The 61,367-nt window shown below is 39.2% G+C and overlaps 1 protein-coding gene across 7 annotated transcripts; it reads left to right on the forward strand.

The window, feature by feature from the left end:
* The first annotated feature begins 13,118 nt into the window (after nt 1-13,118).
* Nucleotides 13,119-60,713, forward strand: LOC125261873 (NLR family CARD domain-containing protein 3-like). Of its 7 annotated transcripts, none has more exons than XM_048180430.1 (12): nt 13,119-13,388; nt 17,979-18,075; nt 18,338-18,451; nt 22,278-22,391; nt 24,037-24,162; nt 25,299-25,382; nt 25,590-27,314; nt 28,439-28,510; nt 31,922-32,095; nt 48,744-48,917; nt 59,078-59,254; nt 60,275-60,713. In XM_048180430.1, exons 2-12 carry the CDS (start codon nt 18,026-18,028, stop codon nt 60,285-60,287), a joined length of 2,823 nt encoding a protein of 940 aa, XP_048036387.1. In that variant the 5' UTR covers nt 13,119-13,388; nt 17,979-18,025; the 3' UTR covers nt 60,288-60,713. The 7 variants fall into 7 exon arrangements, with proteins under 7 accessions (XP_048036387.1, XP_048036389.1, XP_048036391.1 ...); XM_048180432.1 differs by having other exon boundaries at nt 24,049-24,162; XM_048180431.1 differs by lacking the exon at nt 13,119-13,388 and adding an exon at nt 16,998-17,683 and having other exon boundaries at nt 17,981-18,075.
* Nucleotides 60,714-61,367: the final 654 nt, after the last annotated feature.

The following is a 61,367-nucleotide window of genomic DNA, read 5'->3' on the forward strand; positions in this document are numbered from 1 at the left end:
TCTCCGTTCCCTCCTTCAGGGAACGAGGGTTACATACGTAACCGAGACGTTCCCTTTCAGTCGGTCACGTTCGACGTACGTCAGTAGTGACCGACGAATTGGGATCCCAACTAAAGCGCCACAGTTACGAAACCCCTTCCAGTGCCCAGCGCAAGCTCAGCCGCCCATAGCACCGGCTGGCGGTGAAGGGGGCGAGCTTACACCGAGAGAGTCTACTGCTGTCTAACCAATACCCACTAAGTAAACTAGACTACACTGGGGAAGCGAACCCGTAAGGGACGCTGCGGAGACCACTACCTACCCAACGGGGGAGGAGTTTACGTGGGAATACACACATGGACTGGCCCGGGGGGCAGTACGCATATGGAGTCCCTGGGATGGCTCCACCTGGTAGGGGGAGACTCATCTGACAGGTGACAGCAGAGCTGGCTCTGCTAAGGGAAAGACACGGACTCGGCCCGTAGGGAGTTTTAAACCGTGGAAAATACACATATGGGACCACTCACGTAGAGGGGTCACGACATATGGGCCCCAGCCAACAGACAGCGTCAGCAACGGATGTAGGCCTGGCATCAGACACTCCGCAATGTCCGAGCCGAAGGGGGAGGCGGAGGAACTCGACAGGGTTCGCCAAGCGGGGAACACGACTGGAGAGAAGTATGCACGTATCCGGCCAGTGGCGGGAATGGCATTGCAAGCCGACACTTAGAGTGGGTACAACACGTCTACCGACTAGTGGATGCGAGTACACGTGAAGATACCGGCTCTACACGTAGGCTATAAAACCTAGCGAACGTGTTGGGTGTCGCCCAGCCCGCAGCTCTACAAATATCTGTCAGCGAGGCGCCATGAGCCAGCGCCCAGGAAGAGGCCACCCCTCTGGTGGAGTGGGCTCTCAACCCGAGCGGGCAAGGCACGCCCTGGGATTCATACGCCAAGGCGATGGCATCCACTATCCAGTGGGCCATCCTCTGCTTGGAGACAGCCTTTCCCTTCTGCTGGCCTCCGTAACAGATGAAGAGCTGATCTGAGGTCCTGAAGCTTCGCGTTCTATCCACGTAAACGCGCAGAGCGCGGACGGGACAGAGCAAAGCTAGGGCTGGGTCTGCCTCCTCCGAGGGCAGCGCTTGCAGGTTCACTACCTGATCTCTGAAGGGAGTGGTAGGAACCTTGGGCACGTATCCAGGCCGGGGTCTCCGTGAGAAACACCGGGCCCGAATTCTAGGCACGTTTCGTCGACCGAAAATGCATGCAGATCCCCTACCCTCTTCAGGGAAGCCAATGCAACCAGAAGAACCGTCTTAAGAGACAATAGTTTCAGGTCGACTGATTGCAAAGGCTCAAAGGGATGACCCCGGAGAGCTGTGAGAACCAGGGTCAAATCCCAAAAGGGTACGGAGGAAGGGCGAGGAGGATTTAATCTCCTCGCTCCCCTCAGGAATCTGACGATCAGATCGTGTTTCCCCAGGGACTTACCCTCAACTGCGTGGTGATGTGCGGCGATAGCAGCAACATACACCTTGAGGGTGGAGGGAGACAGCCTTCGCTCCAACCCATCTTGCAGAAAGGAAAGCACGGATCCGACCGAACATGATCGGGGGTCCTCTCGGCGAGAGGCGCACCATTCGACGAACAGGTTCCACTTCAACGCATAGAGATTCCTAGTGGAAGGAGCTCTAGCGGAAGTGATGGTGTCTACAACCGCTTGCGGGAGATCACTCAGAACCTCCGCATCCCGTCCAGGGACCACACGTGGAGGTTCCACAGATCGGGACGCGGGTGCCACAGGGTGCCCCGTCTCTGAGTCAGGGGGTCCTTCCTCAGAGGAATCGGCCAGGGAGATGCTGTCGCGAGGAGAATGAGGTCTGAGAACCAGGTCCGAGTGGGCCAGTACGGAGCCACTAACAGAACCTGCTCCCCGTCCTCCCTGACCTTGCACATGAGTTGTGCGAGAAGGCTCACTGGGGGAGACGCATGTTTGCGCAGACCCGGGGGCCAGCTGCGTGCCAGGGCATCCGTGCCGAGCGTGCCGCCGGTCAGGGAATAAAACCACTGGCAGAGGGCAGTTTCCGGGGAGGCAAACAGGACTACCTGGGCCTCGCCGAAACGCTGCCAAATCAGCTGGACCGCCTGGGGGTGGAGCCGCCACTCGCCCGCAAGTAGATGCTGCCGTGACAGCTCGTCGGCTGCACGGTTGAGCACACCTGAGACACGAGTGGCCCGAAGGGACCTCAGATCCTTCTGACTCCACAACAAGAGATGGCGGGCGAGTTGCGACATGCGACGGAAGCGTAGACCACCTTGACGGTCGATGTACGCAACGGCCGCAGTGCTGTGTGAGCGGACTAGAACGTGCTTGCCTGACAACAGCTTCTTGAAGCGGGCCAGCGCAAGACGAACCGCTAGCAACTCGAGGCAATTGGTATGCCAATGCAGCTGAGGCCCCGTCCAAAGACCTGTCACTGCATGCCCGTAGTACGTGGCCCCCCATCCCGTGGCAGAGACATCTGTGGAGACCACAGCGTGCCTGGACACTCGTTCGAGGGGTACTCCGGCCCGCAGGAACGAAGGGTCCAACCACCGGACAAGGGTGCGACGGCAGCTCGGTGTCGCGGGGACACGGAGCGTGCCGCACTGCCACGCCCATCTCGGGACCCGGCCGCGGAGCCAGTGTTGAAGCGGTCTCATATGAAGCAATCCGAGCGGCGTTACCGCGGCTGCAGATGCCATATGCCCCAGGAGCCTCTGAAAATCTTTCAGTGGAGCCGCTGTCCTGCACATGAGCGAGCTCAGGCAGTTCAACACCGACTGGACGCGCGCCTCGGTGAGACGCGCAGTCCGTGCGACCGAGTCTAGCTCGAGACCGAGACAAGAGATCCTCTGCCCGGGGGCAAGTTTGCTCTTGTCCCAGTTGACCTGAAGACCCAACCGGCTGGGAGCTAAAACCATGTCGGGTAGGACTTTGTACTGACATGCCCGACCCTCGAACGCAGACCGACCTAGGAAGGGTCTGTGTCGAGGCAGAATCGAGACATGAAAGCACGCGTCCTTCAGGTCTATTGCTGCAAACCAATCCTGGGGACGGTCCAGGATTGGCCGTAGCCCACCGCCCTTTTTCGGTACAATGAAGTAGGGGCTGTAGAACCCCGACTTCATATCGGCTGGAGGGACCGGCTCGATTGTATCCTTCGCCAGGAGGACAGCAATCTCCGCCCGGAGAACAGGTGCACTGTCCAACGACACCTGAGTGTAGTGGACAGCCCTGAAGACCGGGGGACGCCGGGCGAACTGAATCGCATAGCCGAGTCTGATAGTACGAATGAGCCAACTGGACAGGCTGGGGAGCGCTATCCACGCTTCCAGAAACTGAGCCAGCGGGACCAAAGGCACCACAGACGCACCGGGGGTGGGGCAGCAAGGCAGAGAGGGACCCGACTCGGACGGCTTGGGAGCGGCCCGGAGTGGGGTCGGACTCTGCGAGGCAGCAGTGTGCATGGGAGACGGCGCACGGGACGCGGTCTGCGCCATCACACTGCCGCCGGCTGGCGAATGGGGAGGGAGCTGCCAGCGGCGAGGCGGGGCCCGACACACTGACAGACACACCTAGTTGTGACCTGGAGTTTGAGGAAACTGCCCTTTTTGTGGCAAAGTGGGTACCGCTGGACTCCGGAGAGCCAGCGGCGGTAGATGGACAGCCGCCACAAAATCCCCCCGGCCCTCCTCCGGGGGTGGGAGAGCAGATGGAATACTCTCCCAAAGGGCAGGAACCTTCCGCTCCAGGTCGCCACGTGGGCTGGGCACCACGTCCGCGACCGGCACCCTGTTGTCTGGCTGGTGTAGACTGCTGCTTTGCCGACTTAGCAGGGCGGAGGAAGACGCAGGCGGGCGCCCTCGGCGACGAGCAGGCTGAGGCTGAGCCACGGGCGGCTGGGTGGAGGCAGCAGCGGACCGCCGTGGCATGACATGTCTGATAGCCTCAGCCTGCTTCTGTGCAGCGGAGAACTGTTGGGCACAGCTCTCCACCGCGTCGCCGAAAAGGCCGACCGGAGACACGGGGGAATCCAGGAACCGATGTTTGTCGGTCTCCCTCATGTCTGCCAAGGTCAGCCAGAGGTGGCGTTGCTGGACTACCAGAGTAGACATCGCCTGGCCAACAGAACGCGCTGTCACCTTCGTTGCCCGGAGGGCAAGGTCAGTGGCAGCGCGCAGCTCCCCAAGCAGCTGTTGGTCAGGACCTTCCTGGGGCATCTGCGACAGCGCTTTTGCCTGATAGACCTGCAAAAGGGCCATCGCGTGCAGGGCAGAGGCAGCCTGCCCACAGGCACTGTAAGCTTTCTCAGTCAGACCGGCTGAGAATTCACAGGCCTGGGACGGGAGACGCGGCTCACCGCGCCAGCCAGCGGCCGTTGGACACAACTGCATCGCAACAGACCGCTCGACTGGCGGGATCTTCGCGTATCCCCTGGCTTCCCCGCCGTCCAGGGAGGTGAAGGCGGACGAGGGACCAGGCCCTGTACGAGCCCCATAGGGAGCTTGCCAAGACCTGGTCACCTCATCGTGTACTTCCGGGAAGAAAGGCATTGGGGCGGGACGCTGGATTTGACCAGCGCGACCCCCCCCAAGTACCAATCGTCCAACCGAGATGGGCCGGGACAGGGTGGAGGGTTCCACTCAAGCCCGACGCACAAGGCGGCCCGGGAGAGCACAGCCGTGAGCTCGGGATCCGACTCGGGCAACGCTACCGTCCCGGGCGGCAGCGCGTCCGAATCTTCCTCCCCCGAGGACTCAGGCTCACCTTCCGATGCAGCGGTCGACATCCGATCCGCCGCCGGCACACCAAAGGTAACGGCTGGACAGTCCGTAGAGGGCCCAGCGGAAACCAACGGTGGCACGATGGGTTGCGGTGCTGATGAGGCGGCAGGGGCCCGAGGAGCGTTTCCGCTCGGCGGGGAAGCCCTGACCGTAAGCCTCAGGTCACCCTTCCTATACACCGCCGAACCGTCATTCCGGCCCGGGCCGGAAAAAACGGTCGAACGGGGCACAGGGGAGGGGACCCCCGCTTCCTGAGACTTCAGGAAGGAGAGTCTCGACCTCAGCACCGCGATAGTCATGTTCCCGCAATGGGAACATGAACCATTCACAAAAGCTGCTTCAGCGTGCTGAATGCCCAAACACGAGATGCAACGATTGTGCCCATCAGCAGGGACCAGGGAACGACCGCACCCATTAACGCACAGACGAAATGACATACTGTCAGGGTTCGTCTGTAAAGCTCTTTTAGAAGGGGAAAACAGTCAACTCGCTCGTGCCGAAGCACACAGGGAGTGACGCGATGTGCCAGGTACACCACTCCCTGGACACACCGAGGAACCGGCCCAAATCGCAACACACACACTTTCACTCTAGGCGTGTGCTGTGAAAACAGCAGTTGAGAGCTATAGCTCGGATCCTCGGGAGCTCGCGACCTCGCTGTAGCACCGTTACACCGGCACACACGGCTTGCTGTGAATCCTCTTCGAGGCAGTTTAGTTCACACAAAACAGTCTTCTTAAACAGGACACCACTGAATGGCTCCGAAGCGAAAGACAGAGTGCGATTGCATCTGCTTCCTATTTATATACACCTGTCGGGGGCGGTGCGCATTATGCAAATATCGCACGCCAATTCCATTGGCTTGTTTTAGTTTACACGAAGCTGATAGGGCTCTCTAAGCGATATCCCGATTCGTCGGTCACTACTGACGTACGTCGAACGTGACCGACTGAAAGGGAACAAGTTTTTATACATCATCACCAAAATGGGGCCATTCAAACCCTTTATAAAGTCCTCCTTCCTCTGGAAACTGTCTCATAATGGCTGACACAACACATGCAGGTAAGGGCTTCATGATGTGCCTGCCCAGAATGCCATAGGCCCAGCGGACAACTGGCCTGTATGCTGTAGCGGTATTGCCTGGAGATTGGGACAAAATATCAACAGTGATCGTCTTACACCAATGACATCAAAAAGTGTGACATAGTTAGTCATGACCTAAATATATGCAATCTGTAATTGAGAAAAAAAAAAATTCAGATTGTTTCAATATTTAAATCTTTAATTTACTGTTTATTTATACATACAAGTATTTAGCTCAGAGCAATAAATAATCTCTGCCCTAAACATACTCATGTCTGCTGGCCTGGAGAGGTCCATGCTCCTGTCTGAAGAGCATATAGGCTATCTGGAGCACAGATGGGTTCAGAGCATGACATAAGACTGATCAAATTAGTTTCTGTTATCGGTAAGTATCAGTACTCCTAGATGACCAATTTTACTATTGCCTGATTTATGATAATAATCTACAATATTGTGATCTGAGCACAGTGTTACATATCGTAAGCTAACGTATATATAGCCAATCTATAACTAACACTGGTCTCTTACCCTGTTCTCCACTGGTTCTCCTCACACCACAACTCAGTTTGTCTCCTCTGACTGTTGTTCTGTCTAATCCTGGCCTGTCCCTGCTCTCTTGGCTGCACAGAAGGATCATAATTGTATGGCTGTGGTCCATCATATGAGTATCCATAAACATTTACAACTTCGTCAGCATCCAAACTGTCAATGCGATTGACCGCTCTCCCTATCGTTACGTCACTTCCGATTTTTGGCATTTATTAGATGCAGAAGTAAAAATTTCTCACAAAAACGACCCCAGAAGCCACAATAGCGTATTTATACATTTATTTTAAATTAATTACATTAGTTTTCTATACATTGAGTCATGTGGGCTCTAACCTGCAATATCCCCAGAGTCAGGCATGTCTTGTATATAGTGGAGCGACATCAGTCAAGTCAAGTCACCTTTATTTATATAGCGCTTTTTACAATGTAGATTGTGTCAAAGCAGCTTTACATTGATAACTGGTACATTATTTTGGCTGCACAGCAGCTCTTAAAGAATAGTGTCAATGCAGGCAGATCAAAGCACTGTTGAATATCAAATGTCAAGTCAAATGTCAAGTGTCCCCAACTAAGCAAGCCAAAGGCGACAGCGGCAAGGAACCCAAACTCCAACAGGTGACATCAGGTGGCAAATAGGTGTTAAAATGGAGAAAAAAAACAGGCTTAGTCGGGGGGGCCAGTTCTCCTCTGTCGAACAGTGCTTTGTTACAATCAGGTTGCTATCATAAGTCTGATAGGATCACAACAATCAAAGTATTTATTTCATTTCCATCCAGTTGAGGATCGTATTCATCACGCCGGTATGGACGGTTTGTTGAGGAACTGTGCCACTGGCTGTCGTGTCGATGAGGCCTTCATAATACTGAAGGCTGATACTTCACAACTTCATGTGGGTAAGAATGGAGATATATGTGCAAATCCCAGGTGATTGGTGACAGGAGTGGAGAATCTGTACTCTGGTAAGTTTAAACGAGTGGACAGAGTTGCAGGATCTGACGCTGATGGACTGGATGAAGCCTGACAGCAGTTTGTTTAGTAGTCACGTGATGCATGTTTTTCAACAGTTCTTCAAAATTTAATTTCTTCACAGTGTTGTATAATTATATGTGATCTAGGTAGGGAACCAAATCTAGAAAAGAAGTGGCTAAATGAGACAAAAGAACTGGAAGTCCAGTTCCATAATAATAGGCCTACAAAGGGCAGTAATGCAAGACTGAAGATGGACATTTAATTGAAAAATAGGATACAGTCTCTTCAAATCACACGGTGGAGCAGCGGAGCTGACTGGAGTCACTCGACCGTTAGGATTGCAGCTGTTCGTGGATGTGAAGCGAAAATAAGCAGGTAAAATACAGATTTTCTAAACTTCTTTTTATTATTATATGTTGTTTTTAGCATTTTGAACCGTCCGGATGCCTGAGTCGTTAAACCAATGAACTGTGTGTGTTTTAATGTTTCAAACGGTGCGGGCCGTTAATCATTTAAAATGTTTATGATGTTTAAAATTAACATCAGTTGACAGTAAGGTGTAGTTTTGTTATTTACTTGACATTATCAAAGTCCTAACATAGTCCCTTATTTTGTTTAGGCTTTCTGTTATATGTTGTTTCCACTGTAAGGCCTACTGCCACTTTTCCATCTGAGGAAGAAATGTAACGTACTTTGCCAAACACGACGAGTAGCGTGGATATATAATTTTTTTGGGATTGAATCTACATGAATTTTCATCAGCCGTTTCTTTAGATTATGGATTTGTAAATTAATGCGTCCCATGCACTCATCTCTCTCTCTGCAGATAATTGAGTTTCTGATATTAAAGACATGGTGAAAAGGTAAGAGTTGCACCATTTAAAGATAATATAATTGCCGAAATTTATATGTTTATGTTTTGTTTCTCACAAAAAGTTACATATCTCTTCTCTTGTCTGTATGAATAACAGGAAGAGTACGTTGATTCCTGTGGACCAAATCATTGTTAATAGCCACAGCACTTTCAGTGATTCTGTTGAGTCTGTGTCCTACAACTACCTGAACATCTCATAGCCAGCAGGCCAAGGAGCAACGCTGGAGCTCTTGCAGAGGTACGAAACCAGCAGTTAAATTCATACATCAAAACATTTGTGAAACTCTCTCTCTACATTATCTGTCTACATTACTGGACACATTTGAAAATGTTGTTTTAATATTAAGATGTTCTTAGACCACATTATCATTTCAGCATTTTCCAAAAGTTTCTCTTTCACACTGAGATGTCGGAAGACTCTTAAATCATCCTCCTTCGCATGCTGTTAAACGTAAGAAATGATCATGTTTTCTCTGGACTCAGTGTGAAAGGAAGGCCAAAACATAAAGAGAAATATGCAGAAGTATCTGGGTTAATGTAGACGTAGACCCTCTGGCATTCACTCTCGCAAATTCCCTCCACAAACACGCTTTGTGTCCTTTTCCACTTTTCTGATATTTTTACTGTTAATTTATTAAAAGAGCTCTATAGTAGAGTCTGTTTCATTACTCATGTTGTTTGTTTGACAGATGCTTTTTCAGGATAAACCCCAAGGGATCAAAAGCTGAGAAGAAACTTCAAGAAAGCAGATGACGTTCAGTCCACAGCATGTGTGTCAAACTCCGCTCCTGGAGGGACACTGTCCTGCAAAGTGCTCCAACCCGCTCCAGAACACCGGCCTTGGAAGTTTCTAGCAATCCTAAAGACATTGATTCGCTGGTTCAGGTGTGTTTAATTAGTTTCTGTAGGGCCACTGTCCTGCAGAGTTTAGCTCCATCCCTGAGTTTGACACCCTTATTCAAAAGGTTCTTACACTCTGAACTGAAACTGCAGACTATGACTAGAAGACAAACATGGAGATCATTCTTCAGAAGGGAGTCCAATCTCCCTCCATTCACTTACACAGACATTTTCATCGGTGTCATGCGGACTTTAAGGACACTCACTCTTTCCTGCTTTGTTTAATTTTGTTTTTTTAATGGCTCTTTGTAATTCATCTGTCGACCAGTGTTCAGGTTTTGAAGGCAGACTGTTTAATTATTATTTGACCTGTAACTTTTTTTTTTTCCGTTTGTAACAAATTGTTGTATGTACATATTAAGTATACTGCTGTAATTGAAACCATTACTAGTTTTAAAACTGTTTTTGGCTTTTTATAAAATAAAAAACTAATAATCATTCTTCTGCAGTTAAGACTGGTTATTTGTATATAGCAGCATTTAACCTTATTTACAGGGAATTTTATTGTTTTTGTTTTATTGCCCCTTCTGCCAGAAAATTACCGTTTTTTTACAGTGTGCATCGCTGCATTTATTTTTGAATAAAGATGAAAATGGTGATATTGAATTGTGATTTATTTGTATTTGTATAACTGTATGTTGTATGTAGTCCCATGTTTCCACAGGGTGGAGAACATGTTTTCTGTGCCAGTTAGCTTTGTTTGGCTCAACAGCTAGTTTCAACAGGAAATGCATTACACCTTCGTATGCATCTCCAGTTATCACCTGCTGCTGAGACAATCAAATGGAGTTTTTGGAAAATGATCTGGAACAGTATGCCACGTTCTGAAATGGGACTAGATCATTTTCCAAAAACTCCATTTGATTGTCTCAGCAGCAGGTGATAACTGGAGATGCATATGAAGGTGTAATGCATTTCCTGTTGAAACTAGAAGTTGAGCCAAACAAAGCTACAGGAAAATTAACTGGCACAGAAAACATGTCCTCCACCCTCTGGAAACATGGGACCACAGTTATAGAAGTTATAAAAACGACGTCCAAAATAAGTCTAAATTTGATGTTGAAACGATCACATTTGGACTATAAATAGCCCTTACACGGAGGTCTCACGGACGTCAGCATTAGACGTGCAGAAGATGTCGAAAAAGACGTCGCCTGGCGTTACAAATCTGCAGACTCGGAGCTGCTGCATCTACAGTCCCGCATTCTCAGTCCCCTCGTTTTTCGAGACAGCGCCTCCTGTCAAATTGGATCGGATAAACGCGTAAAGAACTGAAACGTGAGTATCGTCAATTTTATTCAATTTTTTAATCAAACTACTTTATAGCTCATCGATACACCAACATATGAATAGTCTATTTAATATTTGTAAAGATAGTTTGTAACAAAATTTGAGCCGTTAATATATGTTTTTTTTCGCCTTTTTCCCCCGAAAATATTTTGATAGCTAACGTTAGCCTTTAACCTTGGACTTTTTGTAGACAAGCCATTGTAAAAATTTGATTAAAATTAGTTGACATTAAAGTAGACCAATTAAATACATTAAGTGTGTTAATATCAAAGAATGCCATCATTAATTATTTAATCAGATTTACCGTTTTACCTTTTTTTAATTATCGGACCTTTTCTCCTAAAACTATAAATTGAATTAATTAATTCCAGAGTAATTATTTTACTTTATATAATTTATGTAGACTACTTAAATTAGTTTTTATAAAATGTAAGTATTAAAATGGATTAATATTAATTTAACTGTGATATGAAGTTGTTGCCAGCCATTTACAACTCATACAATTGCCTAATAATCACATTTACTATGCCTTCACTATGTATTAACCAGTCTATGGTATTAACATGTGAGCTAGAATGTGTCTTTTTTTTGGGTTCCTTGTTTTAATTTGTATTGACTGAATTTGACTGTATGGGCTCTGTGGGGTGGTCTTAAATTTTGAATTTGAGTTTGACTCTCTCTCTTTTTTTTAAAGATGGATATAACAATTCAAAGGGGGAATTCACTTCCAGAAATACAGAAATGTAATAAATGCTGCAGTGATTTTCACTGCCCATTCTGTGCCCCGATATATTTCAAACCGACAAAGTTGTCCAAAGTTCAGAAACATATTAAGGGACACTTCAACAGAGCAGTGCAACATGAAGGTAACGTTTGCAAACATCTTTTTTTTTTTTTTGCTTTTTGAAAGATCATAAGACTGTGTGTGACAGTGCAATCGTATGCTGTTGTATTCCAGGGTACACCATACATCGATGCGGTCGCCCCTGCCAAACCCAGCAACATTATCATTGCTTGTACTGTCAGTCCACAATTTTAAGAAAGCCAGATTTCATCACACATTTAGGATCCTGCAGGTGATAACTGGAGATGCATACCAAGGTGTAATGCATTTCCTGTTGAAACTAGAAGTTGAGCCAAACAAAGTTACAGGAAAATTAAAATAATGCACCACTTTCAGTTCTGTCAAAGATTGGAGCCCCTCCATCTAAAAAATTTATATCAGTTCATGAGCCAACTATTTCATATTACAGCAGACTAGGCAGAGTCATGGTGTCTTATGATACAAAATAAATTCATGGCACTGTCCTTGTGCAAAAACACAGAGATCATGCACACATAAATACGTCACAAAATGGCACTTATTCCACACCAATGCAGAACTCTTTCGGAAGGTCCGGAGCACTGAAAGGAGCGCTGAGGAGTTTCAGGTGACAGCAATGGAGGAAAGTGATGGAACTCCTGTGGGAGAAAACACTTACTCACCAAAGGATGCTCCAACAATACAAGGCATGGTACAATACATCTTAATGAACAAAAAGATACTATTCCCAACCATTTGACACTTTCTTCAGTGGATAAGGAATTTCCACGACACCTGATTCCTGAGGAGACATTGTGCTACCACTGCCCAAACCACATGGTCCTGAGCGACCCGATCTGCATTACTCAAAAGGCTAAAATTCTTACACCCACAGGAATTGTCCAAGGTGGATTATTTATTTATTTTTATGGTTATGATTTTGTACTTCTGATAATGTTGCGTTTTGAACTGAACCACTCTTGTTTTTACAGCTTTTGTGTCTGCAGGATATTGTGGGTGAGTTTGACTTTAATTTTCTCCCAAACTGTACAGTAAAATGATTTGACAATGATTACAGTAATATCTAGAGTAAAGGTACTTTTTATAATTTTTATTTTTGATGTGTGTATGTATGTTTTATATATAAAAATAAAACAATTTACATTAACCATGTATCATAATTAACATTAAAATTAATAAATAATGTTTAATAATTATTGTATATATAAAAACATTAAAATCAAAAATTTTAATTTAATAGTAAAATTAATTATCAATATTAATTAACATTACTATTAAGATTAATGTTAACATTAATAATGTAGAACAATGAACGAATATTAAATATTACAATCCAACAAAAATGTAATACAATTAATAAATTATGTATAAAACTCATATTAACATTAATTAATATTCATAATGTATAATAATTAATGTATATATATAAAACATTAAAATCAATAATAAAAAACCATTTAAAAAATCTAATTAATAAATGATTCATAATCATTACCATTAATATTAACATTAACATATGATGTATAGCACAAATACAAAGAACAAATTCGAAAATAAAAGTCTTTTTTTTATATAAAAAATTATTTGAGTCATAATAAGATGGGGAAAAAGCAATACATAACTTATCTGATGTCTCTTCTTGCCCTTTTTACGGTTAACTGCAAGATTATAAAGGAAACTGCCGTCTTTAAATGCATTTAGACCGTTTCCAGCACCCATACCGTAAGTACAGGAATAGACGCGCGAACTAAAAAAAAAAAGAAAAGTGCGGCTGGCTTGACCGCAGTCCAGCTTTGGGTCTCTCTCACTCAAATAGAAAGTGAATGTCCCCCGTCGCCATTTTAAGTTAGTAAAATACAAATACGACACAGAAAAAATGCGTGTCCTGTATGGAAGACCATAAAGACATTTATTTCTTTAGACGTCACGTGTACAGACGATATAACGCGTAATTGCGTGTAATTTCATGTCCTGAAACGCGTGTCTGCAGCTGAATACTGTCATAATGTAACAGCTGAGCTCTGCACTGCAGGATTGTTCGAGTGTTTGAGGAGTTTATCACAGACTGTGTGCGTCCATTCGACTAAAGTGAGTTCAGTATCATTCCTTACATGTTTAGGATTGATTAGATATCTGTGTGTCTAGAAATAATCGAGTAATTTGGTCAGAAATCCACTCGAGAGAAATGATGAATCATGGAGAAGTTGTTAATGTTATTTAAAGTATGGAAGAAGGGAAACTCCCTGAGAGCTGGAAGATGAACCAGGAAAGGATGTTAGTAAAAGCCACCAAACTACAGGACTAAAGCGTTGACTTCACATATGTGTAAACTGATGGAAAGAATGATCAATGAGAGTTTAATGTGTTTCTTGGAGAAAAGAGGCGTGATAACTGAATCTCAGAGTGAATTTAGGAGAAGAAGAGACAGAATGGAGCAGTGTTGTGTTTAGAGGATGAAGGAGGAAAAGCCCAAGTAAATAAAGAGTGTGTGGATGTGAAGCCATATGATATGTTATGGAGAGAGGGGCTAATGATTAAACTTCACAAGATGGGAACAGGAGGGAGAGTTTTTAACTGGATCAGACCCGGCGCCAGACACAAATTCACGGACGGGCATTACATTTTTTTTAGGGGGGCACAAATGAGATCAACCTTATTGCATAATAACATTAATTATGAATTAAATGGACCAAAAAAAAAAAAAAAAAAACGAGGAAGAACTAAACACACGTCGCATGGGCTCGACATTGCCCGGGACCAGGTGATTTTTTAAAGGGGCAAGTGAAAGAGAATTTTACTTGCCTGGCCTGATTAAAACGCCAATAACAAAAAATGACTAACAAAATGTTGCGCTGTTGAGGCGCTCGCGCTGCCTCTCGAGGAGAAATCGAAACAAATGAGCGCAGCATGACAAATGTTGTTTTAGGATGTTACAAGGTATGTAGGAATTCCAGCGAAGAAAAAAGTCATGTCTATTCTCAGAAAAACATAAAACAAACACAACAGAACTACTGTATGTAGAAGCTATTCACATGAACTAAAGGGTTTATCCTCTCATTTATTTAATACGCTACTCCACATAATAAGCAATTATGTTTATTGTTTAATTATTATTCATTAAACTTATTCATAAATGTTTAATTATTAAATATATTAATAAATGTTAATTTCCAACATACTTTGGGTTCATTTTAAGCAAGAAATGCAGTAATTTTTAAACAATAGTTGAGTTAAATAAAACTACCCAGCAGCTGACCTGATACAGACACATATGTGAAACGGACTGATGTTGTCTTGACCTGGAGCGAGGTTTACGTGACATAACGTCACTTTGTCGGACGCTTGAACATTTTGAGTTTACTCGCTTCATTCGCGCGTGAAATTCACTTCACAACAGATGCGAATTCGCGTCATGAGAGGGGCTCTCGCTCTCCTTTAAATATGTGTCCCAGACTCTTCCACTTCTTTTCTGCACACTTCCTCTGAATAAACACAACTTGTCTGCGGGAAAGTAGTTGTAAATTAAGATAAATTTGCCGGCTTTAACAAGCTTGTAGTCTCAATATGTGTTTATATATAGCTCAAATTGAGTAAAGAGAGTTTTTTTTTTACAACTTACTAGATTGTCCGACCTCCTCACTCACTTTCTTTCAAGCAAGATCCCTTGGACCCTATACCTTTTTTGGCGCCGCCCTCTTTTGGCGCCGACTCTGCTACCACTGTGCGTCAGAATGTTTGTGTCTAATGTGTTTATTTTATTTATTTATTTTATTTATTATTTATTTATTTCTAAGCTTATACACTAGGGATACATACATGCAATTTGAACGGGTACACTTTGGCACAGTCATATTTTGAGGATAACTATACATACAATAGGCGTGTTTGTGTGTGTCGGTGTGTGTGTGTGTGTGTGTGTGTGGTGTGTATTGGGGTTTTGCTGGTGCCCGTGGCCACCTGGCCATTAACCCACATGGGGTGATTCTTTTGTCCCCAGAGCTGGCGACTGGGGTTTTCTGTTTAGCTTCAGATGGGCCACAAAGATGCCAAAGTCACAGACTCTCCTTGACCGGCCGGAGCCGGGTCCGTGAATTATATGGAGGGGTCAGATGTTAAAAGCACTCTTTACTTATACCGTTGTATTGCTATTCCTGATCCTAAGCAGTCGTTACAGAAGGGTGTTGGGTAGATGATGCTCTACTTTTTATGGTCCATAACACTTACAGTCATCTTGAAACTACTGCCAGCTCTGTCAGGATCATGTTTTTTGATTTTTCGAGTGCTTTTAACACTATACAGCCACATATTTTAGCCAACAAATTAATTGATTTTAAATTGCAAAATACAACCATTTCCTGGATTTTAGATTACCTCTTATCATGACCACAGTTTGTAAGGCTTGGTAATAATCTGTCTGATACCATTTTAACTAATACTGGAGCACCTCAGGGCACAGTTTTAGCTCCCTTTTTATTCACACTTTATACTGCTGACTATAGCCAAAAATTCTCTGATGATACTGCCTTAGTGGGTTTACTTAATCAGGGCGATGATTCTGCTTACAGAAGGGAGGCTCAGTGTTTTTTCAGCTGGTGTGAGTCTAAATTTTTAAAACAATGTAGAGAAGACTAAAGAACTTGTGATCGATTTTAGAAAGAAAAAAAAAAAAAGAGAAGGTCCTTCCAGTCACAATTAATGGTCAGTTGATTGAAATTGTGCAGACATAAATTCTAGGCGTCCACTTGGATGAAAAATTGAATTGGAAAGAGAATACTAATGTCCTAATGAAGAAGGCCCAGTCGAGACTTTTCTTTTTGAGGAAACCTAGATCAGTGCGTAGACTGCATGTGATGGTATTTTGGCCAGCTGGGAACTCGTGAAGAGCTTCTAAAATGTGTAAAGTAGTCAAAACAGTGGCGGGAATCCCTCCGTCACACACACACGATCTGCAGCTTGGAGACGCGCGTCTGATGCCTGTGATGGGCAAACTCGCGACTATGACATTAGGGTCTTCCTGTTTTTGGTTTGTTTACATGTCTTTGGTCCGTATTGCATTCATATATCAATCGAACTGCACCAGAGTTTGTCTGGAAGCGGACCGAGACCTATCTTTTCAGCAGTCTCGGTCCGCTTGTTTGGTGCGCACCAGGGTTCGGATGGCAGCGTTCACATATGTTCAAATGAACCGCACTAACCGAGCAATCGCACCAGGGTTCGTTTTAATCGAACCAAACATGACAAGTGTGAACGCACCCTTAGGGTCACGGTTTTGGAACAGTTCGGTATGTGCTATATTCAGGACAACTGTCAAATAAAATTAAAGAAAATAAGAACAAATAATCAAACTACAAGCAACAGCACAAATCAAGACAATAGAGCAAAGATTCAAATAAATAAACAGTGTTTTTCAGATTAATTAGGTATCTAACAGTAGTTTTCAGGTGCAGAATTTCAATAAAATAATCAAATATAAAATAACACTGCATGTAATATTCACTGTACAAATTAAATATAATTTAATCATTATTAAAATTACAAAAGCTGTTCAGTCAAGAGCAGAGTAATTTCTTTGTCTTTTGTTGGTTGATTAACATTGAAAACACAGACAGCAGGAATAATAGGCTTCTTTCCCTTTAAGACATAAAGCAGGATCCAGTACATATACTGTTACAGTCTTTCTGCATGTGTACTGTTTACGTTCACGTTCACATAACTGTTTGCTTGCTAGGATACTCGACAAGACGGCATGTTGACAATTTTTGTGTGAATTTGTCCTTTTAAGCTTAAGATTTGAAAAAGACTCAGTATTTGCTGTCTCAGTATTTGCTGTCTCAGTATTTGTGTCTGTAAGACGCAGCTTTCTGTGCTCGAGTTCTCGTTCACGTCTTGCTCTTGAATGTTTAAATTAGCAAGGTTTAAATGAGGTTAGTTTAATCACAGATAGCAACGTGTGCGGTTCAGGTCTCACCTGCGCTCGTGCGCTATCAACACCTGGGCGATGACGGTGTAAATGACGGGTCATATTCGAGCATACGGCACTCGCATTGATCAAAGTTTACAAAGAGTGACTGATTTTCCATGGTTTTTGATTGTGTTGTTGTAATGTACTGGGAAGCCAGAATGCGTATCCATCGACTGAATCTGAACTCTGTCTGTCTGTTTTACATGTTGCTACTTTCAACAAACCATATTATAGATGCGTCGTCAGATTTAAGATGAACCGCAGTGCAAGTGTGTGCCGAACCGTGGGTGGAGAACAACAACGATTCAATTCTTTTTGTGTGAACAAGGAAGGAAATAGTTTATGCAGGAATTTCCATGTATCTTCCTGATGTTGAAGCTGGAGGATTTGAGAAGTTGTATCTTGTAAAAGTTTGATCGAGGTGAGTGTTCATGTGTGGTGTCTTCCTCATTAATATGAATCTCTGGAGGACATTTAAGTGATTGTTTGATATAAAATCTTTAGTAAAGGGTTTTTTTCACTTCAAGGTTTCTTTTGTGTTTGGTGATGTCTGTGATTCTTCAGAAGTTTAACAGCATTTGTGTAAACATGACTGAGCTTGAGTTAACACAGTCACATGATCCTCCTTCTTCCACACTCGAGATATGTTCAGCTGAATTCTGAAGGTTAATTATTTTAATCATTTAATTTAGTGTCTGAATGTTTTGTTGATTCAGAGTCATTGGAGGAGATCAAACTCATCAGATTCTCCTGCAGCTTCATCATGACTGATTCACAAGGATCCAGAGATGGAGATTTTTCTCCAGGATGCAGGTACTTTCATCAAACACTGATAAATATTATGTTACATCACAGGAAAAACATCTCACAGATCACAGAAACATTTTACATATATATTATTGCCTGTTTCTGCATGTGTTTTTGTTCTAAAACTAAAATGAAATATTAAAAAGAACAAAGTTTCCTTAAAAAAAGTGCTTTTGATGAAAAAATTAAAGTTTATATTACTATATATTATCATAAAGAATGAACACTTTAATCTAAAGGATTAAACTGAATGTGTTCTCTGTTCCAGTTCAGTCCAGCAGAAGAGCTCAAACCCAGAGTCCAGCTGTGTGTCTGTGAAGAGTGACAGATCTATGGATAACCCACCAGAGTTAAAGAGTGGAGACAAACGGCCTGATCTCAGGTACTCAGCATAACATTTCAATAAAAGATGTGCTTATAGTATTAGATTTTGTATTAGAATATAGGGAAGGTTTTAGTGTTGGGGTTTTCGGGCTCAGACTTGCATTTGTCACAGACTCATTTTTACTCGAGCATTTGGGATTTAAAAAATATTTCCGAGTGCAACCGAGTCCAGCGCTGTCTGTGAAATTTGCTCCAGGAAAGATGATGGAAATGTCACTGGCTGACTGTGTCAGAACCACGGCATCATAAAAATCTGTCGTATGCATGTGTTTTTAAGTCTTGTCAGTTTAAACGTTCAAGTGAATTTAAGTTGTTGAACTGAACTGAATTCGGATCTTGTGCATACACCCGAAGCGTGTGCACTTTTCACATCTTAATATGTTTCTACACAGTGAAATACGCAAAAAATAGTGTACCAGCAAAAGTACGAATGTGTCGTGAAAAAACAACAACAAAAAAAGACAAAAACAAGGAGACTGTCTGAACATTTTAATAATTTATTGATCAAGTAGTGTTTTCTGTGTTTTTGGCTGCAGAGATGAAGTCGACAATGACGACTCATCTGAATCATCTCCACAGTAGTGGACGCTCACGTTTATCACATGACAATAATTGTTTTCCATTTGTACTGGAAAAAGTAGACATTTCAAGCTTTCTATAGATGTGTTTCTCATGTCTGTGAGGCAAGTACAGTTGAGCTCAAAAGTTGACATACCCCTTGCAGAATCTGCAAAAATGTTAATCATTTCAACAAAATAAGAAGGATCATGAAAATTGAATGTTATGTTTTTTTTTTTATTTAGTACTGTCCTGAATAAACTATTTCACATAACAGATGTTTACATAAAGTCCATGAGACAAAAAATAGCTGAATTTATTAAAATGTACATACCTTTGATTCTCAATACTGTGTGTGGTCACCTGATGATCCACGACTGTTTTTGTGTTTTGTGATGGTTGTTCATGAGTCTCTTGTTTGTCCTGAGCAGTTAAACTGAGCTCTGTTCTTCAGAAAAATCCTCCAGCTCCTGCAGATTCTTCAGTTTTCAAGCATCTTCTGCATATTTGAACCCTTTCCAGCAGTGACTGAATGATTTTGAGATCCATCTTTTCACACTGAGGACAACTGAGGGACTCAAACACAACTATTAAAAAAGGTTCAAACATTCACTGATGCTCCAGAAGGAAACACAATGAGTTAAGAGTCGGGGGGTGAAAACTTTTGAAAAAGATGATGATGTGCAAGCTTTTCTTATTTTGTTTAAAGAACATATTTTTTCATTTAGTACTGCCCTTTGGAAGCAACAAAAGTTACAATTTATCTTGTTCATCCAATTCAAAACATTTACATCCCTGGCACTTAATGCATCATGTTTCCTTCTGGAGCATCAGTGAATGTTTGAACCTTTTTTAATAGTTGTGTTTGAGTCCCTCAGTTGTCCTCAGTGTGAAAAGATGAATCTCAAAATCATTCAGTTGTAGTGATTTTCACTGCAAACTCTGAACGTAGTGTTTGTTAATGTCTCTTTCCTCGCAGGCTAGAGGCTCAGAACGTAGTCGTCTCTGTTGCTGCCTCACAAGCTGTAGACTCAGATCACGGGATCTGTTGTTGTCTCTCTGGACGAAATAGAGGCTCAGAACGAGTATGTATCTGTCAGTGTCTATCCCCGTACAGGACAGACTCAGAATGATGTATCTGTTAATGTCTCACTCCTTACAGAGTTAAGACCCAGAACAATATCTGTTATGTCTTCCCCCTTTGAAGGGCAGACTCAGAACAAGGAGTGTCTGTTGAAAGGGTACGTTTATCCCTTTCCGATGAGGAGGAGATTGCATTTTGACGCTTCTCCATTCCAGTGCTGTGATTGGCCGCTGGCATCAGAGGGGACACACACAGTGTGGCCCATCCTTCTCTCCCCTGTGGAACTCATTTGCATAAAGCACAAAGTTGGAAGTCTTTACAGTGTCTTTAAAGTTTATTAATGCATATCTCACTTTCCAAACCACCACCAGAATACCTTTGGCAATATTCTAAACAAATAGAGACTAAACATGATGGAAAAAGATTGAACTGTCATTCAATTGTACATTAACAGCTGAATTTGTATCAGATGTTGCATCACAAATGGCTGTCACTGAGAATACTTATTTCTGTCAATAAGTGTGAAATGGATGTGTAGTTTGCATCAGCTCTAAGGTTTTCAAACATAGTTTTGAATGGATTCGGATGGATCTTTGTGATCTCTTTGTTTCACCCATTGCTGCTAAGGTCCCGATGAATTTTTATGGCACTCTGTGGCCAACCTTAGGAAGCAGTCTCTAGATGGGTGAAGGGCAGTAACTGCATGTGGACCAATGAGAAGTCCTGTCCTTTCCAGGCTTGGTACAAGAGGTCTTCTTCTTGCCCTCTAAGAGGTGTCTGGATGTTGTCCTTACATCTTTATCTGATGGTGTTGGATAGTATGTTTGTGTTAGTCCACCAAGATCCAATCAATATGTAGCAAACCTGTGTCCACTGTTACGGACAGAGAGGAGCCTGGCCATAAACTGAGCCCTGGAATGTGCTGTTCACTACACAGTCATTGTTGGAAAGGGTTTTAATAAGCAAAAATGTTGGAAAACTGCAGAATCTGCAGGAGCTGGAGGATTTTTCTGAAGAACAGAGCTCAGTTTAACTGCTCAGGACAAACAAGAGACTCATGAACAACATCACAAAACACAAAAACAGTCGTGGATCATCCATCATGATGCAGTATGAAGAATCAAGCGCATGTAAACTTTTGTAAAATGTAAAAGTTTTGATTTATTTATTTATTATTATTTTACAAAAGCACAACGTTTTGTTGTTATTGTGAGTGTACACAAATAAAATTAGTTCCTTTACGTTGTCAAATGATGTATTGCGGATTGTTATCTGTGTGACCAAAAATGAGGGAGTATGTTAAGTTAAATGCAAGTGTTTGTTTCCTCCATGTTGAGTTATCTGTCATGCAGGAAGCGCACTTCTCTTCATCTTCCACACTCCTCACAAACACTTGAATATGTGCCAAATAATAGTGCACATTTCAGGATAAAGTTAGAGCGAGCGGCCATGACAAGCTGCTACTACTAACATGGTTTCAGTGAAAAGCCATATTTGAGGTCGATGATCGGCGAACATTTAGATTTCCTTTCCGACATGCTGTAATTTCAGCCGTGTTACAATCTGTCCGTCATGGACTGCGTGACTTTTTCACTTCCTGTGAAGTTTGTTTTTCTGCGACTAACCAACTAATAAAATTTTGGTTGTCTAAGGCTCTTCTCGTTGACTATTAGGGGTCAGTCCTAATTTTATGAATCTTTTAGTGTGGGCCAGACTTGAGACAAATTTTAACCAGGCCGGGTGGCAGGACTCATGAATTGGGGAACATTTATATTTCTCAGGTAAAAGAATTCACGTCCCCGGGATGGTCTTACTCTTTTAAAATCGTGTCTGGAGCGGGGCACAGGGATGTCCAGCCGCTTCTGTCCAAAGAACCTCATGTCTGGCAAAGTATCACAGAATCAACATTTATTAAACAGACGGTCAGTGACATCAGGAAATGTCATGGAGATTGTTGGTATTGGAGATTTTCGTCCACATTTATGTAATGGAGTAAGACAGAAGTTTCCAGTAAAACTGCACAACATACTGCAGCTTTATAAGTGTGTAGCTATGTATGCTTTATTTGACTGTTTTAAAAGTAAAATGAACATGTAATAACATGGTGTAAACTCCACACAAGAGACTTAATGGCTCTGATCATATTGGATCAGGATTAAACTGAATGTGTTCTCTGTTCCAGTTCAGTCCAGCAGAAGAGCTCAAACCCAGAGTCCAGCTGTGTGTCTATGAAGAGTAGCTGGTCTATGGAAAACCCAATAACGTTTAAGAGTGGAGACAAACGGCCTGATCTCAGGTATATCATTTCAATAAAAGATGTGCTTATAGTATTAGATTTATGAATTATAAGCAAGTTTGATCAAAGTCAGTCAGTCTAATACTAGCAATGACATCAAGTTAATGTAAGCTGAGATTTTTAGCCCTCTTTATATAATGCAGTAGGTGTAAAAGTTTCTCACTGCTGGTTCAGATTTGCTGAAAGCGACATGGTGTCTGGTCAGAACATGATGTTTCACACCAAGAGTACATTACGAAAAGTTGGTTTATGGCACAAATTACAACTCTGCTGTTGAACATCTCATGGATACACAAAGATTTAAAGACAATGGTCATTTTACACGCAAAATTTGGCTTTATCAGTATGAACGTGAGTGATGGCTACGATCAAATCTCAGTTTATGTGGATATTGAAACAGGAGTGAAAAACAAAGCCTTGTTTACATAATGAACAGCAGTCAAATAAATGTTACATCACGAATATGGAAACATTTGGATTCTTCCTGAATGAGAGAGGCTATGTGAGCCCAATTCAGATTTGCTTTAAAAAAATCATTTCTGCTTTATAATAAATGCCACTATAGCTTAATTTGGGTTTTAATTTATAATTTAATATGTATTATATATTATAGCTATTTATTTTTCATTTTTGTTCTGTTCTGAATAAAATAAATTTAATTTTTTTAATAATTTTCTGTGAAGTGAAGAGGGGTACTAAAATAACCAAGTTTGTGTGGTAATAATGTTTGTCAGTATTTAGTTTTATTTACCGGTATTTTCATTTAATATAAATTAATTTTATTGTTTGCAATTATGAGGTTAAGAGGTGTTTTTAGAGTGAAATATATTTCTCTTTCATGAGATTACTTCTTCACGGCCGGGTTATGTTTCTCTGTGTCGTAAACTGTAGGGTGTGGCTTCTAACATTTGAGTCATGATATTTAAATGAGGATTGTTTTCCGCCGCCACATGCACAACGATCAGTTGTTCAGTGTGATTGGCACCAAATTCAGAGCTCGGAGCACATAACCTTTACTCTATCTGATTATATGCAAGTGTGAACTCATGAAAATACGTAAACTCTAACAAAAGCTACTTGTGGCACCAAACAGTCCAGAACACCTGCAAGAACTCAATGCCACAACAAGCTCCTCGCTCTGGCTTTCAAAGCTACAACTGGTCAACAAGAAGAACTTTTGATTTGAGTCGATGTTAAATGACAGACCTGGTATCATCTGAATCCGCATGTTATCTTGTTTAAATATCTGCATTAGTCTTACATCTTCAAAAAGAGGACAAATAGAAATATCATGTATGACCAGATGGAGAGTGTTATAAAACTACTTTCAATACAGGAAAATATAAATTTGTTGTAACTGTGAGTGAATAACACACACACACACACACACACACACACACACATACACACACACACGTTTGGGGTTAGAGCTCTGCAATTAATCATTTTATTTTCGATTTAGGCTTTCACTGATTATGAAAACATGATAATCAAGATAAAATTATTATTGTGCCGCATTCTGTTTTGTAGTGATGCTCTGGTTTTGTCTTGTGTTATAAATCCAGCGCACGTTCCTTTCCCTCTCCTTTACTGCTGTCATAATGTGTTTCAGTTTAAACTATTAGATTTTTTTTATTTTTCTTAGTTTTAAAACCAGTTCAGTCCAGCAGAAGAGCTCAAACCCAGAGTCCAGCTGTGTGTCTATGAAGAGTAACTGCTCTATGGGTGAACCACCAGAGTTAAAGAGTGGAGACAAACGGCCTGATCTCAGGTATATCATTTATACAAAAGTTACGCTTATAGTATTTGATTTTTGTGAAATTGTTATTAATATACAGCCATTTAATGATCTGGATTTGAACCAAAATTCCTGCAAGTTTCAGTCTATTAATGATTATCATTGCTCCCTTGTGCAAAGCTCTGTATATTGTATTGTTCATTTTTCTCGATCGCTTTGACTCAATTGTCAAATGGGACCATTTGTTCTCAAAACAATAATTTCAGATCTCTGAACAGTTAGTTTCTTGGGAAGGGTCGCTCCAGCCATTCATAAGTTCTTACTTAAATTGAAACGTAAAGTCCACACTAGAGGCTCAGGAACTGCTATCTAGTTTGTAACTAACTCTACTTTATTCTGTGCATTATTTGTTCTTAAGGCAGAATGTAGTTAGTAGGTCATAAGCTCTCCGTAAAGTAATGTGCAGTGATCACATGCAAAATTATCCATACCGTTTGTAAAATCTGTCAGACATGCACGTATATTCATAAATATTTATGACATGGAATGATTGTAATGTCTGCTAAATTGAAAATGGCCTGTTGTTGTAATGAAACAGAAATCAAAGTTTGCAAAGTTTGTATATATACTGTATATCACTACCATTTTTAACCTAAACATCAGCTACAGCAGCACTGTTTAAAGGTATTTGTATTTATACAGTACATTTATCTGTTACACGTAAGCTAGACAAAACTGATTTTCTTGAATAGTACAGAAAGCAGTCAGTCAACAAAAATAGAAAAAAACATGAAATTTGTCTATAAAAATAGTCGTTATGGTGAAAAAAAAATGTTGAAACAACATTTTGACCAGAGCGGCTCACACAATGACAAAGGCACTTTTTATTTTGGTGGCATTTACTGATAAAATAACTAGGTTTTGAAGCATGAATTAAATGTTTTGGGTGAGTTACTGCATTTGCAGACATGCAATAGAGTTGTGATTGTTACAATTGAACTTGACAGCTGAAGAATGTTAAACATGTTTCAAAAAATGTGCCAAAGCAATTGAGAAAAACTGTAACACATTCACACACTGTAAAAGCTGTTGGTCTGTTACTCAGTTAATGACACAATTACATCAATATCAGTGTGTCTGATTCTTTACCCTCTTCATTCTGATTTAAGGTCAAATCTTCAGTCCAGACCAGTTAAAAACAAAACTGTGATTCAACCACAAGACTTTAATGAAAGCATGAATCCCGGTTTCAGGTAAAATTTGAGACTTTTATTGTTGTTTAATTGTAGGTGCAGCATCACATCACACATCACTCAAACACATGATTAATCACTGAAACATTTGAACCCTAATGATGATCTGTGAAACCCTAATGCAGGAAACAAAAAAACAGTTTTTGTAATTTATGGCTGTTCACTTTACATTAACTTGTGTAATAATCTGATATTTTAATCTTACAGTCATGACTCTAAACCTGCTGAAGTCCTCAACACATTGAGATCAAATCTGAGGGAGAAGTTTGAGTGTTTGTATGAGGGAATATCAAAGCAGGGAAACCCAACACTTCTGAATGAGATCTACACAGAGCTCTACATCACAGAGAGTGAAAGTGGAGACATCAGTAATGAGCATGAGGTGAGACAGATTGAGACACAGTCCAGGAGAGCAGAAACAGAGGACACACCGATCAAATGCAGTGACATCTTTAGACCTTTACCTGGACAAGACAAACCCATCAGAACTGTGCTGACAAATGGAGTCGCTGGCATTGGAAAAACAGTCTCTGTGCAGAAGTTCATCCTGGACTGGGCTGAAGGGAAAGAGAATCAGGACGTCCAGCTCATATTTCCACTTCCTTTCAGAGAGCTCAACTTGATGAAGGACAAAACACTCAGTCTTTCAGACCTTCTTCATGTCTTTTTCCCTGAAACAAAAGAAATGGAAATATCCAGTGACAAATATAAAGTGTTGTTCATCTTTGATGGTCTGGATGAGTGTCGTCTGTCTCTGGATTTTCAGAGCGATGTGAGGTTGTGTGATGTGACTGAATCTGCCTCAGTGGACGAGCTGCTGATGAACCTCATTGTGGGGAATCTGCTTCCCTCTGCTCTCATCTGGATCACCTCCAGACCAGCAGCAGCTGATCTCGTCCCCTCTGAGTGTGTCCATCGAGTGACAGAGGTACGAGGATTCAGTGACCCACAGAAGGAGGAATACTTCAGGAAGAGGATCAGTGATCAGCGTCTGGCCAAAAGGATCATCTCACACCTGAAGAAATCAAGGAGCCTCTTTATTATGTGTCACATCCCAGTGTTCTGCTGGATCTCAGCCACTGTTCTAGAGAAGATGTTGAGGAAATCACGGAAAAGAGAGATTCCCAAGACTCTCACTCAAATGTACACACACTTCCTGATCCTTCAGACCAACATCAAACATGAGAAGGACTATGAGAAGAACGTGAAAGATGAAGACATGATCCTCAAACTGGGGAAAGTGGCTTATCAGCAGCTTGTGAAAGGAAACCTCATCTTCTATGAGGAAGACCTGAGAGAGTGTGGCATTGATGTGACAGAAGCATCAGTGTACTCAGGATTGTGCACTCAGATCTTCAGAGAGGAGCTGATCTTGTATCAGGGGAAAGTCTTCTGCTTTGTTCATCTGAGCATTCAGGAACATCTAGCAGCTCTATATGTGCATCTCTCCTTCATAAACAAGAACATCAGTGTGTTTGACCAGATTACCAAACCAACTAATGGAGACAAAGTTTCACTATATGATCTCCATCAGAGAGCTGTGGATGAGGCTTTAGACAGTAAAAATGGGCATCTGGACCTTTTCCTTCGTTTCCTTCTGGGTCTGTCAGTGAAGTCTAATCAGAGTCTCTTACAAGAACTAAAGACACAGACAGGAAACAGATCTCACAACAATGAGAAAACAGTTGACTATATTAAAGAGAAGATCAGTGAGAATCCCTCTCCAGATAAATACATCAATCTGTTTCACTGTCTGAATGAACTGGGTGATCTTTCACTAGTGAACGAAGCTGAACCTCATACATATGGAGGATTACGTGATGTGAAACTCTCCTCATCTCAGTGGTCAGCTTTAGTTTTTGTGTTGTTGAGCTCAGAGAAGACAATGGAGAAGTTTGACCTGAGGAGTTTAATTGGAGGCAGAAATGATCAGTAAGTAACACTGAGTTCAATCATTACAGTCTAAAACATTATGAACAAAGAGAAACAAAGAGATCAGAGGTGTTTAAATCACGGGGCACAGACTGATTTCTGGGATATTGTACATAATTTGCGGGTGCTTCTCAAACGGAGGCTGTGTCCTAGTAAGGCTGCATATCTCGACTGACACGTCATCAAGCGCCTCTGAAGACCGTCTCAATTTGAAGGATCCTTTGAAGGCGGACTTCGTTTCATGTCCTTAATTCAGCTCATTTTGAAGGATGCATCAAGTGTATCCTTCATGTCCTTCAATCTCCCACAATCCTTTGCACACATTCCAATTCAGGAAAAAGAGCTGATGAAAAACGAGTCGGCACTGAGCTTATGAGTTTATTATGAAATGTAAGACAAAAATAATGTTTTCTGAGATGAAGGCACACATGTTATCTTTTGTTTTGGTGTAAATTAATCACTGAACACTAAACTGACAATAATGTAATCCACTGGGAGACACAGACGGCTGTCATTCACTGTACTGCATTAATAAACAAGCCAGTTAATATAAAGATTTTTTTATGCAAAGTATGTTTCCAAAGTGAAGTTTTAATAGTATTTTGGTGCCGTGATCATGGGGGCAGAACATGTGTGACGTAGCCATGCACACTTACTAGAGCGTCTCATTCTAGTGTTTAATGCTGAGGAGGACTCGAGTCTACAAGCCTCAGAAGAACTGGACTAGGAAAGACACAACCTCACTAGGATGCAGCCTTCTGTTTGAGAAGATCCCAATATCAATATGTGGGAGAATCCTGGAACTGGAGATGATTGACACAGTGATAACCATAGCAACGGACGGGACAAAACAATCTGATGTCAAAATAGATTTGTGCACTAAGTGTTGTAGTGTAAATGAAGACTAATGAAGACCTGCAACATTGACAAGAAAAAGAAAAAACAAATCTGTGTTGCTGAATATGTTTAGTAGCTTCTACAGTTAGATACTAAAAAACGCTTTCACATGTCCTTTATAAAGCAGTGTTTAATTAAAATATATGAGGATATTTAGCAAGGAATGTAATGTATTATTTACTTATGATATTATTATTAGCATTAATAATTGTTTTTTACTCAAATAGTGACGCAGTAAACACAGGAGATGAAGTTCTTCAGAAGATACTGCCTGTGGTTACAGCAACTAGATCAGCTCGGTAAGTAACACTGAGAACAATCATCACTGTTAAAACATTATCATATTTCTAACTTAAACATTATAAATTAATGATTTAATAAAAAGAAATTTAATAATAAAAAATCACAGTTAATGTGTTTGATATCTGAAGCTAAAGCTGGTTTCATTCATCTTCACTCTCATCTCATCACATCAGTGGTGAGGCTACATAAGGTCAGGTGACACTGACACACTCAGACTGACGGCTGCTCCACCCAATCACATGACCCCAAATAATAATAAGGAGAAAAATCACACATAAGAGACAATAAGTATTGCTCAAATACATGAATTTAGCGGATGTCACTTAAGCATGAAAAACAAAAGATTTTCTCAAATTCTGAATGTAATATATATACTCTAGAGCGACCCCTTTATAATCACTAAAAAGCTGTCACTCATCTTAGTTCATCACGATGATTCAATCTCATGAAGTTCAGTTATAATCCATGAAGCTGTCCACACTGCTCAATAAATCTCTTATTTACATAATGTCTACACTTATGGCGGGCCGGAAGGTCCAAAAATAAGACTAATGATGTGTTGTGGGAAGTCACTGTACTATTGCCAGTGTCTACTGCGTTTCCCACTGATATGCCAGCAGTGGATCTGTATCTTGTTTCTGGACCTTCCGGCCCGCTATATACACTGTTATAATGAGAGGATTTACGAGCGTGCAGAACTCAACACTGGACAAAAACTCAAAAAAGCAGTGAGTGGATTCTCACTTAAACACCTCTGATTGGCCATTGTGTTTCAGAAATCAACAGACATGTCTGTGATTGGCTACATTGCTCAATGCTGTAAAACACTTTGACGCTCCGCCTATGATTATTTATCTTTGTTTATTATTCTTTTTTTTTTTCATTGGTTATTTTATTAATGAATGGATTTTGATGTTTTCATGAAACTGTTGGCTGACAATAAATCAGATTTCACTAATCTTAATTGTCATTATTTTTATCCCATGTGTTGTAAAATGATGTAATTTTAGAGTAGGCATTGAGGTCGGCCATATTTCACCAAGGTCAGTATCATGTGGAAGGCGCTGTTTGCCATAGGTTTAATTAAACTACCATTTGAAAAACTTTATTTGTTAATGACTCATAGCGTCAAGCACACAAAGCAGTGAAGCCTCTTCATCACGTTAAAATGTTCATCAATCTGTATATGCTGCCCAACACACGCCTGCAGAGGACAGAATAGTCCCTCACTTCAACATTTCTGACCTCTCCACTGCATCACATGACACCTTTGTTGGACACTGATTTACACACAACAAAACTAAACTAATGGAACAAAAAATAGAACACAAACTAATAAACACTAACAATAAACATGATCATGGAAAAAGAGGTGCAGAGAGATCAGCAAAACTAAGAATATTAATTTCCGATAACTGAAGAGGAATCTCATTTAATTCACATTTATATTGATCAAATTAATCTTAGGCAATTTCAATCATTCATAAAGTAACATAAAAACCCCTATTACATTCATTATAAGCAAATCTATTGAAACAACATGATCAAATTACCATTCATCAGTTTTATATCACGTCTGTTCATATGATGTAAGAGAATGAATGTTTCTGTTTGAAGCGTTTGCTCTTTTTCTCCTGCTGCTGTGAGATCATGTGATTGATCTGTAAATGACTGATCACATGACCTGCTCCTCATGAAGGTGAAACTGCAGGACTGATAGTCACTGAAAAACTCTTTTAATCACGATCAACATTTAACACTCTTTAAACACTCTCAGTCTCATCACAGTTCAGGGTTATGCTGGTTACTGCTTGATGATTCAAATCACGAAATGCCTTAAACAATTAACTAAATAAACTGTGAAAAGGTTATGTTTACTAATACTTCAGGGACAGAATGGTCCATCTGAATTTGAGATTACATAGTACTGTCATAAAATTACCAGCGGTTGTGATGTAATTACATAAATATAGGCTATAGTGTGACGCGCTGCATGTTTGCTGTAACAGTGCTGTGTTTTCAGTGTCGATTCACTGTAAATGCTGCTGCGTTTGTGACGCTTTCATTTGCATTTGAGAACGCAACATTCATCATTAGAATCGTTTATAATTCTGTTGTTTACAAAGAGAAGTTTCAGTGTCACATGATCCTTCAGAAATGCTGATTTGCTGCTCAAGAAACATTCACTCTTTATTATTAATGTTAAAAAGCAGTTTTTGCTGCCAAACATTTTTGTGGAAACAATGATACCATTCAAACATTTGTGGAAAGATTTAAAAAAGAGAGAAATTGATACTATAATTCATCATACATTAAAGTGATAAAAAGTGAGAAGAGTGAAGACATTTAAAATTTACAAAATATTTCTATTTAATACATTCTTTAATAAATGTAATATATTTGATAAATGCACATACAGTAAATGTTGTTCATTAAACTTTCTCTTTTTCAAATACTGAAAAATAAAATATCACCATTTTCAGAAAAATCTGAAGCAGCACAACAGTTTTCAACATTGATAATAATCAGAAATGTTTCTTGAGCATCAAATCGAATTTTAATGATTTCTGAAAGATCATGTGACTCTGAAAACTGGAGTAATGATGCTGAAATTCTGCTTTGATCACAGGAATAAATTACATTGTATAGTATATTAAAATAGAAAACTTTTTTTTTAATTTGTAACATTATTTCACAATATTACTGTTTTTCTGTATTTTTGATCAAATAAATGCAGCCCTGGTGAGCAAAAGAGATTTATTTCAAAATAATTAATAATTGTTTCCAGACTTTTGGCAGGTACTTTAATAATAGCAATTATATTAATACTTTTATTATATTATATAATATATTAATTATTATCATGATTATTAAATGCTGCAGGATAATAGTATGTATTATTACAATATAAGATATATCTTTTAATGTGATAAAATATATATATTTAAAAATAAGTTCTGGCCAGATTTCCTGCTCTTTTTATCTCTCTCTGATCACACACATTTAAGATGATTGTGAGGTAGACTTGAGCTGAAAGAGGGGGTTTGATGACTCTTTAATGTTCATTACATTAACCTCTCCTGTTACAGTTTTTCTAGATTTTTATGTGATATTCAGTTTTAATTTGTTATATCAGTTTTTATATAATCTCTTAGAGTAACAGTAAAACTCACTGACATATTTAATTAATTGTTTAAAAAGAGATATTGCACAAATTATGATCATACATTTAAAAATATGTATTTCTGTTTGAATTTGACTGCAGGTGTGTTATGATAATGTTTTGTTCTCTGTGACACAGACCAAGATCATCTAACATGGTGATTTGAGTTTGTTATTGGTTTCTCTGTGATAATGTAGTCTCTGTTGATCTGAGAGAGTGAAGAGTGTGTCATTGTTCTCTACAGGTTGGAGGATTGTGGTGTCACAGATGAAGGTTGTGCTGCTCTGGCTTCAGCTCTGAGATCAAACCCCTCACACCTGAGACTACTGAATCTGTCTTGGAATAATCTAGGAGACTCTGGAGTGAAGATGGTCTCTGCTGTACTGGAGAATCCTCACTGTAAACTGGAGAAACTGAGGTAAGATCATATGTGACTCTCACATGAAACTGAGTCACTGAATTTTATAATTTCATTTATTCATAAAGTAACAAAATGGAATAAGGGAATTAAACTGTTATTACATTTAGGGCTGTCACTAATGCTTATCTTGATGATCAAGTAATCGGTCGATTATTTTCACAATTAATCAAGTAATCGGATATTTTTATGATAATAAAAATAGACCTAAGCAAACAATGGCCTTTAACATGATTTAAAATACATATATAATAACAATGGGGCAATAATATCTGGATCAAAAGCAAGTAATCATATGGTTTGATATAACAACACTTTTAAAATACATAATATCATATACATTGTATAAACAATTATATTATGTATTATAATAAATGCCTGCAGAGGGCGCCAACGGCCTGGTGATTGTTGTTGTCCCACTTTACATCAAGTCAAGTACTTTATTGTCATTGTGTAACACAACGAAATTGATTTTGTGCCAACCCCAAAGTGCGTTAAGAAGACAATACAAATGACTAACAACATCTAATTACAATAGTTAAAAACATGACATAGTTACTAATAAATAATTGATATCATACAATAGATAATGCTATAAAAAATAAGCCATTAATTAAGACAGTAATTTAAAATATAGCAGCATAAATGTTCTTGTTGAACTTATTGAGCAGTAACTTATTTTACTTGGTCTGGGAGATCGAGTTCAATAAATTTATTGCTGAGGGGAAAACTGTTTTTCAGTCTGTTCGTGCGACACGGATTGATTGAAAGCGTCTTCCAGATGGGAGGAGCTGAAACAAATTGTGACAGGGATGAGTGATATCCTTATCGACATTATTGGCCCTTTTTAAACAGTGAGTTTTATAAAGATGTTCAAGAGATGGTAAATCAGTGCCAACAATATCCTGTGCTGTTTTCACAACCTGCTGCAGGGCTTTTTTGGCAGCTTTAGTACAGCTGTCATACCAGGCTGTCATACAGTTAGTCGAGATGCTCTCTGTGGTACATCTGGAGAAGTTGACTAACAGCTTCTGAGGAAGGTTAGCTCTCCTTAGCTTTCTCAAGAAGTAAAGGCGTTGTTGTGCTTTGCCTATCAAACATGCGGTATTGTCATCCCAGGAGAGATCCTCTGTAATGGAAACTCCCAGAAACTTGTGGCTGGTGGTTCTCTCTACAATGTCATCTTTAATATTCACAGGACTGTGGGTGATCTTTTTAGTGATCCTAAAATCCACAATAATTTCTTTGGTCTTTTTGATGTTTAAGACCAGGTTGTTGATGTCACACCATGCTGTCAGGTTCTGAACCTCCTCCCTATATGCAACTTCATTATTGTTTGATATAAGCCCAATGACAGTCGTATCATCTGCAAATTTAACTAGAATGTTCGATTCGTGGATAGCTTGACAGTCACGGGTGAAAAGTGCATAAAGAAGGGGGCTCAGCACACATCCTTGTGGCACACCAGTGCTCAAAGTTAAGGCAGAAGATGTGTGCTTGTCCAACCGCCCTGACTAAATCCAGTAACCAGCTACATATGGAAGGGGTTAGTCCTAATACATGGAGTTTGTTGATCAACTGTAATCAACAAAGAGCATCCTGACATAAGTGTTGGACTTTTCCAGATGTGAAAGGGCAGCATGCATGGCTGTACAGATGGCATCCTCAGTCGATCTATTTGCTGATAGGCAAACTGATGTTTATCTAGCAGGGTTCCCACTCATCCTGGAAAACCTGGAAAACCTGGAAAATTGATGACAAATTTTCCAGTCCTGGAAAACACATGGAAAATTTGAGAAAATGTAAAATGTCCTGGAAAATCTTGTTGTTGTCCTGAATTTTTTTATTTTTAATTCTTGGATTTTTTCTTTAGTTGAGAACAAAGAGTTTATTACTGGCCTAAAACAATCACCATTAGTTGCAGATTTTACCATTTCCAAACCAATCAATAATAATAACTACTATTAATTTTGTATTTAATCATATATAAGTGATATATAATTGTTCATGAAGGCTGGAAATGAAAAATGCCTTATATTCAGGTGTGTATAATTATTAGGTATGTTTTCTTTTACAGATAAAATGAGCCCAAAAGAGATTTAACTCAGATTGAAAGGTCAAAAATTAATAAATGCCCATGAGAAGGATGCAATACTAATGCAATACTAGAAATTTCATGACCAATGGACAGCAAAACGCTCATTGGGTCAGGGTCAGACAAAAAAGTAAAAACACATGTTAACTGCAGAAGAATTAAGAATTAAGGTGAAGAATTAAGTGTGAAACCATCAGGAACCCTTTAGTCTCCAGCACCACCATTTTCCAGAACTGCAACCTACCTGGAGTCTCCGGAATTGCAAGGTGTCAGGATCTCAGAGACTTAGGTTAGGTAAAGAATCCTAAAAAATGCCCCCCATTTAAGAATCACATACTGAATTGTAGTAAAATACAAGACGATAGATTTGTTTTTTATAGGCTTTATAGACAGACAGATTGAGAGTGACTCTTGAAGGACCAGCACCACATCCTCTTGAACCACTGTTTGAAGAATTCATCTTCCAGAATCTGGCAGTAAGATGTGTCAGTTCACTTTTAGTCCATCTCTTATCCTGAAAAGTCTTGCAGACATAATAATCTTCCAAAACCTACGGCCAAAAAATAGTCTGCATTTACACTTAATGCACACGTCTAATAGAACTGCCACATATTTTATTACGTGTTATGGATTTCTTTGTTGTTCACTGACTTTGTCTTTGACTAATATTTTTATTTTCAAATAGTAAAACAATACATTAAAATAGTTCCAATGATTGACACTGGCAACGAGAACAATTTGTCATAATATATGATTAATACATTTTTTCTCACAATTGCGAGTGTATATCACACGATTCTGACCTTTTTTCTGCAGTTTATATCTTGCAATTCTTAATTCTTTTCTTAGAATTGTGAGATGTAAACTCAAAAAAGTCAGAATTGCGAGATAAAAATTTAAAGTAAGTCTCAGTTACCTTTTTTTTATATTTTATTCTGTTAGCAGAAACAAGCTCCCACAGTCGTAATGTATGATTAAGAGCTCTTATTAAAACTGATTTCATAGTTAAGTCATGGCAATAAACTGTAACTACACCTTTTACAGACTTAGAGAGCAATATATTAGGCTACTTTTGTACGTGATCCCAGTCTTTTATTTCCGTTGTGGTAAAGTTGAAAATGTCCTGGAAAATGATGGCTGAAAAACAGTGGGAACCCTGTCTATATCAGCTGGTACAGAGCCTTTGATGTGAGTGATTACTAGCCTTTCAAAACATTTTGCAGTAACAGGAGTGAGAGCAATCGGTCGATAATCGTTGAGGCATGTTACCATGTTTTTTTTGGATCAGGCACAATGGTCGTGGTTTTTAGGCCTGTAGGAACTTTACACAAGGAGAGGGAGAGGTTGAAAATGTTTGTAAACACCTCTGCCAGTTGTTAGGCGCAGGCCTGTAACACACGTCCATGCACAGCATCAGGACCAGCTGCTTTCCTTGTGTTGATGTTGTTAAGCGCTTGATGTTCCTCCTGTGTATGGAGAACAAGGGGGTGTGAATTTCCTGTCAGTTTGAAGTGAACTGGAAATTATTGTCCTTTTCAAACTGAGCAAAGAAACTGTTAAGTTCCTCTGCAAGATAAGCATTATTATTTGATGATATATGCTGTATGTCATTCTTCTTATTATAATCGGTGATTAATCCACGGCGAATGTGGCAAGGCATTCGGGTAGAGTTATTGCTGAAATCCTCTTCAATCCGCTGTTTCTACTTTAATTTTGCAGACCTGATGCCACTCTTAAGGCTAGCTCGGGCAACTTTGTAAGCAGAGAGATCTCCTGATTTAAAGGCTGTGTCCCTTGCCCTGATCAGCTGTTTGACTTCATTATCCATCCATGGTTTCTCATTTGGATACACTCTGATCTTTTTATTAACAGTGACATTATCCACACAGTAACCAATATTATGACATCACAGATGAAGTAAATGTCTCTAGGTCTGACTGATGGGAGAATATGTTTCAATCTGTGTTTTCAAAACAGTCCTGGAGTTAATGGCAACTTCAGGCCAAACTTTAACAATCCTATAAGTTGATTTAGCACTGTTAACCAAGGCTTTGTAAGCAGGAGCGAGAAACAAAGAAAGATGGTCTGACTGTCCCAGGTGGGGGTGTCCTATAGCTTTATAAGCATCTTTTAAGTATAAACATGATCTAGGCCAGTGGTTCTCAACCAAACATTTTTTTTTTTATCACTAAACTACTGTCATAAAAAGTTATAGTTTTGTATATACATAACTCCTGAATAAAAATTAAAATGTGTTTGGACTGATTAAAAAAACAGTTTTGAACAAATTTGATTGGTTTGTCGATAGTGAGCGCAAATGCAGGTGATGAGCGGTTTTATTAAGCGAGTCATTGAGTCGTTCATTCTCGATTCGTTCAAACGGCCGATTCATCAAGAATGAGACAGATGTTTGTGAATGGGTCATTGAATCTTTGACTCAAACGATTTGTTCAAAACACGGTTGAGTGTTGCTGTGAGATGCGCTATGTTGTGATCTTTGTTTGGATTCATCGGATCTATTTTCGCTGCTAAAATTATTTCGTCTAAAATGTAAGTGACTTAATATTATTAACTTGTTTGTTGAACTGTCATATCAGTGTCACATTTTCAATCGCGAGGTGATGGTCAATTAAGTGATGGTCAATTGTCAGCTCTCTTGGTCGTCCAGGTCGTGTGATGTATGTTGCTGAACTGTATTCAAATGTTATAAATATAAAAACACCACATTTTGAAATTTAACTGCAGTATGTCAATTTAGTTTATTTGTGTGTGCTGCGCTCATAGACTTCAGAAAACGGCGCTCATTTGTTTGATTTCTCCTCGAGAAGCTGCACAAGCCTCACAAGTTTAAGGTCGGTCCGTGTACGTTTTGATAGTTTGTTTTCCAATTTGAAATGAAATACGCAGAAACGAGAAAACGGTCGTTTCCCGTTTTTTCGTTTGTTAAAAAAAAGGAAAAACGGACCAAACGCGGACGTCCCCCGAACGTCCGCCAGCGGACGTTAAAAAGCGGACCAAACGCGGACGTCCCCCGAACGTCCGTCAGCGAACGTTACAAAGCGGACCAAACGCGGACCTTAACGGACGTTCACAACGTCCGGGGGACGTCCCTTGTTTGTTGGGGACGCGTTCTCTTGAATTTTCTTATAAAAGCGGAAACAACTTAATACTTAGACATTTATGGTCAAATATATGTAACACCATTCGAATCTGTGAAGGGTTAAATAGGCCTATTATTTTTGTACACTCACAAACAAAACATTGCTCGTAAAATAAACAAAGAAATTTTCTGCCGTCTTGGTTTCCTTTCTGTGAACTTCTCAAAAATGAACCGACACTCATATTGTCGCATTTTTTCCCCTTTCATTTTGGTAATGTTAATTACTTAAGTGAAATAAATTTCGCGCATAGACATAGGCTATGTATTCCTTTTATATAATTGAATCCTTTGTTCTCCGTTCACAGAAGCGCTGCAGGTGCGTGATGATGATGAACCCTCATGTTCTGCTGTTTATTCTGGTATTTGTTTATGTAGGCTAAAACTAAACCCCTGGAATTTTTTAATGATTCACAGACATTTATCAAATTTCGTTTAATTATAATTTAATATAATCTTGTCGGTTAATGAAACGATGATCGCGTCAGTTGAAAGTCAGGGGGAAAAAACATTATATTGACAAGGCAACAATAATTTTCGTTTAGTTTAAGTTTTTCAAAACATCCACAGAACTGCATACAGTAAATTTTCCCGCTGTTTAAGCCACGAATATTTACAAAATAAAATAATTACAAAGATGATAAAAGATAATAAAATAATCACAAAGATAATAAAACTTCTATGTTTAATATACGAGAGTTTTTGTTTTGCTGTTGTCCACTGAAGCAATTGACGCAGAATCGCCAATAGCCGTTAAATCGAAATTGAAAGTAAAATGTTCAGGGCCATTTATAGCTAATTCATTCAAAAGCGAAGGAAAGACAGAAAAAGCGAGGATAGCAAGAAAACTGTGACATATAATAGTAATGTAGTAATGTAGTGAACAATGTAGTAATGTTCACTGTGTTAATAAAAGTGTTTAATCCGCCCACCGCCCACATGTGGAAAACGAGTTTTGAAGTCGTGTTTCCGTTTTCTATCCGTGACCCGAAAAAAACGAAAATCGAGTCAAAATCTCGTTTTTCCGTTTTTTTTAACAAACGAAAAAACGGGAAACGACGGTTTTCTCGTTTCTGCGTATTTCATTTCAAATTGGAAAACAAACTATCAAAACGTACACGGACCAAGGTCCTCGCAGCCTGACTGAGTCCGAAACTGTCGTATTCGTTTTTTCATATTCGTCATTTGGTGGATCGATTGTCAAAAACCCCTCAAAATATTTGCTACGGATGCGAAAAATGCAGAAAATCGAACCATCCGAATTAATTTTTATGACGGACGGAAGTTTCAGAGGCTGCAAACGTATAAAACGTGAGGTCGTATTTGGTTATATATATCGTATATATTTATATACACACGGGGTGTGATTTGTAGGAGGGGATGGGGGGAATTTCCCCTCTTCTGGTCTATGTATCCAAGTAAAACACTGCGTTTATATAGAACTGTCTCTTTACCACCACAACAAACGGGACACTTTTCAGAGGCGCATTCCGTCTCAGCGCCAGGCTCAAGTCAAACGAGCGCGGAAAAGGTGCAGGTGACGACGAGGGAGCTTCAGTTGAACAACAGTGAACTGCGGTCAGATGAGATGTTGTCAGGCTATGTCTGTAAAACTCAGAAAAATGAACAATCAGCCGTTATACTGTGCTCGTGGAGCGCACTCAAGAATTGCATGCGCAAATGCGCCGGCGCGCCAGTGGCGATTCTAGACTTTTTTAACAGGGGTGGCCTTAGTGGAGCACTGATTAATTCAAGGGTGGCATCATAAAATCATGCATCGAACACCATACTCATAAATTGAAGGACAAAGGCCGTACTCTTACTCTTACAAAAACACCAATTAAATACTTTTTTCCCCATTTACATTATTAGTAGTTATTACTTACATTATTATTAGAAATTGAAATGAAACAAACATGAAATGGCACAATGCACAACAAAGAACGTATTATTTACAATTAATTACACAAAATTAAAGCTTAATCAAAGGCCACATCTGACCTGTGAGCTAAACTATTACTATTTATAAAGTTTAAACGATATAGACTACTCTTTCATGTCATTACTGCATTGGTGATGTGCAAGTCGAATTCAGTGCCTGTCACTTTAAGGCCCTGACGGCCGTGAGGTTTGCTTGATTCTCACGGTTTAAGCTAAATTGTTGTTGTGCATTGTGCATAAGGATATGTGGATGAAATGAATTATGTTTTCCATGTCATTTGTTAAAATAAATGCTCTAAAGCCTAACAACTCGAAGAAAATCTGTCTTGGATTACAGGAGATACTGTAAGTGTCTTGTAATGATAATTTCTATGATTTTTGGCGAGCACAAATAACTATCTCCAGATGTAAATGGTTGCATATCCTATTACTCAAATTCAACGAAACCCACCAGTAGGCTAGACCTTAATTTCACAGCATAGGTATGTTAGCAACACAGGGCTTGAAAACATTGACTGTATAGCCTATAGAACAAAAAAAAACAACGAAACCCTGCGTGGAATTTATCTGGAAATATAGCCTAAGCCTAACTTACTGAAGGTAGGGGCGAGCTATGGCGTGTTTAATTTGGTTAAAATATAATGTAGGCTACGTTTTTTTGCACAAAATTGCGTCTGCTAATGATAAATCTTTAAATGCTTTTTACAAAAGTAGCCTACAGTTAACAGTTAATGACCTAGCAAATGTCGACTGAGTAGGCAGAATAGGCAGGTAACTTACAGTAGATAAATTAGCCTACATGACGTGATTCAACAGACGTGATACTGGGCTGTGTGTGCGATTAGATATCAAGGCAGATGTGATAGGTAAATAGATATCTTTGCGTGCTAGCACAAGTAGTAGTGCTGTAAACTCACATGCTAAAAAACAATAAGCCATGTATTGTTGGTTAGCTTATATCAAACACTTGCTACTTACATTTCTGAGTTCTGGTGTCTGACTGTCCAAGCTCCCGCGCTGATTTAAAGGCAGCAAAGTGCGTCAACAAAGGTTCCGCCTTTGACCACGTTAATGGCCAATCGTAGAGTAGGATTTTGGGGTGGCACCTGGGGTGGCCAATCGAATCTCAGGGGTGGCGTGGGCCACCCCAAGCCACCCCTCTGGCTCCGCCCCTGCGGCGCGCGCTGCATAATGACTTTATTATAGCTTAAATAAAGCGCAAAAGAAACTACGAGCAATGATGGTCGTTGTTCTGTTGTAAGTGAAGTCATGAAATTGCCAAACATGTGATTAAAGCTGCCTCAAAACTGTGCATGCATGTATATATGTTGACATGGTTTTAAAGCTATTGTTATCCAATTTGTTGGCCTTGAAACGTCTTAAAATGCACATATGTACACCAGGGAAATCTAAATTTTCTCGGGGGAGCATGCCCCCGTACCCCCTAGCAAACTACATTTTCTGACCTCGGGAATTATGAAACCCTGCGTACGGCCCAGCTTAAATTCTATATAATAAAATCTGAGGTAAACGTGTATGCACTGTGATCAAAAATAAATGGGGCCAAACGCGATTGAATGTAAAGGTTTGTGTCTCGTTATTCTATTAATAACTACCGATTGATTTTGCATTTCTATCAGAAATTAAGAATTATTAATGTCATTTTAGTGGTGCAAATATCTAAGCTATGTAATACTTCAAATCTCAAGGTTAAATCAGAAGATTTTTTTTAAAATGTTTCTGTAACAGCTGCCAAAAAAATAGTATATAGCACTGTGGTTTTTAACAAAAAAAATTCAAAACATCCTCCCCTCTGTTTTTTTCACAAATCGCACCCTTGTATATATATAAACGAATAAACTAGTCAGAATATAGGCTACAGTTAAAGCTTTCCTTTAGTTTTTGTGAAATACTCACACGCACTGAGGCCCCAACTGCAATGAACCAGCTTTGGGGGGGCCCAGCTTGCAAAAGGTTGAGATCCCCTGATCTAGGGTATTTTCCCCTCTAGTTTTACACTTTACGTGTTGGTAAAATCTGGGAAGTACAGTCTTAAGATGGGCTTGATTAAAATCCCCAGCAATAATAAAAAATCCATCAGGATGTATGTTCTGTTGTTTATTAATAACATCATACAATTGCTCCAGTGCCACCTTAAAGGATTAGTTCACTTTTAAATACACTTTTCCTGATAATTTACTCACCTCATGCCATCCAAGATGTTCATGTCTTTCTTTCGTCAGTCGAAAAGAAATGAAGGTTTTTGAGGAAAACATTCCAGGATTATTCTCAATATAGTGGACTTCAATGGCTACCAACAGACTGAAGGTCAAAATTGCAGTTTCAGTGCTGCTTCAAGGGCTTTAACTTGCAAAATCCAAGGAGCAGAGACTGGCGGTGACAGCATCATTGCATGGAGTCTTCAGGATCTGAATCCCCTTGTGCTTGTATTGAAAGCAAGAGAAAAGGAGACAAAAGCAGGAGAAATTAAATACAGTAGTAGCATATAATATACAGTTTTGGTATTTAGTATGATTTCCCATTTAGCCTAGTGTGTGTGTATATATATATATATATATATATATATATATATATATATATATATATTTTTTTTTTTTTTTTTTGCTGCTTTTATGCGTTGTTTTTTTTATCTCACTTATAAACTTATAAACTTCCCTTTCCCCATCAATCCAAACATCTGCTGAGCTTGACACATAATAGACAGTCAACAGAATCACAATGTAGTAAAAAACTAAAGTATACTACAGTATTTATTACAGTATCAGTTCACTATACTGCAGTATGTTGTAGCATTCATTAACAAAGTGTTGTAAATACTATAATACAGTATTCTACAATTTACTACAGTATGCAGTGCCGGCCCTAGCCTCTTTGGCGCCCTAGGCAAGATTTTTTTTGGCGCCCCCTTATATTGCGATTTATCCAAAGGGGCGAATCTAGAAAATTATTTACAGGGTGGCAAAGTGGTGGCATGCTGTTTAAAATTAATAAATAACAAAATTTCAATATCCATCATGGCACCAAGTAAATACACTACATGAAAAACTTCTGAATGAGTCTCAGCTTGTATCACTAAAGGAGATGAGCAGTTTTATCAATATTACACAGGCTACTTCAATGGTACAAATCACATTTTAGTGCAAGTTAAAGAGCAACAAAACAATTTTTGAGTTTCTGTTATTAACAGAGGTGGGAATCTCTGTGTGTGTTCACCCAGAACACCCTATCAACCACATACTCTAGCAACACCCCAGCAACTGCAAAGCAAGAGCCTAGCAACCACCCAGAGTCTCCTAGCAACCACCTAGCAACACTTTAGCAATCACCCAGAACATCTATATTCTGGACTAACTGACCAAAGTTTTTACATTTTTTAAACAAGACTTGAAGTTGGCTTTATGACAAGCCAACATAAATTTGTCCTTCAAACTTTTCAGTCTCTATTGTTTTTCTTGATTGCTAACACACAATTCATGAAACAATTCAACATTTTCTCACAGCTAAACACAATATCAAAACTATACACCAACTTGCACAAACCTCAAATGTCCAGGTCAAAATAAAAATGTTTTAGTCAAAAACTTATTCTTGTCTGACAAAATCAAACCTTGGCATCAGATGACACACAAAACATAACAAATACACAGACGACTGCACTGCCCAGTGAACACTAGTGAGATCAATTCATATAACACTGTAACAAAAATACCTCTTTTTCATTTATAAATTGATCTTGCAGTAGATGAAAAGCATGAGAAAAATAAGTATGAACTTGGTATGCCACACAATACAGTGTACTGTCAATTACAGTAAAAGTAAATTCAGCATCCTCTGCACATTTGACTACATTTCATTACAGTATATACAGTACTATAGCAGTGTATTCGTCTTCTGAAACAAGACTATATCCCTAGGCAATCATTTCTCAGCGCTGCAAAAAATACAGTATACATATATAACAAATGGCTACAAAGAAAGTTGACAATCACAACATTGAGGGTGTACAACGTTAAATTTCCCTCATCTAAAGTAGCCTACTGGTACTACGCATCCGGCCTCTTTGGCGCCCTCTAGCGAGATTGCGCCCTTAGCATTTGCCTATACTGCCTGTATAACGGGCCGGCTCTGACAGTATGGTTCAAAGACACTATACTATTTACTATAGTATTTTTTCACCTGGGTTGTACATTTAATAAGGAATAAGAATATTCTAATTTTGCCACTTTCACCCACCACAAGCCCCAAAGTTACATTTAACCCCGTTTAGAAGCCTTTTCCTCCAATTACACAATGATGAATGAAGCTGTTTTAAACTATTGTCTAATCTACTATCTGATAACATCCCCTGAAACTATTTATTTAGTGAGCAATATCAGCTGGCATGCTTTAATACACAAGTTAATTTGATCCAGATGTACTGATAATATAAAATCTTATAATTTAAAAGTGCATCACAAACGGTCTGTTCTGCTGTAACTCTACGGCGCGGCTGCTACTTCCGGGAACTATTGAGAGGCTCCACGAGCCGCCATTGCTGTAAAAACCTGTTCCATTGGAGTCGCAACTCTCTCTCTATATGGCTCTGATCGTTGTAAAAGAGCCATTGGCTGACACTGTTGAAAATAGTAGTCTGACAGACGCAATGACTGATCATTAGACAGAAGAGTTTTTTCTCGCGTGGCGCCATCTGCAGGACAAACATCAGCCAAGATGGAGGAATATCTGATCAGAGCTGTGCACGGATACACATTATTAAATAAATCTAGTATCAGAGCTACTTCAAGTGATTTTTGCTGGAAATCCTCATATCCTTTGCTGAAGAGCGCAGCTCATGGTTGCTTAGTAACAGCAGACGCCACCGGAGCGCTTTGGAAAGGAGAAAGCGGCGCGGACGCGTTTTCCATGCGTTTTTAGACGCGACAACGGTTCCAGAAGGGTTCAAATGGTTCAAAGCACCAAATGCGAGTAGAATCAGCGCTGAAACTTGTTACTCGCCGGTAACTTTATGAATGTTGGTGAGAATATGAGATTACATAGTACTTTCATAAAATTACCAACGGTTGTGATCAGTGGCGGCTACTGGTCTGTCAGAGAGGGGAAGCTCATTTTCGGCCTACATCATAAAATTGTCTATTTATTTAAAAGTAAATTCTGCCCTACGTTCCTTTTCAAGAAAATGGTCTGTGACCCTGTCGTACCAACTAGGAGTCTTTTCAAGTGACTTGACCAGTGTCCTCTCAATGGCCAGCAGAGCTAGGCTGCTTAAACGGCCTTGGCCCATTGTGTTTCGGGTGTAGGACTTGAGTCACTTTAAACAGGAGAAGCTCCTTTCTACACCTGCAGATGTAGCTCCAATTGTTGCCACTAATGAGAACAGTTTGTAAAGCTGAGGCATTGCACTGTCCAACTCCATGTCTTTAAGGAACACCAAGTAATCACACAGCTTTCCCCTGTTACCCTGCAAGTCCTGATCTGAATACAGGACTTGAAGTTCTGACCTCAGTCTTCCTGAATCAAAGTGATGGCCATAACTTTTCAGGACACTTTGGAAGGCCTCCTCTGGAAATACCTGTCTCATGTCATCAAATTTCCCTGGATTGACTAATTCTAAGAAGAGCATGCTTTCCAAATTTGAAAAACGTCGAGGAATCTGCTCCAAGATGTTATCAAGGATGGCCATGTACAGATTTCTGTATCGCACTTGGGGATCCTGCAATTGGGTCAGACGGCGCTTTCTCATGGGCTCATCTCGTGGGTCTGATGTGAGATCTGCTGTTTTGGCATAAATGGCTTGGAAAGCCCCCTCTGACCTCTTCTCTTTGACAAATGCAAGAAGAGATTCAATTCTGTTCTTGCAGTAAAGAACATCCATCGCCCTCTGCTGGACAATATCAAAGACCACATCAGTCTCAGAGAAGATTTGTTCATATGTGTACAACATGAACACAAACTCAAAATCCTCCAGTTTCCTCACAAAGCCTTTGGCACAATCCAGTGTATCATCATCCATTGTTGTATCTGCAATGATGTTCTCAAATGTCTGCAGGAGGCCATCATAATTGTTTGCCACAGTGCTCACTATCCGTGATGTGAAATTCCATCGAGTAGGAGCGTTTCTGGGCAACCTTGAACAGCCTGCAGACTCCAGAAAAGATGTCCTCTTTGTGGATTTTGAAAAAAATGTGGCAAATCCAGAGAGTGATGCAAAAAAAATTCTGCACTCAGGCAAGCATTTAGCCCCTGTGACAGCACCAGATTCAGTCGGTGTGCATAGCAATGCACAAACATTGCACTGGGGGCTATTGCTTTCACTTTGGCCTGCAGACCATTGAGATCTGAAGCCATGACAGCAGCCCCATCATAGGTCTGTGCCACAAGCTTGTCCTTAAAATTGTAGCCCTGCATGTTCTCATTTAATATTTCAAAAACGGACTGGGCATCTCGCCCCCCCGAAACATCAAAAAATCCAATAAAGCGCTCCTGAATTTTACCTGCACTATCCACATAGCGAACAATGACAGAGAGTTGGGCACGGCAGGATATATCAGTTGTTTCATCCACCTGCCATCCAAAAAAGGGAGCATCCTGAATTTCATCTCTGATCTGATCAGAAACGGTGGCTGCAAGAGCAGAGATCAAATCATTTTGAATAGTATGGGACATACCAGAAAACACAGTTGAGGACTCGAATTGTGTGGACAGGACAGAGTCATATTTAGCTAATGTTTCTGTGAACTCCCTGTAATTCCCCTTGTTGGATGATTCACTACTCTCATCATGTCCCCTAAATGACAGCTCCTGCCGGCCAAGCAAGGATGTCACATCAATAAGGCGGTTTAGGAAGGCCCTGTTTTGTTTGACTATTTCATTATGTTTAGCCACTTGAATGCGAGCACCTTCATTTATTGCATGCTCAACCCTGATCCTGCCCATGCAACTTAATCTTGCACATGCACTCACATGTTCATTGCTCTTTTCATGTCTTTTATATGCCCTGTCAAAGTTAGACAGATCTCCAAACCCCACCTTTGACCAAACAACACATCCGTGAGATGGTTTCATCAAGAGGCATGGCCAGCAGTACATTTTATTTGTCACAGCACTTCCAGTCAGCCAGCTAACTTTGTCATACCAGGAGAGCTGAAAAGACCTGTTATTTTTCCCTATCTTTTGCACTAAATCAATCTTAGGTGTTGATCTGCCCTGCTGTTTAATTCTAAGTTTTTCCTCGTAAGGAACACTTTCATATGTCTTCGCCAAAATCAGGTCGACAATATTAGCACCGTCTGCCATCGTGCGCAGTTTCACCCACGACGCTAGCCTAGCCTACTAACGTTATATGAATGAATGAATGAATGAAGGAATAAATGAATGAACGATCTAAAAAAAAAAATATTAAACTCTGTAAAACTGAAACAAGGAATGTGGTGTATAATTGTGTGAAATGTATGATGAAAATCAAGCAATTTCGCCAAGCAAATATCAAAGAAATAGGTTGCAGCAGTTTTTATTTCGACTGAACTTGAGAAATCCGCGATGGGACTGAGCGCGAATAGCTTCAGTGATTCCTTATAGTACAGAATCGCTGTCAGTCAAAAGGAGATGCAGTCTTTCGACAGACCCTCCAATCATCACGCAGAAGCTCGGAGTCCGGGCCAGCCCACTCCCCATTCACCCCCAGAGACGCTGAGCATCCGTGGGCGGGACATAATCGCAGCGTTTATCCAATGACCGTCTAGTTTCGAAGCGCTGAAAAAAATGGACGCTGGGCTTCAATAGGGAAATGCACTGTGACGCTGCGGGAATGTATGAGAAGGAAATCGAGTCAGCCGACCTGCTATATGTAACTGATTCTGAACGAACTCGTCTTTGAGATGAACGTTTTCTAACGCATTTTTAGTCAATAAAATGTTAATACAATAGTACATATTTGACCATTAATTTTGTGACATTATAAGGGAAGCCGAGCTTCCCTTGCAGTCTTAAAGAAATCGCCACTGGTTGTGATGTAATTACATAAATATAGGCTATAGTGTGACGCGCTGCATGTTTGCTGTAACAGTGCTGTGTTTTCAGTGTCGATTCACTGTAAATGCTGCTGCGTTTGTGACGCTTTCATTTGCATTTGAGAACGCAACATTCATCATTAGAATCGTTTATAATTCTGTTGTTTACAAAGAGAAGTTTCAGTGTCACATGATCCTTCAGAAATGCTGATTTGCTGCTCAAGAAACATTCACTCTTTATTATTAATGTTAAAAAGCAGTTTTTGCTGCCAAACATTTTTGTGGAAACAATGATACCATTCAAACATTTGTGGAAAGAATAATTCATCATACATTAAAGTGATAAAAAATGAGAAGAGTGAAGACATTTAAAATGTTACAAAATGTTTCTGTTTAATAAATGTAATATATTTGATAAATGCACATACAGTAAATGTTGTTCATTGAACTTTCTCTTTTTCAAAGAATACTGAAAAATGAAATGTATCACCATTTCCAGAAAAATCTGAAGCAGCACAACAGTTTTCAACATTGATAATAATCAGAAATGTTTCTTGAGCATCAAATCGAATTTAAATAATTTCTGAAAGATCATGTGACTCTGAAAACTGGAGTAATGATGCTGAAATTCTGCTTTGATCACAGGAATAAATTACATTTTATAATATATTAAAATAGAAAACTTGTTTTTAATTTGTAACAATATTTCACAATATTATTGTTTTTCTGTATTTTTGATCAAATAAATGCAGCCCTGGTGAGCAAAAGAGATTTATTTCAAAATAATTAATAATTGTTTCCAGACTTTTGGCAGGTACTTTAATAATAGCAATTATATTAATACTTTTATTATATTATATAATATATTAATTATTATCATGATTATTAAATGCTGCAGGATAATAGTATGTATTATTACAATATAAGATATATCTTTTAATGTGATAAAATATATATATTTAAAAATAAGTTCTGGCCAGATTTCCTGCTCTTTTTATCTCTCTCTGATCACACACATTTAAGATGATTGTGAGGTAGACTTGAGCTGAAAGAGGGGGTTTGATGACTCTTTAATGTTCATTACATTAACCTCTCCTGTTACAGTTTTTCTAGATTTTTATGTGATATTCAGTTTTAATTTGTTATATCAGTTTTTATAATCTCTTAGAGTAACAGTAAAACTCACTGACATATTTAATTAATTGTTCAAAAAAGAGACATTGCACAAATTATGATCATACATTTAAAAATATATGTATTATTCCTGCTTGAATTTGACTGCAGGTGTGTTATGATAATGTTTTGTGCTCTGTGACACAGACCAAGATCGTCTAACATGGTGATTTGAGTTTATGTTATTGGTTTCTCTGTGATAATGAAGTCTCTGTTGATCTGAGAGAGTGAAGAGTGTGTCATTGTTCTCTACAGGTTGATTGATTGTGGTGTCACAGATGAAGGTTGTGCTGCTCTGGCTTCAGCTCTGAGATCAAACCCCTCACACCTGAGACTACTGAATCTGTCTGGGAATAATCTAGGAGACTCTGGAGTGAAGATGGTCTCTGCTGTACTGGAGAATCCTCACTGTAAACTGGAGAAACTGAGGTAAGATCATATGTGACTCTCACATGAAACTGAGTCACTGAATTTTATAATTTCATTTATTCATAAAGTAACAAAATGGAATAGGGGAATTAAACTGTTATTACATTTAGGGCTGTCACTAATGATTATCTTGATGATCAAGTAATCGGTCGATTATTTTCACAATTAATCAAGTAATCGGATATTTTTTGTGACAATAAAAATAGACCTAAGCAAACAATGGCCTTTAACATGATTTAAAATACAAATATAATAACAATGGGGCAATAATATCTGGATCAAAAGCAAGTAATCATATGGTCTGATATAACAACACTTTTAAAATACATAATATCATATACATTGTATAAACAATTATATTATGTATTATAACAAATGCCTGCAGAGGGCGCCAACGGCCTCATGATTGTTGTTGTCCCACTTTACATCAAGTCAAGTACTTTATTGTCATTGTGTAACACAACGAAATTTATCTTGTGCCAACCCCAAAGTGCGTTAAGAAGACAATACAAATGACTAACATCTAATTACAATAGTTAAAAACATGACATAGTTACTAATAAATAATTGATATCATACAATAGATAAGCCATTAATTAAGACAGTAATTTAAAATATAGCAGCATAAATGTTCTTGTTGAACTTATTGAGCAGTAACTTATTTTACTTGGTCTGGGAGATCGAGTTCAACAAAGTTATTGCTGAGGGGAAAACTGTTTTTCAGTCTGTTCGTGCGACACGGATTGATTGAAAGCGTCTTCCAGATGGGAGGAGCTGAAACAAATTGTGACAGGGATGAGTGATATCCTTATCGACATTATTGGCCCTTTTTAAACAGTGAGTTTTATAAAGATGTTCAAGAGATGGTAAATCAGTGCCAACAATATCCTGTGCTGTTTCCACAACCTGCTGCAGGGCTTTTTTGGCAGCTTTAGTACAGCTGTCATACCAGGCTGTCATACAGTTAGTCGAGATGCTCTCTGTGGTACATCTGGAGAAGTTGACTAACAGCTTCTGAGGAAGGTTAGCTCTCCTTAGCTTTCTCAAGAAGTAAAGGCGTTGTTGTGCTTTGCCTATCAAACATGCGGTATTGTCATCCCAGGAGAGATCCTCTGTAATGGAAACTCCCAGAAACTTGTGGCTGGTGGTTCTCTCTACAATGTCATCTTTAATATTCACAGGACTGTGGGTGATCTTTTTAGTGATCCTAAAATCCACAATAATTTCTTTGGTCTTTTTGATGTTTAAGACCAGGTTGTTGATGTCACACCATGCTGTCAGGTTCTGAACCTCCTCCCTATATGCAACTTCATTATTGTTTGATATAAGCCCAATGACAGTCGTATCATCTGCAAATTTAACTAGAATGTTCGATTCGTGGATAGCTTGACAGTCACGGGTGAAAAGTGCATAAAGAAGGGGGCTCAGCACACATCCTTGTGGCACACCAGTGCTCAAAGTTAAGGCAGAAGATGTGTGCTTGTCCAACCGCCCTGACTAAATCCAGTAACCAGCTACATATGGAAGGGGTTAGTCCTAATACATGGAGTTTGTTGATCAACTGTACCAACAAAGAGCATCCTGACATACACTACCGTTCAAAAGTTTGGGATCGGTAAGATTTTTAATATTTTTAAAAGAAGTTTTGTCTGCTCACCAAGATTGCATTTATTTAATTAAAAATACAGTAAAAACAGTAATATTGTGAAATATTATTACAATTTAAAATAACTGTTTTCTATGGGAATATAATATAAAATGTAATTTATTTCTGTGTTGGAAAAGCTGAATTTTCAGCATCATTACTCCAGTCTTCAGTGTCACATGATCCTTCAGAAATCATTTTAATATGATGATTTGCTGCTCAATAAACATTTATGATTATTTTTAATGTTGAAAACAGTTGTATACTTTTTTTTTCAGGATTCCTTGATGAATAGAAAGTTCAAAAGAACAGCATTTATCTGAAATACAAAGCTTTTGTAACATTATACACTACCGTTCAAAAGTTTGGGGTCAGCAAGAATTTTTATTTTTATTTTTTTGAGAAGAATTTAAAGAAATTAATATTTTTTTTCAGCAAGGATGCATTAAATCAATCAAAAGTGGCAGTAAAGACATTTAAAATGTAACAAAAGATTATATTTCAAATAAATGCTGTTCTTTTTAACTTTCTATTCATCGAAGAATCCTGAAAAAAAATATTGTACACAAATATTTTGTACATCTGTGCACAATAAATGTTTCTTGAGCATCAAATCAGCATATTAGAATGATTTCTGAAGGATCATGTGACACTGAAGACTGGAGTAATGATGCTGAAAATTCTGCTTTGCCATCACAGGAATAAATTACATTTTAAAATATTTTCAAATAGAAAACAATTATTTTAAATTGTAATAATATTTCAGAATATTACTGATTTTACTGTATTTTTAATTAAATAAATGCAGCCTTGGTGAGCAGACAAAACTTCTTTTAAAGACATTAAAAATCTTACCGATCCCAAACTTTTGAACGGTAGTGTATGTGTTGGACTTTTCCAGATGTGAAAGGGCAGCATGCATGGCTGTACAGATGGCATCCTCAGTCGATCTATTTGCCCGATAGGCAAACTGATGTTTATCTAGCAGGGTTCCCACTCATCCTGGAAAACCTTGAAAACCTGGAAAATTGATGACAAATTTTCCAGTCCTGGAAAACACATGGAAAATGAGAGAAAATGTAAAAGGTCCTGGAAAATCTTGTTGTTGTCCTGAATTTTTATTTTATTTTTAATTCTTGGATTTTTCTTTAGTTGAGAACAAAGAGTTTATTACTGGCCTAAAACAATCACCATTAGTTGCAGATTTTACCATTTCCAAACCAATCAATAATAATAACTACTATTAATTTTGTATTTAATCATATATAAGTGATATATAATTGTTCATGAAGGCTGGAAATGAAAAATGCCTTATATTCAGGTGTGTATAATTATTAGGTATGTTTTCTTTTACAGATAAAATGAGCCAAAAAGAGATTTAACTCAGATTGAAAGGTCAAAAATTAATAAATGCCCATGAGAAGGATGCAATACTAATGCAATACTAGAAATTTCATGACCAATGGACAGCAAAACGCTCATTGGGTCAGGGTCAGACAAAAAAGTAAAAACACATGTTAACTGCAGAAGAATTAAGAATTAAGGTGAAGAATTAAGTGTGAAACCATCAGGAACCCTTTAGTCTCCAGCACCACCCTTTTCCAGAACTGCAACCTACCTGGAGTCTCCGGAATTGCAAGGTGTCAGGATCTCAGAGACTTAGGTTAGGTAAAGAATCCTAAAAAATGCCCCCCATTTAAGAATCACAAACTGAATTGTAGTAAAATACAAGACGATAGATTTGTTTTTATAGGCTTTATAGACAGACAGATTGAGAGTGACTCTTGAAGGACCAGCACCACATCCTCTTGAACCACTGTTTGAAGATTTTATCTTCCAGAATCTGGCAGTAAGGTGTGTCAGTTCACTTTTAGTCCATCTCTTATCCTGAAAAGTCTTGCAGGCATAATAATCTTCCAAAACCTACTGCCAAAAAATAGTCTGCATTTACACTTAATGCACACGTCTAATAGACCTGCCACATATTTTATTACGTGTTATGGATTTCTTTGTTGTTCACTGACTTTTTATTTTCAAATAGTAAAACAATACATTAAAATAGTTCCAATGATTGACACTGGCAACGAGAACAATTTGTCATAATATATGATTAATACATTTTTTCTCACAATTGTGAGTGTATATCACGCGATTCTGACCTTTTTTCTGCAGTTTATATCTTGCAATTCTTAATTCTTTTCTTAGAATTGTGAGATGTAAACTCAAAAAAGTCAGAATTGCGAGATAAAAATTTAAAGTAAGTCTCAGTTACCTTTTTTTAATATTTTATTCTGTTAGCAGAAACAAGCTCCCACAGTCGTAATGTATGATTAAGAGCTCTTATTAAAACTGATTTCATAGTTAAGTCATGGCAATAAACTGTAACTACACCTTTTACAGACTTAGAGAGCAATATATTAGGCTACTTTTGTACGTGATCCCAGTCTTTTATTTCCGTGGTGGTAAAGTTGAAAATGTCCTGGAAAAGTCCTGGAAAATGATGGCTGGAAAACAGTGGGAACCCTGTCTAGATCAACTGGTACAGAGTCTTTGATGTGAGTGATTACTAGCCTTTCAAAACATTTTGCAGTAACAGGAGTGAGAGCAATCGGTCGATAATCGTTGAGGCATGTTACCATGTTTTTTTTGGATCAGGCACAATGGTCGTGGTTTTTAGGCCTGTAGGAACTTTACACAAGGAGAGGGAGAGGTTGAAAATGTTTGTAAACACCTCTGCCAGTTGTTAGGCGCAGGCCTGTAACACACGTCCATGCACAGCATCAGGACCAGCTGCTTTCCTTGTGTTGATGTTGTTAAGCGCTTGATGTTCCTCCTGTGTATGGAGAACAAGGGGGTGTGAATTTCCTGTCAGTTTGAAGTGAACTGGAAATTATTGTCCTTTTCAAACCAAGCAAAGAAGCTGTTAAGTTCCTCTGCAAGATAAGCATTATTATTTGATGATATATGTTGTATGTCATTCTTCTTATTATAATCGGTGATTACCCGAATGCCTTGCCACATTCGCCCTGGATTAGAGTTATTGCTGAAATCCTCTTCAATCCGCTGTTTCTACTTTAATTTTGCAGACCTGATGCCACTCTTAAGGCTAGCTCGGGCAACTTTGTAAGCAGAGAGATCTCCTGATTTAAAGGCTGTGTCTCTTGCCCTGATCAGCTGTTTGACTTCATTATCCATCAGGCACGTGCACACATAGACAAAAAAGGGGCTTGAGCACCTGCCCTTTTTCTTCCTCGAGAGAAAGTGCCCTTTTTTCTGGGGTGCTTCTTTTTTTCTTTTTCTTTTTTTTTTTTTTTTAATAAATGAATATATATTCCTGTTTGTGCCCAGCTTCCCTGTCAAACAAATATATTTACTGAATAAAACAAATAAAAAAAAATACTAAATCAGGTCAGCTTTGTCGATTTCAGATGCCCTAGCTCACTCCGCAACACGCCATTCATGCCCGCTCGCGCGCGCGCCCCGCCCCACCTAACCTCAAGTTTGCTGCTGCTGGCTGAAAACTTGTGACAACTATTCCCGCGAAAAAGCAACTGCTGTCTGGCGATGAGAAGCGAAAAAGAAAAAGAAAGCCCTAGATGGATGCATTTCTTTCAGGTAGGCTATATGTTCACAAACCTGAAAGTTCTGGCTATTTAAGGGTTATTTATACATTTAACGCTGCATTAATAGTTTGACCACCATCGACACATTTGCCTGATTTGATACTAATGAAATCTATGTCATATTATAATTTCAGTTATTTTATTGTGCTATGCATTGCGTTTTGAACCATGGTAAAGATATCGGTTGGGCTGTCAATACCAGAAGAGGAGCATTCCACGGACGCACATCCATGAACCGCATTATTAGACAGTTTTCTAAGGATGCATGGTTTGTTAAAACTATTTAAAAATCATGATAATACAGCATTAGCTACATAATGTTATTCTTAAATCTACGCTTACACAGGGTAATACATCAGTTGCTCTCTCTTTGCATGTTTGATGTCCACATATTCTTGTTGACGAAATTACGGTGGCTGTAGCATTTCTATCACAAAGAAGTGGCCGAATATTATTATTTTACTAAAAATATATTTTTAATCATGGTGGTTGACTTTGATCGTGGATTTGATCGTGCTGTGCTGTCTAACAACAAAAATCAGCAGGCTTTTGGCGCCCTCTGCAGGCATTTTTTTTATAATATATAATGCATTAAGCATTAACAGTTCAGGGAAAAAAATCTTGATGTGTTTAAATATGCAGATTAGCTTGTTTTGTTTAATTTAGAAGAAATCTACAGATGCAAAAAGATGGATGGTAGTACGCTTAAAACAAACTCCATCTAAATGTGTAGGGTTAGTGTTAAGTTTTCTTTTCATTAGAGTAAAAGACATGGAAGCAAAAATGGACCAAAATCTAAAAATTGTCCACTTCATGAAAGCAATCCAATAACACCGAAATAATTAAAACGATTTATTGATTTGTGCAAAATAAATTATTAGTGAAACTATGTCCTTCTCCTTGGTGCAGTCATTTATTCAAAATATATAGCTACTTGCTAGTTGCTGTTGCCTTCTCTTGTGATAAACCTAGTGAATACTAAAGAAGACCATGGTCTCTGTGTGAACTGATTATTTTGTAGAAATCTGTGGAGTATAAAACAATTCTGTGAGTGTGAAGGAATTAAAATAAATTGGTAAGGAAAGTCAGAGTTGTCTTAATATATTTAAGGGTTCATTATTTTTAAAATAAATAATTATGAGAAGTGCCCTTTTTTCCACTTGAGCCCCTGCCCCCCAAAATGTCTGTGCACGTCCCTGTTATCCATCCATGGTTTCTCATTTGGATACACTCTGATCTTTTTATTAACAGTGACATTATCCACACAGTAACCAATATATGACATCACAGATGAAGTAAATGTCTCTAGGTCTGACTGATGGGAGAATATGTTTCAATCTGTGTTTTCAAAACAGTCCTGGAGTTGGTTAATGGCAGGTTTTTTAATCACTAAACTACTGTCATAAAAAGTTATAGTTTTGTATATACATAACTCCTGAATAAAAATTAAAATGTGTTTTGACTGAGTAAAAAAAACAGTTTTGAACAAATTTGATTGGTTTGTCGATAGTGAGCGCAAATGCAGGTGATGAGCGGTTTTATTAAGCGAGTCATTGAGTCGTTCATTCACGATTCGTTCAAACGGCCGATTCATCAAGAATGAGACAGATGTTTGTGAATGGGTCATTGAATCTTTGACTCAAACGATTTGTTCAAAACACTGAATCATTCAAAACACGGTTGAGTGTTGCTGTGAGATGCGCTATGTTGTGATCTTTGTTTGGATTCATCGGATCTATTTTCGCTGCTAAAATTATTTTGTCTACAATGTAAGTGACTTAATATTATTAACTTGTTTGTTGAACTGTCATATCAGTGTCACATTTTCAATCGCGAGGTGATGGTCAATTAAGTGATGGTCAATTGTCAGCTCTCTTGGTCGTCAGGTCGTGTGATGTATGTTGCTGAACTGTATTCAAATGTTATAAATATAAAAACACCACATTTTGAAATTTAACTGCAGTATGTCAATTTAGTTTATTTGTGTGTGCTGCGTTCATAGACTTCAGAAAACGGCGCTCATTTGTTTGATTTCTCCTCGAGAAGCTGCACAAGCCTCACAAGTTTAAGGTCCTTGAACCCTGACTGAGTCCGAAACTGTCCCATTCGTTTTTTCATATTCGTCATTTGGTGGATCGATTGTCAAAAACCCCTCAAAATATTTGCTACGGATGCGAAAAATGCAGAAAATCGAACCATCCGAATTAATTTTTATGACGGACGGAAGTTCAGAGGTTGCAAACATATAAAACGTGAGGTCGTATTTAGTTATATATATCGTATATATATATATATATATATATATATATATATATATATATATATATATATATATATATATATATATATATATACACAGGGTGCGATTTGTAGGAGGGGATGGGGGAATTTCCCCTCTTCTGGTCTATGTATCCCTCCCTCTGCTGAAATATTTTTTAAAAAAAAATATCCCCCCCCCCCCCAGGTGATGCTACTCCACAAACCACCAACAGAGCACATAAAAAACTACTTTTACTTTTTTTTTTAAACATCGCCAAGTAAAACACTGCGTTTATATAGAACTGTCTCTTTACCACCACAACAAACGGGACACTTTTCAGAGGCGCATTCCGTCTCAGCGCCAGGCTCAAGTCAAACGAGCGCGGAAAAGGTGCAGGTGACGACGAGGGAGCTTCAGTTTGAACAACAGTGAACTGCGGTCAGATGAGATGTTGTCAGGCTATGTCTGTAAAACTCAGAAAAATTAACAATCAGCCGTTATACTGTGCTATGGAGTGCACTCAAGAATTGTATGCGCAAATGCGCTGCATAATGACTTTATTATAGCTTAAATCAGGGGTCTCCAGACTCGGTCCTGGAGGGCCGCTGTCCTGCAGAGTTTAGCTCCAACCCCAATTTAACACACCTGAACCAGCTAATCAAGGTCTAATTAGGCATATTAGAAACTTGCAGGCAGGTGTGTTGAGGCAAGTTGGAGCTAAACTCTGCAGGACAGCGGCCCTCCAGGACCGAGTTTGGAGACCCCTGCCTTAAATAAAGCGCAAAAGAAACTACGGGCATGCACCGTCGTTATTCTGTTGTAAATGAAGTCATGAAATTACCAAACATGCAATTGAAGCTGCCTCAAAACTGTGCATGTATGTATTTGTTGACATGGTTTTAAAGCTATTGTTATCCAATTTGTTGGCCTTAAAACGTTTTAAAATGCTTATATGTACACCAGGGAAATCAAAATTTTCTCGGGGGAGCATGCCCCCGAACCCCCCTAGCAAACTACATTTTGTGACCTCGGTAAATATAAAATCCTGCGTGCGGCCCTGCTTCTTTTCTGTCTAACGAAATCAAAGGTAAACGTGTATTTCTCCAGTTGTGCGCTCTTTGGGACTGAACTTTGTATGCACTGTGTGATCAATGTGTGAAAATAAATGGGAGCAAAAACGCGATTGAATGTAAAGGTTTGTGTCTCGTTGTTCTATTAAAAAAATCAATAACTAGGCCTACCGATTGATCTTGGCATTTTATCTATCTATCTATCTATCTATCTATCTATCTATCTATATATATATATATATATATATATATATATATATATATATATATATTATAATTGCATAAAAAAATTTAGAGGAGGACCCACCCACATTTTTTTTGCTTCTGACACCCATGAGAAATGCTGTCCAAATGTCCTGTTTGTCATGATGATGTACGGTGTACATTTTAGGACTTCCTCACACCTCAGTCATACAACGAACAGGCTTCAGTCATCGGACAAAACGGCATCGCGCCTCAGACTGAAAGGCTTCAGGTCTCAGGAAAAACGGCGTCAGGTGTCAGGTCTCGTACAAATAGGCATCAAACGAAACAGCCTCAGACCAAAGGCATCAGACGAAACGGACTTAGAAAGAGTGTAGAAATCATATGTTTCTGTGTTCAAGTGTTTGTTGAGTTGAGGTGATGGAGTGATTGATCTGTAAATGATTGAACACATGAGCTGCTCCTCAGTAAGGAGATACGATCAACATTTAACACTCTTTACTTTAAACACACTCAATCTAGTGTTGTCAGTTTCTGACCTGAATACTGCTGTTAGACCCACCTGAAAAAATAAAGCAGTCCATTTCATTTCCATCTTTATTCTGTTGTATTTATCTGTGCTATTGTTCATTTCTTCTTATTTCATTACTATATTCTTGTCTGTTTTAATTCACTTTACCATTTGAAATCAAGCTTCCTTGTGCTGTGTGTGTAAGATATTGCTACAAAATTACCCCAAAAACTAATACATTGAGTTACAAATATTTGTGAGATAATTGTAATAATTGATCAACGTTTATATATGAAAAAATCTTAAAAGCTTTATCATATAAAGTGATCTCTTCAGAAGAGTTTTTGATTGACTAGACTTTCAATATATGGATAAAAAATAAATAATATTAAAAATATGACAGTATATACAGTGTTTTTCCCTGTGGTGTCGAAAATGGTATTGAATATTGAGACTTTTCAAGGTTTCGTATGGAAGTTATAAATTCCAGTATCGTGACAACACTAGTCAGGACTTTGATACATGAAGAACAAGAACAAGATTAATTCATTCTTAATGACCTTCAAATCCATCTTTTTTTTCTGTGATAATCTTTCCATATTATTTAATGTGATATAAATAACTTGTTACATAAGTTTTTATATAAGCTTTCCCTCTCTCTCTCTCTCTCTCTCTCTCTCTCTCTCTCACACACACACACACACACACACACACACACACACAATAACATGGTAAATCTCACTTACATCAAACATGATGATCTGTGCTTTTTTAAAATAACAAAAGTCTGTTGATTTGATCTGTGTGTCTGATCTGAGAGAGTGAAGTGTGTCATTGTTCTCTACAGGTTGAGTGATTGTGGTGTCACAGATGAAGGTTGTGCTGCTCTGGCTTCAGCTCTGAGATCAAACCCCTCCTCACACCTGAGAAAACTGGATCTGTCTCTGAATAAACTAGGAGACTCAGGAGTGAAGCTGCTCTCTGATCTGAAGGATGATCCGCATTATAAATTGGATATACTAATGTAAGAAATTTATTAACAAATTTCATCATATTTTTATTTAAAGTTTAAATGGCTGTTAAATAAAAGGAAACTTTACCAGGTTCAGTAACACCACATGTGTGTGAATATTGTTTGTTGTTTCTGAGATCATCAGATAATGAGTTTTAATTTCAGCTTCGGTTGGTCTCTGTAGGAACTTTAATCTCTGTTTAATATGAGTGTAATTCTGCTCATAGTGTTGTGATTGACTGAAAATAATATTATTGATATTTTCAGCTCTATGTGTGTGATAAAATTTGAGATTTGGGTTATTTGTTATTTACTGATATTTGTAGTGGAGTGTAATGATCATTTCTGCTGGTTTTGTATCAGCTGTCGTGTCAAAAGCCGCTTTTCCATCGTCAGGCAGAACGGTTCTCATTGCGTAACCGTTCCATTCTATGCTGATCCGGGCCAGCTGGTATGGTTACAGTTTCATTTTCCACTGTGGGGCTGATAATTTAATTAAATTGAATTGATAATGGCCGCTCTTTGAAATGTAATACAAAAACGTCAGTCATTGTCTTGGTAACGCAACGGTTTACTAATTATCAGATATTTCTTTTAATTGAGTTATTAATTTTGTTTACATCACTCAATTAGAGCACTTAGCCAGCTACAGAGAAACTGGTAGCCAGGCAACAGACAAGTGACCAATCCCAAGTGGCGACGTCACTTTACGGATTCTACCAGCACGATTCAGGTTAAACAATCGTGCCGAGAATGGTTTGTAATCATGCCGTGCTATACCTGGCTCTAATGGAAACACAACTGGAACTGTTCTTTACCATTCCAAGAACCGTTCGGCCCAATGGTGCAAAAGCGGCAAATGTGACCTTTCATGTCCTTTTGATCTTGTAAAGTGACTTTGAGCATCAGATAAAAGTTATATTGTCATGTTTGAGAATGAATTGATATATCTTATCTAGTATAAAGATGAAAAGATGTGACAGAAGTTATGTCTCATATTGCATATGTGACACTGTGTGTGTTCTATTTTAGTACATTCGGATGACAGTCTGATCTTCTGATGGTGAATAAGGATTCATGACAGAGACTCACAGTCAGCAGAATCAACAGAGACTGGAGATACAGTAACTTCACTGTAATAAATTAAGACTTCATTTAGATTTCAACAATCGTCTGACAGACCTGATATTTCAGAGCAGCAAATTACAGTTTCTTATTCATAGATTAACCATTTTATTTGTATAAACACACTGTATAATATCAAAAAGGTTGGAGTTTTGTTAGAGAAAATATAGAGCCTGAATATGTTTGTGTTTTACCAGCAGAGGGAGACAAAGACTAATGAAAGATTCATTTTTCATCAAGCTCCCTTTTGGAAAACAAATAATGGAAGCTTGAGTGTATACATTTTATAAAATTATAGTTGTATTTAATTTGTATTAATGTATTAAAGGGGGTCATATGATGCGTTTTCATGTTTTCCTCTTTCTTTAGTCTGTTATGTAGCTGTTTGTGCATGTATAAGATCTGCAAAGTTACAAAGCTCAAAGTCTCCTACAAAAACATTTATTCTATCTAATGCCTGATACACACTGTATGATTTTGGGCTGTCCCAGACGAAAGATGAGCATAAAAACCACAATTACCAAAGTGCGATTCATCTTGCTCTGTTTGTTCATCACTAGTGCATGTTTGTGGGCGTGGTCTGTAAACCCCTCCCCCTCGCTTCCTAATGGACTCACACACAGACTCACTGCAGAACCGCTGGTCGGGCCTGAGACTCACACACACACACACACACACACACACACACTCTCATCATCACCTGACCATCATCTCTGCTTCCACAGACACACAATTGTGTGTGTGTGTGTGTGTGTGTGTGTGTGTGTTCACCTTCTCCAAGGTCTGTGTGGTTTGTCCATCTGTGTCATACTGGGGGATTTAAGTCCAATCCGTCTGTCTGCATCTGCAAACTGCTGACAGACACACGGCAGATTAACAGAGAGACAGACAGGCGAGACGATCACACGCTGATGCTGAGTGTTTCAAAGACCAGAGAGACACATCTGCATGTTTGTCCAGTTACAGTAAAACACTGAAGTTGGTCACCATGAAATCAAAA

This window comes from Megalobrama amblycephala, unplaced genomic scaffold (genome assembly GCF_018812025.1).
Source record: "Megalobrama amblycephala isolate DHTTF-2021 unplaced genomic scaffold, ASM1881202v1 scaffold517, whole genome shotgun sequence".
NCBI classification, from domain to species: Eukaryota; Metazoa; Chordata; class Actinopteri; order Cypriniformes; family Xenocyprididae; genus Megalobrama; species Megalobrama amblycephala.

Bases quoted from the DNA above. Each gene is read 5' to 3' on its own strand.
- LOC125261873 (XM_048180430.1), top strand. From the start codon at position 18,026: ATGACTGATTCACAAGGATCCAGAGATGGAGATTTTTCTCCAGGATGC. The intron at 27,315-28,438 runs GTAAGTAACACT...TTACTCAAATAG, and splicing joins ATTGGAGGCAGAAATGATCA to TGACGCAGTAAACACAGGAG. The intron at 32,096-48,743 runs GTAAGATCATAT...TGTTCTCTACAG, and splicing joins TGTAAACTGGAGAAACTGAG to GTTGATTGATTGTGGTGTCA.